The sequence below is a fragment of the Magnolia sinica genome, chromosome 16, assembly GCF_029962835.1.
Source record: "Magnolia sinica isolate HGM2019 chromosome 16, MsV1, whole genome shotgun sequence".
Lineage (NCBI taxonomy): Eukaryota > Viridiplantae > Streptophyta > Magnoliopsida > Magnoliales > Magnoliaceae > Magnolia > Magnolia sinica.
In genome coordinates, this window is record NC_080588.1 from 7,040,318 (window position 1) to 7,112,406 (window position 72,089).

The 72,089-nt window shown below is 39.8% G+C and overlaps 2 protein-coding genes across 4 annotated transcripts; one reads left to right on the forward strand and one right to left on the reverse strand.

Annotated features, from left to right (window-relative positions):
- Positions 1-2,819: 2,819 nt before the first annotated feature.
- LOC131229379 (uncharacterized) lies at positions 2,820-3,854 on the reverse strand. Its single transcript, XM_058225321.1, has 3 exons — positions 3,349-3,854; positions 3,158-3,253; positions 2,820-3,069 (listed from the first exon to the last, which is right to left on the reverse strand). The coding sequence occupies exons 1-3, from the start codon at positions 3,778-3,780 to the stop codon at positions 2,851-2,853; spliced, it is 747 nt and encodes a 248-aa protein (XP_058081304.1). The 5' UTR covers positions 3,781-3,854; the 3' UTR covers positions 2,820-2,850.
- An 11,726-nt stretch (positions 3,855-15,580) lies between these two features.
- Positions 15,581-52,024, forward strand: LOC131229686 (phytochrome C). Of its 3 annotated transcripts, none has more exons than XM_058225672.1 (4): positions 15,581-18,613; positions 19,393-20,209; positions 44,620-44,716; positions 50,193-50,371. In XM_058225672.1, the coding sequence occupies exons 1-4, from the start codon at positions 16,567-16,569 to the stop codon at positions 50,220-50,222; spliced, it is 2,991 nt and encodes a 996-aa protein (XP_058081655.1). In that variant the 5' UTR covers positions 15,581-16,566; the 3' UTR covers positions 50,223-50,371. The 3 variants fall into 3 exon arrangements, with proteins under 3 accessions (XP_058081655.1, XP_058081654.1, XP_058081653.1); XM_058225670.1 differs by lacking the exon at positions 44,620-44,716 and adding an exon at positions 51,517-52,024 and having other exon boundaries at positions 15,584-18,613; positions 50,193-50,486; XM_058225671.1 differs by lacking the exons at positions 44,620-44,716; positions 50,193-50,371 and adding an exon at positions 51,517-52,024 and having other exon boundaries at positions 15,582-18,613.
- Positions 52,025-72,089: the final 20,065 nt, after the last annotated feature.

Here is a 72,089-nt window from a genome sequence, read left to right on the forward strand (position 1 = left end):
TTTGAGCGAGGGAAGCTAGAAATTCAGCGAGGGAACCTACGGGTTGAGCGAGGCAACCTACGAATTGAGCGAGGGAAGTTAGAAATTGAACTTACGGATTGAGCGAGGTAACCTAAGAATTGAGCGAGGGAAGCTAGGAATTGTGCAGGGCAACCTAGAAATTGAGCGAAAGAACGTGGGAATTGAGCGAGGGAACCTAGGAATTGAGCGAGGGAACGTACAAATTAAGCGAGGGAACCTAGGAATTAAGCGAGGGAAGCTAGAAATTGAGCAAGGCAACGTACAAATTAAGCGAGGCAACCTAGGAAATGAGCGAGGAAACCAGGTCGACTTTGCAAATGGCATTCACACCCCAAACATTTGAGATCGTTTTTTATTCCTCTAATAATTGAAACTGGAGAAACAAGTTTTTAAAAAAATTTAAAAACCAACTTTGGTGTATGTGAAATCTTTTCGTATTTCAATTTTTGACTCAAGGTCAAGGGCTATTGATAAGCATAAATGTTGGGAGTTTTGACGTTTTGAATGATTTACGAGAAATTATGCTTGAAGTGGCTTATGGCTGCTACAACTGATAAGAAAAGGATAACTTGATCCTGGGATTTAGGAGCAAGGGTTGTTGAATGTCATCGTTGAGTTAAGAAATCCTGTAGGTAGCCCTAGTGAATGGGTTAGTAGTATGAGTTTTGTGTTTCACTTGCCTAAAACCTCAAGAAAATCAATTCTTTTTTATATTATTTACACTGCTACAAATTAGCATGTTGATTTTTTGCTTTCACATGTGTGCCTCTTCGAGATGCAACTGTGTCAGAACTGGAAGATTTAAGTTCTCATTTTATTGGTGGCTTATGCATGATGTGAGTGAGGTCAAACAAATGAGTATGGATTAAGACTTACCGAGGATTCTTTTCTTATTCTAGGCTTCTTATGTCACCTGGTACTCCTCTTTTTCTTATCTGGAAATGGAGTTAAACAAGTCAATCAAGTTCAACTAAAGTGGATCGAACAAGCCAATTGTGGCCAGCTCGGATCAGGCCGCTCCTTAATTCAGGTGGTTAGTTGAGATTCCCATGAAATTTTTGAAAATTATGTGTCTCCGTGGCTTGACAACCGCCGCGATACTAGCATAATGTTATTGTCGGGCCCACACAGGGATTTCGTCGAACATAAAACACATCGGTGGGTTTGCGCATTTATATAATCATCAAATTTAACATATGTATAGCATTTATAAAGGAATTATGAAAGAGAAAACCCGATTAACATATGGTTTGGTTTTTGAGTCGTCTGAACCTATCTAACATATGGAGTTTATAAGGATATTTGGAAAGAGAAAACCCGACTAGCCTAGGGTTTGGGTCAAGGGTCGGATCTCACCTCTTTGTCCTAGGGTTCTTTTTGCAAGGGCCCTGTGCCTAAGGAATCGCATGTCAGGACACATGCATGCGGCCATAGCTAAGAAAAATGGAAGAGAGCTCAAATTTGTTACCTTTTATCAGCCACAATTCGCATTTACGGCGGTAGGGCCGCAGTCTCCAGCGAATGACGGATGTAGGAGTGTGGGAATTCCAATTTCCTGCTCCCCAAGCACTCACACCCTTTCCCCAATCCTCTCTCTCTTTTAAACCCATCCTTCTCTATTTTCTCTCTCTCAGCTACTGTAAATTTACTGTGGGAGTTAGGGAGAGAGGGTTTAAAGGTTTATATATACCCTGCAGCTTAGTTCAGTTGGCCCCAGGTGCCACTTATTAGCTGAGATGGCCCTTTGGGAGTTAGGGAGAGAGGGTTTAAAGGTTTATTTTCTTCAACTCCTCGTCCTCATCTCTCATAGATAGAGGAATAGATAGAACAGAGAAGATCTTTATATCTTTTCTCATAGATATAATATAGAAGAGAGATCCCTCTCATTTTTTATCAGGAGAGAGAACCTAGTAATTGAGCGAGGCAACGTACAAATTCAGTGAGGCAACCTATGAATAAAGCGAGGCAACGTAGGAATTGAGCGAGGGAAGCTAAAAATTAAGTGAGAGAACCTAGCAATTGAGCGAGGCAATGTACAAATTCAGCGAGGCAACCTATGAATTGAGCGAGGCAACGTAGGAATTGAGCGAGGGAACCTAGAAATTGAGTGAGGGAACCTAGCAATTGAGCGAGGCAACCTACAAATTGAGCGAGGCAACGTAGAAATTGAGCAAGACAACATAGGAATTGAGCGAGGGTAAGTATAAGGTGAGATAGGGAAACTTGAAATTAGGCAGGGCAAACTAGAAGTTGAACAAAACAAGCATGAAAGTTGAGTGACAAAAACATTTACACGTTATGAAATTTAATTCATTGTAAATTTTCTGAAGTACAAATTGTGCGGGGTACATACAACACTATATATAATACAATATTCCTCAAAATTATCCTTTTCATCTCATGCCTACAACAAGTATCATTTACAGGTTACAGACAAACAATCATACGCTATCGACTTCCTCCAATGTATAGTGAATTTTTACATGTCTGTTCCCTCCAAGGTACGACCGCTGCACAGTATATCGATGAATTTCATTACAAATATGCCATAGTCAAAACCATTGCATTGCTTTGGCACAGATTTCATGGATTTGGCAGTCCAAGTCTTCCCTTCATGCGCGGTGACGTCTCCGGTGGCATGGAAGAGAATCGGGAGCGCCTCCGTCATCAAATTGATCATCTGCTTATACTTTAGGAGAGCATTTGACACTAAGCTATCGATAATAATGATCTCCCGTTGTCTTGGATATAGGACCATCAAGAACCAATGAGAGTTATCATGGTTGACAGGTACATAAACCTGTCCATGTTTAAGAAGTAGGCTATCAGTTAAAAAACATGATCAAAGAACACATTACGACCTTTTTTGATGTTATGTGATGAATAAATTACCCGTTCACTATACCAAATCTCCTTGGCGTGTGATTTACCCCGCTGCTTGGCAATTGCGATGACATTGTTCATCATGCCTACCAACTTTGCACGTTCCGAAGCAGACTTCGAGTCCCGATACGCCCTTAGAGTCGGCATACTAGTTTGAAGGCATGGCTGTAACAAAAATCAAAGATCAATACAAGTAGAAAAACACGAATTAATTGAAAAAATAGGTTAGCGATACTCCGAACTAAATATTTACCATAAAATAAGTGGGACAGAACTTGCAATCTTGGGGATATGCAATTGCACAATCAGACTGCCTTTCCTCTAGGAAGTCAACATATTTGTCGATAGCCTACTCCACAAGATAATATGATTCAACAATAATCGATTAAAAGATATAACTATATGAAAGTCAATGTATATAGACACTCTCATACGAATGCTTACCACGCTATCAACCCACGCATCATCTACCCATATAGACTTGAACCATGAAGCCTCTCCCGTCTCCTTATTTGCTTCATAGTATTTTTCTACCTCTTTGAGTTCATCCGTCGATAGCATCCTGAATGGATCCATCTGTAGATGAAATGGTATCGGAGATGTAGGAAAGTTTACGGCTTCCTCAGGTTGCCTCACCACGTTCGGGGTTGTATTGATCGAAGACAGGGACAAGAATGGAGAAACCATATAATAAGATGGCTTAAGTACCCTTTTAGTTCTCCTTACATAAACAGGAGGAGAAACGGGTGCTTCATCCAATAGATTATGCTCCGCCATACCATACGATTGCACCTCCAACTCCACATTTCCCTGTTCTTTTTCTTCCATATCCTCAACTTTGACTTTCTTCTTCAACTCCTCGTCCTCATCCCTCATAAACTGTCCTCTCTGTATATAGAAATATTCCTTCTCCTTCTTTAAGGCCTCCCTCTCTTTCACTAAGTTTTCAGTTTCTCTCAATAACTCACACATCCGCCTATTCAACTCCTCGTTCATGATGAAAAATAATTCATTCTCTTTCTTCAACTGCACTCTCTCGTTTAGATCTACTCTCTCCATCTTTAACAATTCTTTCTCTTTCAACAACGCCTCCCTCTCATCAAGCCTCTCTTCTCTCTTTCTCAACTCTTCCTTCTCTTTCCTTAGCTCATCCCTCTCCTTCTTCAACTCATCTATCCCAACCCTAAATTCATCCATCAAAAGAGATGGTTTCACAATATTTCCCCCTGATCCCTCTCCCTGTACTGCTTTTTCATCACTTTCCGCTGATCCCCCCTCACCCTCGTCATCATTCTCGTTACCCTCATCGCTCAATTCCTGAGTTTCGATGACCTTCAAAATGTATCAATGCACATATAAGAGTCGAAAAACTTTTAACGGTGAATTAAACAACATTTCATTTTAATTAAACGCTCATGATATCTCACCTGAAAACTATCACGGAGCAAGCGAACGACGTCCGTTTTCCATTCTCGTAGGGTGGGTTCCAAGTTCTTTATTAAGATAGTCTGCAAAAGAACTCAGATTGATGTTAATATACGGAGTGTAAGTGTCAAATCAAGCAAAGTGAACGGCCGAGAAATACATATACTTACAGCTTCACTCTCAAAAATTGCATATATTTTGTTATACCTCCAACCCTTCCAACCTCGATATTGAATGAAGTGTGGAATTTACGAGGGAACTAATGAAATAACACACTCTTGTAGGGCCGGTAATCTCTCTACAGCCCATATCTGTTTTAAAGAAATTGCATGAGGATAAAAATCCACAATTGAATATAATCATGTAGAATAAATAAAGAGTTCTTACCTACAGAGGAAAGACACAACCATATACATTGTAGCGAACCGCACCTGATGCCATCACAGCATTTACGACCCCTTGCGACATTGTATTGTAGGCTAAACTACCCCAAGGATAGATATAGAAATCCTCTATGGAGTCTACTAGGTACATATAATCCATGTTACACATAGTTTTCGATTCGGTTCCCTTAACAAAATACTCTACACACATAAGTAGAGCAACCTTCACTACATCCTCATGCTTATTGGTATCAACTAATTTATTAAACGCATCTAATAAATGCTTCTTTATAACTGGATATTCTCTGAAGTATTTGTCCATTAATGTACTACTGATGGGACGCTTTTCTGGTATTGTAAGCTCCCCAGTCTTAAGTCCTGTTATGAGGGCGAAGTCCATCTCCGTGAATTGCAACCGTGTCCCCCGTATCTCAAATATAAGATCCCCTTTATATCTTACAAGAAGAAGGTGAAATAGAGCCCCTATAAATCGAAAGGATGAGAGGTGCAACAAGAAGGAAAATGGAGATTGCTTGAATAGGCTTAGCCGAGTATCATGCTTCTTTAATCCACCCTTCACCGTGTCGAACCACCATCTCAATGAACACTTAGAGGATGGGTTTGGGAATTGAGAACAAGAATCGTCACCTACAAACATGTAATTGAAAATATATTAATAGCAAATTTCACTACTTAAAGAATCATAACGCAAAAAATTAAACATAGTTGAAATCGAGCGAAGCAAACTAAAAATTGAGCGAGACAAATTACAAAATGAGTGAGGGAAACTTGAAATTCAACAAGGCAAACATTAAATTTAGCGAGGCAAGATGAAACCGAGCTAGGCAACCTAAAAAATTGAGTGAGGCAAGGTGAAATTGAGTGAAAAACCTAGAAATTAAGCGAGGCAACTAAGAAATTCAGCGACGAAACTGAGACAATGAGCGAGGGAACCTAGAATTTGAGCGCGGCTACCTATCAATTAAGCGAGGCAACTTAGGAATTGAGCGAGGGGACTTAGAAATTGAGTGAGGGAATCTAGGAATTGAGTGAGGCAACGTAGGAATTGAGCGAGGGAAGCTAGAAATTGAGCGAGGGAACCTAGGAATTAAGCGAGAGAAGATAGAAGGATCCTAGAAATTGAGCGAGGCAACGTAGTAATTGAGCAAGGTAATGTAAGAATTCAACGAGGGAAGGTAGAAATTAAGCGAGGGAAGCTAGAAATTCAGCGAGGCAACTTAGGATTTGAGCGAGGGAACCTAGAAATTGAGCGAGGCAACCTATAAATTGAGCGAGGCAACGTAGAAATTCAGCGAGGTAACCTAGGAATTGAACGGAGGAACCTAGAAATTGAGCGAGACAACTTAGGAAATTGAGCGAGGCAACGTAGGAATTTAGCGAGGTAACCTAGGAATTGAGTGAGGGAAGGTAGAAGGAACCTACGAATTGAGCGAGGCAACGTAAGAATTCAGCGAAGGAAGGTAGAAATTGAGCGAGGGAAGCTAGAAATTGAGCGAGGGAACGTAAGAATTCAACGAGGTAACATAGTAATTAAGCGAGGGAAGGTAGAAATTGAGCGAGGGAAGCTAGAAATTGAGCGAGGCAACCTAAGAGTTGAGCGAGGCAACCTAGCATTTGAGCGAGGGAAGGTAGAAATTAAGCGAGGAAAGGTAGAAATTGAGCGAGGCAATGTAGGAATTCAGCGAGGTAACCTAGGAATCCGAGGTAACCTAGGAATTGAGTGAAGGAAGGTAGAAATTGAGCGAGGAACCTAGAAATAAGCGAGGCAAGGTAGGAATCGAGCGAGGCAACGGAGGAATTCAGCGAGGTAACCTAGGAATTGAGCAAGGAAGTTAGAAATTGAGCGAGAAGCTAGAAAATGAGAGAGGCAACCTATCAATTGAGCGAGGAAGCTAGGAATCGAGCGAGGGAAGCTAGAAATTAAACAAGGAAAATTGAGCAGACAAACTAGAAATTGAGCGGGCCGAACTGGAAATTGGCGGGGCGAACCGAAAATTGAGCGGACCAAACTGGACATTGAGCGGGCCAAACTAGAAATTGAGCGGCGATGAGCGGATAAACTAGAAATTGAGCGGGACAAACTGGAAAATGAGCAAGCCAAATCGAAATTGAGTGGGACAAACCGGAATTTGAGCGGGCCAAACCGGAAAATGAGCGGGACAAACTAGAACTTGAGCGGGCCAAACTAAAAATTGAGCGGACAAACTAGAAAATGAGCAGGCCAAACTGAAAAATGAGCGGGACAAACTAGAAATTGAGTGGGCCAAACCGAAATTTGAGTGGGACAAACTGAAATTGGAGGTAAACATGGAAATGAGCGGACAAACTAGAATTTTAGCGGGACAAACTGGAAAATGAGCGGGCAAACATGAAAATGAGCGGACAAACCGAAATTGAACGTCGACTAGAATTTCAGGGCCAAAGAAATGAGCGGCCAAACTAGAAATTGAGCGGACCTAATCGAAATTGAGCAGACAAACGAAAATTAAGCAGCCAAAAAGAAAATTGAGAGGGACAAACTGGAAAATGAGCGGGTCATCCACCTCCAGAGCCATGAACAGACTGTTCACTAGAAATTACCGTGAAATGAAACGAAATTGCCAAAATTGACCGTGAAATGCATGGTAATGACCGTGAATTAAAGACATCATTCACAACAATATACAGCTCCTACAAAATTTACATCAACCCTAAGACAGCTCGGATTGAAAGGCCAACTCGAGGCGAGTAAAGTTGAGTTCAAGCCGAGTTCGACCATGGTGTATTGCAACTCGACTCGACTCGAACTCGACTTGACTCAGCATGGACGAGTCAAGCCGAGCTTGGCCTACCTCGACTCGAGTCGAACTCGACTTAATCCATCCATCATGAAGGAAACAAAATTTAATAAGAGGTCTCAACTTAATGACTCCAAAAACCCACTCAGCTACTTCTTCTATGTACAACCGCATGGGCTTGGATATATCATTTTAAAGCTTATTTCATACTTTTGATGGATTGAGCACCCTAGAAAAATCTCAGGTCCACTTACTGAGATTCCTCTCGTGTTCTTGTTCTTCTATCTAAGAAGGAAGTCCTCTTGCTGTTGAGTTATTTCAACAAAAGTCATATCTTGTTTCTATGGCCACTGCATATCATCATAGCTTTGTTTTGTTAAAGTCAACTGTTGAGATATTCTTGTGTGGTGGATTGAAGTAGCATTGTTTCTTGAAGTGTTATGTTTTGGAGTACAGCTGCACAAAGGGTAAGGGGGAAGCAGAAATAGGTTTGGGTATGGGAGTGGGGAAGCGTTTGTTCAAAATGTTAGCAAATGTGAACAGCTTGGAAATGGGAGGGGAGTGAGATTTATAGTGGGAGTGGCACCTAGGTAGAAGGTTTGTGCAACTAAGGATTTAAGCCATTGGACACCTTGATATCCACCGGCCAACACCTCTCTGGTCATCAAGGATAGCATTGATCCAGAACATCAAGAGTTTTCATAGTCAGGCCTATTTGGATAGGAAGAATCCAAAATGTGCATATTGGAAACCTCCATGGAAAACTAAAAATGTGAAAATCATGGAAGGAATCCACAGTCTGCAATTTGTTTTACAACTAAAATTTCCACGGAAATTTATTTGTTTTTACTTTTGCCATTGTTTGGATTGATGCTCTTTTTAGTGTGAAAAACCAAAAAGAACTCTTAATGGTTGGTTGGTGTTTCCAGCGAAGAGAGGAAATGCCCACGAAGTAGCTTGTTTGGGAGACATCAATTCAATTTTTATTTTTTTATTTTTGGAAACAATAATCATTTTATTCAATTCAATTGTTTTTCGAGGAAAAGACAATCAATTTCAACAGATACTTTATGTAATAGAAATAGTTGAATACATATCCATGGAAATCGATTTCTTCCAACCAAAAAATACTTTTTGAGTTGGGAGGGTGATTCTCCTAGTGAACTGACTATACACCCTATTGACATAGGTGAACAATTATATACTAGAAGCTCGAGAGAACCATGTTGAAGGAATGTCTTTTCTTCTTCTTCTTCTTCTTCTTCAAGGCATTAATTATTAACAGAAGCAATTAAGCACATGCAGACAAAATATCTGCTTCACTATTCACCTCTCTGTAAATGTGCTGATCTTTCCTTCTAGTTATGCTGTTGAGCAAATTCTTGCATTTCTTAAAAAACCATTCTTTTTCCAGCTTGGTGTTACAGCCTACTTGCTTTGTCCTCTAAATGGATGCTCTCCTTGGACCTCTGCTTTCCTTTTGCTCAGCAACGGGTCATTTCCATGCATTTCACGGTCAATCCCGGCGATTCCGTGTTGATTCACGGTCATTTCCATGCACTTCACGGTCATTTTCCTTCACTTCACGGTCATTTCCATGCATTTCACGGTCAATTCCAGTGATTCCGTTTCATTTCACGGTCAATTCCCTTCACTTCACCATCATTTCCATGCATTTTTTTCTAAACAAACAAACTAAAGTATAGGACTACTCCATTACAAGTCGTATTTTGTATCAAGCAATTTATTTGGGAGAGGGAAATCCAGCATATCTTGTTAGCTTGAGGGGAGGCATTGGAATTTCCTTTGCCTTCAACATAGATGATCTGCACTCAATTATAATTAATTTATAAGAAACTTATATATTAATCGGGTTCGTGTTGGGTCAGGCAACCCAAGACCTCAATCCGAGCTCAACCCAAGTTTTATCAGGTTGGTGTTTGTATGGCCCAACCCCAAGACCAAACTCGATACATCCTGCCCAAGCCCAACCCAATGTTGGGTCGGCCACAGGTTGGTCGGGTTGAGCCCGCCCAACTTCTAGCCCTAAAATCATATACGGTACGTCAAGTAACTAATTTTGGTTTAGAAGATATTCTTATTATATGAATAAAGAAAGAAATGAAAAAAAGAGAATTTTTTTTTATATGCTTATATATACATATTTATATAAATATGCATTAGAGAAAAATGTAGGTAGAATAAAATTCTCCATGTAAAAAAAATAAAAATAAAATAAAAAAATAAAAAAACAGAGAATGAAATAAAGGATACGGATACGGTTATAGCTACGGTTATAATCCGTAGCCATAGATCGGGGGTGGAATCGCGGGATCCACGATTGATCGCCGATTGGGACAGCGACTTGCGGTGGAATTGCGGGAGCTGCGATTGATCGCGGAGCTACGTCTATAGCTACGGTTGTAATCCGTATCTATAGAAAACCGTAGCTACAGGTTCCCAGTTTTTTTCTTTTTTTGCTATTGTAATCCCCACCGCCTTTTGTGGGTCCCATCATGAGGTCTGTGTTATATCCAAACCGTCCATATATTTGGCGACCTCATATTAAGGCTTGGGACAAAAAATACGATAAATCTAACTATCAAGTAGACTACACTGTAAAAGGCATTGGGGAATTGAACGTCTACCATTGAAACCCTTTTAGGGGTTATCGAAGTTTTGGATCATTATGAAATTTGTTTTTCTTCTTCACCCAGGTCTTTGTGACCCTATGAATGAACTTAGATGGGGAGGATTTCTCACAGACATCACAGTGGGCCCCCAAAAAGTTTTTAATGGTTGACACTCATTCAACACTTTTTCCTGTAATGTGGTACACTTGAGATTTGGATATACCTTATTTTTGGTCTCATATCATAAAATGATGTGGAAAAATATATGGACGGCATGGATGAAAAGAATACATCTTGGTGGGGCCCACAAACCACCGACCATCCACCATTGGCTGGTGGCAGGGGGAGTACCCAATCTGTTTCCATGAAAGAAGGGGTATTTTCGTCCTGAAATTCGTAATCCGCACGTGGAGGTCTAAGTTGCAAAACAAAGTTTGTCTTCTTTCATAAAACACAGCTGGATAAAAGGTGGGGTCCACAGTCCTAAATTTCTCAAACCTAAATTAGTTACTTGACGTATCATATATGATTTGATGGTTGAAGGTTGGGCGGGTTCAACCCGACCAAAATGTGATCGACCCGACATTAGGTTGGGCTTGGACAGGATGTTATGGGAGTTGGTCTTGCGGTTGGGCCATACAAACACCAACCCGATAAAACTTGGGTAGGGCTCGGGTTGAGGTCTCGGGTTGCATGGAAAACGGATTCGGTGGGGTGGCAGAGAAAACAGAAAAACATTATGAGGGACATGTTTTCATGATTTTTCAGTTATTTGCATCTGGAGAACTTGTAGCATGGAGGAATTTCGGAAAGTAGAAATTGAGCGGGCCAAACTGGAAATTGAGCGGGCCAAACTGGAAATTGAGCAGGACAAACTGGAAATTGAGCAGGACAAACTGGAAATTGAGCGGGCCAAACTAGAATTTCAGCGGGCCAAACTGGAAATTGAGCAGGACAAACTAGAAATTGAGCGGGCCAAACTGGAAATTGAGCGGGCCTAACTGGAAATTGAGCGGGCCAAACTGGAAATTGAGCGGGCCAAACTGGAAATTGGGAAATTGAGTGGGACAAACTGAAAATTGAGCATCATTCAAAGCATTCCTCAGAAGATTCATAAAGTATTCTTTTGGGACACCTCCATAGTTTAGTAGTGAAATTAAAGTCTTATTTAGGTACGTTTTCCTTGGCTAGTTGCTAAAAAAGGAAGACAAGTAATTTGGATCAACTCTTCACATCACATTTGTAGATAACCCATAACCGTTACATACAAGCACTAAAAGCAAACAAGGTATTCTACTATTATTCACACAATCAATTCAAAGATGGAGAACCCCAACTTCTCACCCTAATAAAATTTCAAATACTCCCAACAAGGATGGAATTTATTCATAGAAGGATTGAAATTCTTCCTACAACATATGATGTATAATCCTAAGAAAAGGGCAGAAACAACACTGGCAAATGAGCTGAGGAGTCTTATTAGGACATGGGAGATCATCAATGTATATAACATAATCCTTCACGGGTGATGCTACAACCAATTCACTACATAATTAACAAAGAAGTGGTCACGGATTTATCGATGAACCAATAGGGTTGGTTCATAATGGAGTATCCCAATATTATTTTGATTTTTCATCCAAAAGAATTTGAGTTAGAAAAGGTTGGATGTTTGGTACCTCCAAGACATCCAGCACCAAATTGAGAGATATTCTTGGCATTCTAGAGGCATGCAGCCTCAAGAGGATAAGCTAGGATGTTCGTTTGAGGAACATTTTCATAAAAATTGAGTAATCTGGTAGATATACCCTGGGTTGTTGGAAACTTATATTAGGCGCATCCCCTATAACTGATGAAGAATCTTGGATATACCCTAGCCCTATAAATGTGGGATCCACCTTAGGCGGTCTAAATAGTTCACATTTTGGCTTCATTGTGCATAGAACATCCCCACAATGTTCTATGTCTTCTACTACAAGTTTTATGGGTTTATATCGAAGAGCCATTGTTTTATGTTATGTTTGCAGCTTTTCAGCTTTTCATTGTTTTATGTTCAATTGCCAGCAGTTACGCAGCATTGCAATGCCTGGTAATTGAAATATCCAATGCATCTAGATGCCCCCAATTCAAATGATCCTGAAGTAATCTCACATAGTTTTGTTTCTTAAAATTCTAAAGACTTACCTTTATAATTGGTAAAATTGGAGATGCTATATTGGTGGGTATTTTGAAAGTGGCTTATTTCCCAGGGTATTCATTATGTCAAAGCATAGTTCTAACGTACTTTAAAAAATGCTATGACCAGTCTGATATTTGTCATGTTTTAGGACTTGCACATTTCTGTAAGGACAATGGATTTTCAATCTTTTAGAGTTTATTAACTACTCCCAAGAGTAGTTGAAGTTGGCGAAGCTAGCCCTTCTCTCCTTGTTCAGGTCTGTTCATGGTTCTAGAGGTGGATGGCCCGCTCATTTTCGATTTGTCCCGCTCAATTTCCGTTTGTCCCGCTCAATTTTCATTTGTCCTACTCATTTTCATGTTTGCCCGCTCAATTTTCAGTTTGCTGAAATTCTAGTTTTTCCCACTTATTTCCATGTTTGCCCGCTAAATTTCCAGTTTTCGCTGAATTTCTAGTTTGGTCCGCTCATTTTCATGTTTGCTCACTCAATTTCCAGTTTGTCCCTGAAATTCTAGTTTGTCTGCTCATTTCCATGTTTGCCCGCTCAAATTCCCTGTTTGTCCCGCTCAATTTTCAGTTTATCTTGCTCAATTTCATTTGGCCCCGCTGTTTCCCGTTTGTCTCGCTCATTTTTCGGTTTGGCCCACTCAATTTCCAATTTGGCCTGCTCAAATTTCCAGTTTGGCCCGCTCAAATTCTAGTTTGTCTCGCTCATTTTCCAGTTTGGCCCGCTCAATTTTCAGTTTATGTTTATCAATAGCCCTTGACCTTGAGTCAAAAATTGAAATACGAAAAGATTTCACATACACCAAAGTTGGTTTTTGCCTTATTTTAAAAACTTGTTTCTCCTTGTTTCAATTATTAGAGGAAGAAAAAACGATCTCAAATGTTTGGGGTGTGAATGCCATTTGCGGGGTCGACCGGGTTTCCTCGCTCATTTCCTAGGTTGTCTTGTTTAATTTGTACGTTGCCTCGCTCAATTTCTAGCTTCCCTCGCTCACGATCAATTCGCTTTACTTCACGGTCATTTCCATGCATTTCACGGTCAATTCCCTTCACTTCACGGTCATTTCCATTCATTTCATGGTCATTTCCATTCACTTCACGGTCAATTCCATGCATTTCACGATCAATCCCGGCGATTCCCCTTCACTTCACAGTCATTTCCATTCATTTCACGGTCAATCCCGGCTATTTCGTTTCATTTCACGGTCATTTCCATGCATTTCACGGTCATTTCCTTTCACTTCACGGTCATTTCCATGCATTTCACGGTCAAACCCGGCGATTCCGTTTTGATTCACAGTCATTTCCATGCATTTCACGGTCAATTCCCTTCACTTCACGGTCATTTCCATGCATTTCACGGGCAATCTCGGCGATTCCGTTTCATTTCACGGTCATTTCCATGCATTTCACGGTCAATCCCGACGATTCCGTTTCATTTCACGGTCATTTCCATGCATTTCACAGTCATTTCCTTTCACTTCACGGTCATTTCCATGCATTTCACGGGCAATCTCGGCGATTCCGTTTCATTTCACGGTCATTTCCATGCATTTCACGGTCAATCCCGGCGATTCCGTTTCATTTCACGGTCATTTCCATGCATTTCACAGTCATTTCCTTTCACTTCACGGTCATTTCCATGCATTTCACGGTCAATCCCGGTGATTCCATTTCATTTCACGGTCATTTCCATGCATTTCATGGTCACTTCCATACATTTCATGGTCATTTCCATGCATTTCCCGGCAATTCTCGAGACCTCAACCCAAGCCCAACTCAAGTTTTATCGAGTTGTTGTTTGTATGGCCCAACCCCAAGACCAAACCCGATAAATCCTAACCAAGCCCAACCCAATGTCGGGTCGGTCACAGGTTGGTCGGGTTGAGCCCACCCAACTTTCAACCCTAAAATTATATATGGTACGTCAAGTAACTAATTTTGGTTTAGAAAATATTCTTTTTATATGAATAAAGAAAGAAATGAAAAAAAAAAGAGAAATTTTTTTTATATGCTTATATTTACATATTTATATAAATATGTGTTAGGAAAAAATGTAGGTCGAATAAAATTCTCCATGTAAAAACAAAAAAGAGAGAAAAGAAAAGAAAAGAAAAAAGAAAGTGCATAGGAATATGGTTTTAGCTACGGTTATAATCCGTAGCCATAAATCGGGGGCAGAATCGCCGATTCCGCAATTAATCGCCGATAGGGACAGCGACTTGCGGTGGAATCACGGGATTCACGATTGATCGCTGAGCTACTGTTATGGTTATGGATTATAACCGTAGCTATATCCATATCCCTGTCCATACGCCATTACCATTATGCTTGAACGTCTGTCTACAGTTGAAGCCCTTTTAGGGGCAACACAAGTTTTGGATCATTATGAAATTTGTTTTTCCTCTTCATCCAGGTCTTTGTGACCTTATGAATAGATTGGATGGAAAATAAATGTCATGGTGGGCCTACAAAAGTTACAACGATGAAAATCAATTTTTCGCTACTCTATGTGGTGTGGCCCAGTTGATCTTTGGATATGATTTTCTTTTTGTTGATAATGCTCCGAAATGATATTGAAATATGGATGAACGTTGTGGATATAATAAATACATAGCTGTGGGCCATGTAACTTTGATCTCTTTTAAGCCGTTCGTAGAACTCTCAGTTGGAGGAGCGTCAGCGCTCGTCTTCGCAGTTAAAAGGAGGGGTAGTTTCGTCTTCAAAGTCGCTGTCCGCAAGTGCTAGTCTAAGTTGGTCACTTAAGTTTGTAGTCTTTCATAAAAACCGCTGGGTAAAAGGTTTTGTCTACAGTGGTCATTTTCTCTTGGATAATCTTGTTTATTCTGCAGTGGCGGTTATATGCATGTCGCTGCATAGAAGTTCCATGGATTTCTCTTCTCACAGAACAAATGGAAGGAAGATCCAGTCATCCGAGCCGTTATTCTAGTGGGCCATTAGGTATGTGGGCCATAATACAAAATAAATTGTATTTGATTTCGAAATCTATCCGATCAACATCCAGATAAACGAATGATCAGATCAACGGTATACCTTCAACTAGAAAGAATTCACAGTAAATAGACCTCCAATCACTGAAATTTCAATTTATAAGTTATTCTTATGGTGGCCCACCGATGAATACTCTTGATCGATATAGATGTCTGCCACGTGTACGAAGAGGAGAGTGCTGAATGAGAACACGTATGCAGCGTTGGAATTCTTCATGATTCCAATGAAAAGAAGAAAAGGAGAGAGAGAGAGAGAGAGAGAGAGCAGGAAGGATTCACGTGTTCCTGACCAGCTTTCCTGCAGATTTAAATAGTCGGTAGACCCATCTTCCTGTCCTCTTTGGATTCGTTATGTTTTGGGATTTGAATTTTATACACAGAGATAATGGTGCGTGCACTCTTTCCCCCTTTGTTCTTGTTTTCTATGCACTCTCAATGAGAAATGTCAAAGAAACTCTTCTGATGAGTTGATATGGATTATGGGTTTTGTAATTCATGGTAGATGATAATTAATGGGTTTTGATGGGTGCTTGGGTTTTCTGAGTATCTTTTGAGATTTTTGGTTTTTTATGTTTTTGTGGGTTTTCTATGGTGTGGAGGATTTTCTGAGGAATTGGGGGACAGAGCTTGGAGAATCCAATCTTTCTTCCCTTTTCTTTGGTGTGTCTTCCTAGAGGAATCGATTCATGGGTCCGGCATCATGAATCCTATAGGCTTTTTTCATGGGCCGAAGTGAGGAAATGGCGACGGGTAATGCTTTTGGCTAGATGAATTTGATGGTGGGTCTTGCTTTTTTCTGCTTTTTGGGTGTGTCTGGACTTGGCAGATTCCTTCTGGGGTGAAAAAATTGTGGCGTTTCTGCCAAAAGAGATACTCGGTGGTTTCGGGGATATGTTGAATTTCAGTGTAAATCGCAGATCGGTATGATTTTTGGGTGAAAATTTAGGTGCTTTCAATGAAGAAGATGCTTGGTTTTCTGATGAAAAAGGTTAATTACGATTCTCTGTCTTTCTGATGAAAATTCAGATGCTTTTGATGTATTAGATACTTGAGCTGCCGATGATATGGTGAATCTCAGTGTAAATTTTGAATCTGTACATATATTAGGCATTGATTTGGGGAGTTCCGTTGAGATGGGTATGTCGGTTTTACTGTAGAAACTCTTAGGAGTGAGTTTCTTCTTCTTCTTCTTCTTTTTGTCTTTGGTGTAAAAGAGATTGTTAAAGGATGTCATCGAAGTCGAATAGAGCAACTTGTTCTAGGAGCAGCTCAGCTCGATCCAAGCACAGTGCCCGTGTGGTTGCTCAGACTCCTGTTGATGCGAAGCTCCATGTCAACTTCGAGTCATCGGAGCAACAGTTCGATTACTCAGCTTCGATCGATGTCAACATTTCAAGTGCCGACAGCAATGTCCCTTCATCGACCGTGTCTGCATACCTCCAGCGTATGCAACGGGGAAAGCTCATCCAGCCATTCGGCTGCATGATTGCTGTCGAGGAGCATACCTTCTCCGTCCTCGCTTACAGTGAGAATGCCCCCGAGATGTTGGATTTAGCCCCACATGCCGTCCCCAGCATCGAGCAACAGGAAGCGTTGACGATCGGCACGGATGCCCTTACCCTCTTCCGATCCTCGAGTGCAGCTGCCTTGCAGAAAGCCGCAAGTTTTGGTGAAGTCAATCTCCTCAATCCGATACTGGTGCACTGTAGAAACTCGGGGAAGCCCTTTTATGCAATTATGCATCGGATCGATATTGGGCTGGTTATAGACTTAGAGCCTGTGAATCCCGCCGATGTGCCGGTTACTGCGGCTGGAGCACTGAAATCATACAAACTCGCTGCCAAGGCCATTTCTAGGTTGCAGTCTTTGCCAAGTGGGAATATCTCACTTTTGTGCGATGTCTTGGTCCGTGAAGTAAGCGAGCTTACAGGCTATGATCGTGTGATGGCATACAAATTTCATGAAGATGAACATGGTGAAGTAATTGCCGAATGCCGGGGATCAGATTTGGAGCCTTACCTTGGCTTGCATTATCCAGCGACCGACATCCCGCAAGCTTCAAGGTTTCTGTTCATGAAGAATAAGGTTCGGATGATATGCGACTGTTTGGCGCCGCCCGTTAAAGTGATCCAAGACAAGAAATTGGCACAGCCGTTGAGCTTGTGCGGGTCCACGCTGAGAGCTCCTCATGGTTGCCACTCTCAGTACATGGCCAATATGGGGTCCATCGCATCCCTTGTGATGTCTGTCACGATCAATGAGGATGATGATGATACGTCAGGTGAACAACAGCAGAAGGGGAGAAAGCTGTGGGGGCTGGTTGTTTGCCACCACACGAGCCCGAGGTTCGTCCCATTCCCGCTGCGATATGCGTGTGAGTTTTTGGTACAAGTGTTTGGCATACAGCTAAACAAGGAAGTCGAGCTGGCCGCTCAGATGAGGGAGAAGCACATCCTACGGATGCAGACTGTGCTCTGTGATATGCTTCTTAGGGACGCCCCAGTCGGGATCATTACACAATCACCCAACGTGATGGATCTTGTTAAGTGTGATGGGGCCACCCTCTACTACCGAAATCAGTTCCGGTTGCTTGGAACAACCCCCACGGAAGCCCAGATTAGAGATATAGCTGGATGGCTTTTGGAATACCATGATGGTACAACGGGTTTAAGTACGGATAGCCTTACAGAAGCTGGATATCCCGGTGCTGCTGATCTTGGAGATGATGTTTGTGGGATGGCCGCCATTAAAATCACCTCCAAGGACTATCTCTTTTGGTTCCGGTCACATACAGCGAAAGAGATTAAGTGGGGTGGTGCGAAGCACGACCCAGTTGATAAGGACGATGATGGTCGGAAAATGCACCCACGGTCCTCATTCAAAGCTTTCCTAGAGGTGGTGAAGCGAAGGAGTCTTCCATGGGAGGATGTCGAAATGGATGCCATCCATTCATTACAGCTCATATTGCGGGGTTCATTGCTAGAAGAGACTGCAATGGATACCAAGAGTATCGTGAAAGCAACATCCACTGATGTGAGCATTCAAGGGATAAATGAACTGCGTGTGGTCACGAATGAGATGGTCCGCCTCATTGAAACGGCAACAGTGCCCATTTTGGCTGTAGATGCATCTGGAAACATAAATGGATGGAATACCAAGGCAGCTGAGTTGACCGGGTTGTTGGTACATCAAGCTACCGGCACGCCATTAATTGATCTTGTAGAGGACGATTCGGTTGAAGTGGTGAAGAACATGCTCCATTTGGCTTTGCAAGGTGATACTTTCTTTCATTGATTGTTTCTGTTTCAATCAGAACAGGTTATTCTGTTATTGAAATTTCTGTGCATTGTTTTTCTATGGCAAATTCCAGATCATATGTGGTTTGTAGATTTGTTATCGTGCACACTCATCACGTTCTTTTTGGTTAAGTTTAGTTGCATTGAATATCATGAAATTTCATGATATTTTCCACCAAATTAGAGTTATTATTCATGAACTTTCACGATACTTTGGTGCAACCATGCACACCCTTTATCTTGGATATTCTCCTAACAATTTTGAGGTAGGGCTCATGTGTGTCCAAAACCATTTAATAAAGGGGATCAACCACAGAGCAAAACGTTTTGAATAATCCAAACAGAACAACTGATAGGCCATGTACTGAAAGTTCCACTGGTTAGAGATTGCACTGACTGGATGTATGTGATCGCACAATCAATGGATTTCTTTTTCCCTCCTTTGGGACTGTCTCTCTAAACTTTTCTTGACTGTCCAAAAATGAGTTTTGAATTCAGTAGTTATGAACTTCCAATTGGCATGGTTTTTGGGCAATGGCTTATTCAATAGGTGGTCAACTGATTGAACAGTCTAGATCCACCATCAAAATTCACGAATCAATTTTTTTACTTTGAAGGGTTACTTGATACTATTTACTAAATGGTATACCAGATGGTAGACTCAAAAAAATATAAAATAAATAAAATCATCCTTTGTATCTTCGAAGCTGCCCTAGATATCAATGTTGGGTTTTCCGACTTTTATCTTTTATGGCAGGCAAAGAAGAACAAAATGTTGAAATCAAGCTTAAAACATTCGGTCATCAGGAAAACAACGGGCCCATAATCTTGGTGGTTAACGCATGTTGTAGCCGGGACATGAAGGAAAACGTAGTAGGAGTTTGCTTTGTTGCACAAGACATGACGGGGCAAAAGATGGTAATGGACAAATACACTCAAATCCAAGGAGACTACATTGCAATCGTGAGGAGCCCAAGTGCACTCATTCCTCCAATATTCATAATAGATGAGTGTGGTTGCTGCTTGGAGTGGAATGAAGCTATGCAGAAGCTGTCAGGCTTGAAGAGGGAGGATGCAATCAACAAAATGCTCGTTGGAGAGGTTTTCACGCTTCACAACTTTGGTTGTCAGGTCAAGGACCACGACACATTGACAAAGCTGAGAATAGCGTTGCACGGAATTATAGCAGGCCAGGACGCCGAGAAACTGCTGTTTGGATTCTTTGATCTGAACGGTAAGTACATGGAAGCGTTGCTTTCTGCCAGCAAACGAACGGACGCAGATGGTCGGATCATAGGAGTGTTCTGCTTTTTGCATGTGGCCAGCCCCGAACTTCAACATGCGTTGCAGGTGCAGCAGATCTCGGAGCAGGCTGCAGTGAACAGCCTCAAGGAATTGTCCTATATTCGTCAGGAAATCAGGAACCCACTTCATGGCATTATATTCACTCGCAATCTTATGGAGGTTTCTGAATTGACGAAAGAGCAGAAGCAACTTCTGAGGACGAGCACTCTCTGTCAAGAACAGCTAGCAAAAGTCTTGGATGACATGGATTTAGAAAGTATTGAGGAGTGGTACGTGTTATTTACTTTATTAATTTCTCTTTATTTCATGAATTATAATCAGTGTCGAGAACCATTTATCATGATAGAAATGCTTCTTTAGACAATAATTTTGCCAAGGACGTTTGCTAAGCCAATTCAGGAAACTAGAGAAACCTCACCTAGCCTCGCAATGATTGATCGTGTACCCACATCGGGTCCATTCCCGACTTCTCCTTAGGTATGTACTTGACTAATCATCGTGCGAGTAGGTAAGGTTTCTGTAATCACCCGACTTTGATCAGGATGACTTTGTGCTAAGTGTTTTAGTTTACATATTTGATAATTGCTGCTCTTTATTTTTGTAGTTACATTTTATACAGAATTATAGTAGGGGTCATTGATTGGACAATGATCAAGGAATGCATACATTAAGATGATAAAGCAAGCCATGTTAAAACAAAGATGCTTGGATAGCAGTAGGTAGTAGGACGGCAACTTCCAAGTTGGGTTGCTAAGGTCCTTGAGTTGGGTTTGGTTTGGGTTGAGCAAATTTGGGTCAGGTTTGGTCGGGTTGGGATTTGGGAACAATCACATGTATTTTGGTCAGGTTGGGTTGGGTTGAGTATAGAGGACTTCGGGTTGGGTACCTTAGGTTGGGATGTTGGTCAGGTTGGGTCCTCTTGAGGTCGGGTTGGGTTCGGGTTGACCCTACCCACCTAAGTTGCACCCCTAGCAGGTAGGGATACTCTTGCATGGGTCTCATGTACACTTTTAATTGACATATTCATATTCCCTCTGAAGTTTTGTTTGGATGCGCTATTGTGTTCTATTGTGAATGATCAGTCACGCATTGTGTTCTATTGCGAATGATTAGTTTGATAAAGTGGAATAACCAACTTGTAATTTTCTTTGCCCTCATATGGAGTAATGTCTCTTAGTCGCAGTTGCATTGCTTCCAAGTTGACTTCAAAATGTAATGCAATCATAATTTGAGCTTACTTCCTCATCATGAATACTAGCAAAAACTACATTTCCCATCATTTCTCTTGAGTAAGGGTGTGTTTGGTTGTATGGAATCATCATCATCATCTAAGCTTTAACCCAATTAATTGGGGTCGGCTACATGAATCTTGTTCTGCCATTCCACTCTAACAAGGGCCATACTTTCAGTTATGTCATACCCCAAACTCGGAAACCGGGCTTATAGAATTTCCGATCGCCGAATCTGGCGCCTACAGCCTCCGTAGTACCCCATTCTTAGCTCTCAATGCCCATACGCTAGATTCCGATCCCGGGATCCTACAAGGAGGATTTTTAGTGTAATTTTTTTTAAATTTTTGTAAATGAGTATAACCACAAGTGTACCCAAATTACAAGAGCAACATCATCATCGCATATCCACTAATATAAACAGTTGATTACAATGCTGAAAGGAAATACATGAATATAATAAAATCTTCACAAAGCTCAACCTTCACGCTCCTGCCTTAATGTTATTGCAACCTAACGACACCTGCACGCAACGGTCGTGCATAAGCTTACAAGAAGCTTAGAGGGTGGGGTATGTGTGTGCAATGCATGTGCCAAACATATAAATATCAGATTAAGTGAAAATATTGACAAGTGCATAATATCATCAACCTTATCCAGGCTATGCGATGCGAAGACATAATAAGGAAATGTCATATATTGAGAAAGCAGTGTAAATCGGCCACGCAATGCAGAGATATAGTAAGCCAAATGTCATATCTAGGCCATATAAATGTAGAATCATAGCAACCCAAAATGCTATATGCCGCGGATGCAATGCAATGTGCAAATGTAAAAAAAATGATAAAGCTGGAGTGTGTAATCGGGATGATAGCACGTGGTATCGCAAGCTGTGGGGTTCATCACAATGGACTTTTATCCAAACTAGTCCCATATCTAAATTTGGATAGCTAGACTCAACTTGATAAACTCCTGATCTCTAGTTGGTTGCGTACCCAACCGAAATCATGGCCATTGCGAAGGTGTCCCGGATCGGTATCGGTTGGCGTAACGGTGCCCTCCGAAACCGATACGGATACGGGGGCGTAACGGCCCATAACGGTGCAATTTTTTTGCCAAAAAAATATGAAAAATATGGATTAAATCCCGAATATTCTAAGCATTCCAAATATGCATTCATTTATAAATTGGAACATGTTTATGGTAGTGTAACGGTCCACTCTTTGGTGAGAAGTTGTATCGAATCTGATTAATTTTTTAACCAGGTAACTTGAATTTGACTACAAAATTCATATATTTAATTTTTAAATATGTAATTTATATACTTAACATCTTGATATCATTTCTCCCAATAGTTCTTTAAAAAATGAAATTAAATTCAGGTAGATGGCGTTGCCAATTTGGGGTTGACTTGGAGGACCAATTTATTCTCCAAATCAGCTTCAAATTCATGCCATTTATTGTCATTATCCCACTTATAAATTGGTGGACATTTATTGGATAGTGAATCATAAAAAATAAAAATAAAAATCAAAAGGCCCTATTTTAAAAAATAAAAGTTCACAAATTAACAATTAAAACTATTCAAATAATTTGATTTTGGCATTGTGAGTTAGCCAATTGCAATCCATAATTTAATTGTCAAATTTTAAGTTAATATATGTCTCGTGTACAATTTTTTAAGGCTTGAATTAGGAGGGACTCGGATGTAAAGTGCAGACACACGTGTCAAAGTTTTTTGAGCCTCACCCGTGATGAATGTGTTATATCTACACCATCCATCCATTTTGCCAAATAATTTTAAGGCATGAGCCCAAAAATGAGGCACATCCAAAGCTCGGGTGGATTGCACCGTAAGAAACAATAATAATTAAACGTTCACCATTAAAAATTTATTGGGGGCTAGAAAAGTTTTAGATCAAGCTAACATGTGTGTTTTCCCTTCATTCACGTCAATGTGACCCAATTAACAGGTTAGATTGAAAATAAACATTACAGTGGACTTTAGGAAATTTTTAATGGTGAGCATTCTATAACCACTATTTCCTATGGTGTGGTCCACCTGAGATTTGGATATTACTAATTTTTTGAATCCTGACTTAAAATGACGTGGCAAAATGGATGGACGATATGGATAAAATATATACATTATGGTGAGGCCCACTCGGGTCTGATCTGATTGGATGGAAACTAAACGTTACCGTGCGCCCTAAAATTATTAAACCGTGAAAATCATTATCCCTGCAGCTATTTTTGGTGTGGTCCAGATGATCCCTGGATATAATTCATTTTTTGGCTAGTGCTCTAAAATGATCTCTGAAAATAGGTGAACGGTGTTGATGTAATAAATACATCACTGTGGAGCCCATATAACTTTGATCTCCTTTGAACCGTTCGTACAACTCGGAGCTCGAGGAGTGTCAGCGCTCGTCTTTGCGTGACACGTACCTACAGCAGCCAGCTGCTGCAAATAAAAAAAAAATGGAGAGAGAGGGAAACGAAAAGAAAAAAAGAGGAAAAGGAAGAAAAGAAAAAAAGAGGGAAAGGGGGAAAGAAGAGATTGAGAGAGAGAGAGAGAGAGTGAGAGAGAGAGGAAGAAGAAGAAGAAGAAGAACAGGAGAGAGTAGGCCGAGAAGAGGAAGAAGAAGAAGAAGAAAGAGAAGAAGAAGAAAAAAAGAAAGGAAAAAAGGTAAGTTTTTTTTTTTTTTTTTTTTTTTTCATTTTATCCAAACTAGTCCCATATCTAAATTTGGATAGCTAGACTCAACTTGATAAACTCCTGATCTCTAGTTGGTTGCGTACCCAACCGAAATCATGGCCATTGCGAATGTGCACGTAATGATCTAGTTACGCACCATCAGCCCGAGTGGATAGTGAATGAATGAATGAATGAGTCAAATGCTGAGTACGTAATCCCATACTCAGTACGTCTACATGTCAGTATGGCTCATCTCTGGGATATCACTAGGGTCTAGTACACTCCACAATGGCTGCCGCCTCCCTAGCCACACAAGTAGCGAGTGGAAAAGACCTCACTATTCGCTTAGCCAGTAGTTTGCCAATACTTACCCGGCTCATCGATAGCGGACCCATTTATGAGCTGGTCAAACTCAGCCTAGCTTACAACTCCCTCACTCAGGCAGATAATGCCACACTCCCTTCTAACCGACCACGACACAGTGGGAGACGCCGCTTACTAGTATTCGACACCCAGGCGCTCATGTATCCACTCGGTCTAGAAGTTGGAGTCTCCCCTGGTACCAAGAGGATTCTGGGACTTTCACCTAAAGACATCCAAAGCGCTCATAGTGCTAGAACCAAATATTTCTGGCATTCTATCTGGCCGCCCACGATGTGCCTGTGGAGGCTACAACCCTGATATCGTTAGGGCGCCAATTGATCATGTCACACAAATGCGAGATGCATGAGTCATGCCATTCAGTCATGTATTAAACTTGCGTGTACTGCGGGATCATGTGGGGCAACTCCGTCTCACAAGGAGTCCCATAATAAACCAACCCAATGGCATATGTTATAATTAATCACTCCTCATAACAAGCATACATATAGTGTGTATGGGCATGTATCATGATGTAATAAAGTACATAGGCATGATTATCTGATAGGGCAGACAACAATAATCCACAATCGACCATCATCAGCATACCACATACAAAGAGTAGGAGCTAAACGACATGCCCCTTCTACAAGTATAGGAGTCCATGTGGTATGTCCTATGTTAGACTAACATTAGCCTCCCAAAGCTCTAATATATCATATATCCCAAGACGGTGTCTACTGGAAGGACGGCGGGTCTAACCCATATATCGAGATAGGCTCTATACAGTGGATATACTAAATCTGGTACCACATATTCTCCTATCTACGGCAAGGGGTGATGGTGTACTAGCGTTAATGATAGGCTTCACACGTCCCAAATAAGTAAATGGACGGTGTGGATGATATATATGTGACACCGAGGTCCTAGCGCTAGATACAAGGATAAGATATGTCTCATGGGGCGAGTCAAGTGGGTATACAACAAGTGGGCTTTCCTTTCCCATGGGGCCCAATATGAATACAAGATGGGCCTCGGTAGGATCCATACATCTAGGACTATGTGTCCTTACAAACGGGTCGGTAGTTCACCCGTCATCTAAGTGAGCCTCGGTTTGGGTCACTAAGCTTGGGCAAACCTATGCATGTAGGTGGATCACGTTTACTATGGAAGGCCTGATACAAATCACAAGGAGGGCTCCAAAGCTTGGGGTAGTCCTACAGGGTATGGTGGAAAGCACTATTATCAATGGGGCCCAATGTTTTGGGGTAGCCTGCCAATACATATGATGCACATGGGCAAGAATCATGAGGTTATACTAAGCATGACCTACGGTAATGATGTGTGTGTGTGTGTGTGTGTGTGTGTGTGTGTGTGTAGTGGCGGCCTAAATGCCATACTATATCAAGGATGAACCTTATAGGGTGAGTCATTCAATAGTGGGAGTCGAGACGATGACCCTAAGTATATTAAGTGGGCTTTCTCACCCAATCTATCATATGGTAAGTTGGACTTTCTTATGGGGCCTGATACAAACAAGGTGAGTCTACAAGATATGGTGATTCCTACAAGGGTGGTGGAGAGCACTAGCATGAAAGGGGGCTCAATGGTTTGGGTTAGCCCTCTAGGGTAAGATGGGTATCACTAACATCAATGGGGGCCCAACAGTTTGGGATAACCTAATAAGGGAAGATGGGTTGAAAATTAGATATAACAGTGGGCCCTACAGGGTATGGTTTTCAACGGTTGAACGTTTTAACCACCACTATTCCTATGGTGCGGTCCACTTGGGAATTGGGATTTGGATCTGACCCTCAATGGGGCCCATGACCCTATGAGATCTGGAAGAATGGATGATCAGCATATCAATAACACATACATTATGGTGGGACTCTACTCAAGGCTGGGTAAAAGACTAAAAGAGAGAATGGGGAAATTGGCTTCATGGTGGGCCTTAAGATGGTTCCTAACGGTGGACATTTAACCACTGTTTACAACGTGGATATTTAACCGTCATTGCTCCCAAGGTGTGGCCCATTTGGAATTTAGAATCTAACTACAATGGGGTCCACGACCCTTATACTAGCTAGAAAATGGATGGGCTACATAAATATTATCACATACATCATGGTAGATTCATACATCACAATTGGGCCTCACACATACAATGGACCTTCAAACATATAATGGGTCTCTCATACATCACAATGGGCCTCATATATGGGCCGCATATACATCACAATGGGCCTCATATACATCACATTGGGCCTCACACAAGGCCACATATACATCATAATGGGCCTGAAATACATCACATTGGGCCACATCTCATGGGCCTCAAATACATCACAATGGGCCACATCTCATGGGCCTAAAATACATCATAATGGGTCACATCCCATGGGCCTCAAATGCATCACAATGGGCCACATCTCATGGGCCTAAAATACATCATAATGGGTCACATCCCATGGGCCTCAAATGCATCACAATGGGCCTCGCAGCAGGTGGGCCCTGCACCCTCCAAATGGGCTCACTAGATGAACATCATGGATGTACAACACATACATCAAGAGGGCCGCACGTCCAGTGGACTGGATGGCATGATATCACACATACCTCAAGGTGGGCCCCACCCCACACGTGCAGCACGTGTGGTTGGGTCCCACGTCCAGATGGCGTGGCTACAGAATACATATATCAAGGTGTGTTCCCACCGTCCAACAACGGACGGTGAGGATATACACATACCTCGTGATCAGACCCACAGAACTTACTGATGTTAATACAACAGCTATATAGCTGCTGTAAACGTACACCAGCCAATCCTCTGCCAGGCAGGTGGGTCCCACCATAATATGCATACATATATATTATATTATATATTGTATTATTATTATTATTATTATTATTTATTTATTTTTTTAAAAACAATTCCAGCGTCCAGGCCTTGGATGACCTAGATGAGGAACGCACCATCAAGGTGGGGTCCCACCGTCCCTGCTGGACGGTGCTGGACTCCACACGTGTACGTGGGTCCCACCGTCTAGTCAGGTGGACGGCATGGATAAAATACATAATCATGGTGGTCCCACGTCCAGTGGGCCACACTTATTGCATCAAGCTGATTTTTGTGGTTTCCCTTCAAACAGGGTCTGCCCAAACTGGCAGCAAGGTGGCTGCAACGTGGGCCCCAGCTGGACAGTGGGTGTGTCCCATTTGGTGGACAGTGTGGATCTTACATCAAGGTGGGCCATCATACATGAAAAGGAGAGAGAGAAGGAGAGAGAGAGAAACGTGCGATGGAGGGCTGTGCTTCCATGCATTACAAGACGTACATCAAATGGGTCCCATTACATGTGGGCCCACCAATCAAATCAACGGTGAAGATCCCTTCTCCACCAAAAATGCATGGTCTAGATGACCTTTTCACACTAGAAAAATAAACATCATGATAGGGTCCATGGAGAATGGCCCCATTATGGAATGAACATATGAATCATGGTGGGCCATCGGCCACACCTAGGGTCCAAAATGAGATCCATACCATCGATCGGTAGGCCCCACTTGGCACAACAACAAAATGTAAATTTACTCTTACAAAACACCCACCGATTGCTAATCTTCTAGGCTCCTTAGAATGCTAGGCTTCTTGGCTTCAACTTTGATGGAGGATGATGGAGATTGAAGGCTAGGATGAGAGATGAGAGGGTAGGAAGTGGGCCACACACTTAACTCTCTTGGAAGAGTTTGGACGTCCACTCTCTTTGGGTTGCTCGGAAATGGTAGAGAGAATGAGAGAGGAGAGGGTGTTGTAAGAGGAACTTACATGGAGGGTTTGGGCTTTGTTAACTTATGGGGGCATGAGGTGGCATAGGATATGGGTTGCCTTAACTTGTTGGTAAGAAAGGGATGAGATGGGCATGAGTTCATTTGACTTGGTGAAGAGAGACGTATAGGTAAGGGATGGGTTGTACTTGACTTGTGATTGATTGGATAGAGATTCTCTCGGGATTCGTAACGCGTGACGTTTTCCTTGAAATAAACGGGGGCCCACAACTCCTGGCCTGGGTATCGCATCGGTGCGCAAGACGCGGCGTTAGAACCGCGGCGACGGCGTGGTTGCAATGGTGCAAGTCTCGGGTTGAATCGATTCAGATCTACGGGATGCGACTTAGGGTGGCGCACAAACGCCGATTATAGGTCGCGGGTTGCCGAAATTCGACGGGGAGGATCGCGGGTGTCTAAGGAACGGTACGGTGTAGGATACGGGCCTTACAAGTTAAACCATAGGTCATCAAGTCATTTCTTTCTACCTCCATTCATGTCCTTTTGGGCCTTCCCCTTACCCTTTTAGAACCTTCAACTTGTACCAACTCACTTCTAACTGGCACAGTTCTTGGTCTCCATTGCACATGACCAAACCGCCGAAGTCTACTTCCACTCATCTCATCACCTATTGGTGCTACTTCTTAAGTTCCCTTGAATTATTTCTAATTCTATCCCTCCTCGTCTTGCAACTCATCCATCTTAACATCCTTATTCCAACTACACTTATCCTATGAGCACGTTGTTCCTTATCTGCCTAAAATTTTGTCCCATAAAGCATTATTGGTCTTAAAGCTTTCCTATAAAATTTCCCTTTTAGTTTGAGTGGTTCACGGTGATCACATAGAACACTAGAGGCACATCTCCATTTCTCCCACCCAGCTAGAATTATATGGGAAACATCCTTCTCAATCTCTCGACAACCATGAATTATTGACCCTAGGTGTTGAAAGTAATCATTTTGGGAAACTTCTTTGTCCACAATCTTAACTAACTCCTCATTATTCACTCCTATTGTTACTAAAATTGCACTCCAATACTTTGTTTTAGTTCTTCTAATTTTAAATCCTTTAGGTTCTAATGCAATCCTCTATAAATCTAGCATTGTGTTTATGCCCCCCCTCGTCTTGTCAATCAGAACTATGTTATTTGCAAATAGGATACGTGTGGGATCACTTCCTGCAAATGCCTCATTAACTTGTCCATAACCAACACGGAGAGATATGGGCTCAATGTTGACCACTGGTGCAAGCCTACAATATTAACATTTGTTATTCATGAAATATCATGAAAATTTGCACCAGACTAAACTTGTTAATCATGAAATATCCTTACTTAGCCTGGCCTGCTCATGCAAGCGAGGGTTTTGTTGCAAAGGTAGAGTGATTGCTAGTTGGATTTTCAGATGGATAAGACGTCCTCAGATGTTGTTGCATTGCATTGCTTTTTTGGAATTCCAAATTCTTTGGTTTTATACTCTTGAGGCCTCCGATTGGCAGTTTGGGAACGATTTCCAAACACAAATTGGCTAATCATGGGGTGGTAAAGGATAACCGATGTGTGGCCAAGGGACAGTCTCAGGTAGACAGTTTCTATGGGGTGTGAAATGCACCACAATGGTAGTTTTGTTACATTTTATTGTTCCTTTGGTATGCCAAACTCTCATCATTTTTCTTTGGTTTTGTTTGGTGGACTTAATATCAGAAATGTATGAGGAATAAACTAATTCTATCGGCCCCCATGATCCTTTGCGGACCTCTGCAACTGCGATGATTAATTTGTCATTTCTAGTTTTTTAAATAGTGAATAGCATGTAACATAGCATTCACCCCTCTGAAGTGTGAGGTGTAAGCTACATGCTACTTTTGTATCTTTAATTAAGGTTACGCTTTGTTGCACAAATATCATGAAATTTCATGGTATTTTACACCAAATTACTGATTAATAGTGAAATTTCATATATTTGGTGCAACCAAATACAGCCTAAAATAATAGGAAAAATAGGGCAAATATTAAGTATAAGGATAAAGAAAGGAACTGATTTAACCCTATTACTTGTATTAATTTAGTAAAATCATTGAAAAGATTAACTTTTTTTTTGAAAAAAAAAAAAAAAAAGTACAAAAATGTCAGAAACCATTGAAAACATTAATTGATTTTAATATTTTATTGAAAAATAACTTTTAAGTGTAAGCTGAGTAGCGTGTAGCGTAGGCTATGTAGCGCGTAGTGTATGCAAATTGGCGTGTAGCGTAGGGTATATGCGACTTAAGATATTTTCAAGAGCTTTATAATGTTAATGCTAAGCTATGCTACGTAGCATAAGCTACACGCCACATAACATGAGCTATTGAAAACACTTGGTCATTTCTTGCTTTTAGTCAACATGCAAGCGAGTTCAACACCCTGATCCATACCTCAAGTGGTAGACTGAGTGAAAGATACCTCATTTCAACACTGAGGTCTTGGTATCGATTCCCTAGTGGGGGTGGCTAACAGTGAAGTGTGAACTGACGGTGGGTGTACTTTAAAAAATAAAAAATAAAAAAATCTAAGTGAGTTCAAGTTGAGCTGTGTTACTATGCACTGCTGAGTTGAATCTGCATTTATAATGAGGGGAAGTAGCACTCACAATTCCTCTTACATTCCTCTTGAATCTGACTTGAAGGTAATGTGACTGCAATTGGGAGCTGAGTCGCTGCATATGCATACTAATGAAAGCTTGTACAATTTAGTCATTTCTGCTTTATAAATAAATGCAGCTTTATGGTGCATTTGGATTTCTCTTGGGTCATAGGACAGGTGGACGATTGTCCTCCCAAATCTTAGTTGATTTCCTTCAGGTTCTACCTCAAATGAAACAGAATGCAATTTAGGGTGGGAAAGATGGAAAACCGCATAATGTGGTTCTAGTTTATGGTGGGTGCTTGAAATCTTGGTGGAAGTGCTGTTACAGGTTCCAACCAAATATCCATTCTGACAGTCATCTGGGTACATGCGAATGGACCCTTAAGTTAGAACTGAACGGGAATTCTAACCTCAGTCTTCTCTTCCTTCTAGTCTTTGAAACAAGTCCAAGATAGAAATTCCTGAAAAGTAGAGGTTTTCTCAACTAGGGAAGTCAAAAGGATGGTCTAGAAAAATCACTTACGGAGTTTTGACACCAAAGTCGGTTTCTGACGTGGAAACAACTCATTTAAAAACTTTATTTTCTTCAAAGTTAAGGAAGTTGTTCAATTGTTACTTGTTTATATATGTGCATGAAATATGTCCAAGGGATGTTATCATAGGTGGGGTCTACGTCTTCTATATACTCAGGAAACGAAGTATGTCTTAATGTCTAAAAGGCATTGGGAGACCTAGCCCATCTACGTGAGTGCAGTTGTTCTGGGAAGACAGATTGGTTCCGTAGGGGAGGATGCTTTAAGGTTTGCAGGGCAGATGGCCCGGGGCATACAGTGGATTGGGGCAGCAATAGGACAGGGAGAAAAGATGGTTGGGGTCACATTTGGAAATTGTGAGGAAGACTTTCTGGCATTGTTGCAACTGGCTGAAGAAAGGAGTGCTCAAAAGCTGGCGGAAATGTATCAATTTCAGGTAAGAAAGACGTCGAAGGGAAGAAGGGAGCTGTCTGCGCTGATCTTGATTGTAAATTATGAAAGCAAAGTCTGGCCCTTCCAAGGGGGGCAGAAAGGGCAGAGGGGCTATAGTGAGTTACTCATGAAAACCCTTTTATCGAATGCGAGGGGGCTGGGCTTTCCCCCATAAAAGAGCTCAAATTAGGAGGTATTGCAAGAGGCATAAGGTGGATGTTGTGGCCTTCCAGGAATCAAAAATTCAGTTGATGGATAGAACTGCAGTCAACCGTCTTTGGGGAGGAAGGCACAGGGATTGGGCCATGCTAGATGCTGTAGGGGCAACAGGGTGTGTGATAGTCATTTGGAATTCAGACTTACATGTCAAAGAAAACTGGTGGGTGGGATCTTTCTCTGTCTCTGTTCTTTTGAAGAATGTGGTGAATGGTTTTTCATGGGTTCTCTCGGTAGTTTATGGTCTGAATAATACTTAGGATCCATGAGGCACTTTGTGTGGAGCTTGATAGAGTGAGAGATAGATGCAGGCCTTGTGGTGTGTCGGGGGTGATTTCTCTATCTCTGTTCACTTCTCTAGAAGCACGAGTGATTTCTCAGGCTGGGTAGACAGGAATAAGTTGGTAGATCTTCCTATGGGATGGGTGAAGTACACATGATGAAATAACCAAGAATGCCTTTCCATGTCCAAGCTCGATAGATTTTTGGTTTTCTCAGTTTGTTTAGAAGCTTTCTGCTCCATCAATCAAAGGGGCCTCACCATCCTATTTTTTTTGAAGATGGGATTGGGGTCCAATTGCATTTAGGTTTGAACTCATGGCTGTAAGGGGCTTCATTCAGCTTGTTTAAGATTGGTGGAGATCATTTGAGGTAGAGGGTTGGGTGGGTCATAAGTTCCAAGTTATGTTCAAGCTTCTAAAGAAAATAAGTTAAAGGAGCACTATGGTGAGGTGGAAAAGGAGAAATAATTCTTTTAGAATTTCAGTTGCTTGACATCAAGGAAGAAGATGGCTCTCTCTCGATTGAGGAGGAGAATATGTGCTCCAACTTGAAAATGCTCTAGAAAAGCAAGCTAAAGGGTAAAGGAGATAAGATGGTGGCAATGTTCTACAACAATGTGGCTTAAGGAGGTGGATAAGACCATCGAAAATTTTCCATAGGATAGCTCGCGCGAGATGAAGGTCGAACCACATAAAAAGCCTGATGGTTAATGGGGTGAGAATTGAAAATAAAAATGCATTGTGTGGAGTGGTAAGTGACTTCTACTCAAAACTTTCTAAAGGATGACAGGGGGCATAGGCCTGGCCTTGACAATTGGGAGTTTGATAAGTTGCAAGAGGAGATGTGATGGCTTTGGAGAAACCGATAAAAGTTGAAGAAGCAATGCAAGCGGTGTCCTTGCTTGGTGGAGATAAAGCTCCCGAGCTGGATTGATTCTAATTATATTCTTCCATGTCTTCTAGGAGGTTGTTAAAGATGATGTTGATGCATTGTCAATTACCATGACCACCACCATAATTTATGCCACAACTGCCCCAAGTATTCCTGCCTCCAACATGATCTCTCCTAAGTCTCTTCCTTCAAACTAACCACCGCGACTATGACCACCTTAGTAGCTCCCCTGTCACATCTGCTAGATGCAAATATTAATGCCAACTGATTGGATGATGACGAGCCATGTATGGTCATACTATCTGTCAGCTGAACTCTGACGAATGCCTCTATAAATGATGGGATCTTACTTCCTCCAAGAATCCGAGCTCTCATGGGTTCAAACTCAGGTTGAAGGCCAGACAAGAATTTGGCAACACGGAACTCCTCCCTCTGCCTTCACATTGTCTCAACGTTTGTTGATATTGGCTAATACACATTTAATTCTTCGCACATGCCCTGTATGGCAGCATGGTACTCTTCCACACTCTTATCTTCCCGTTGGAATGAAAATATATTTTGTAGCAATGTTTTCCATATTGTTATCGCGTAATGTATCACACCCTTGGGATACGAATGCGTATCAGTTATTGCATGGGATATATCGATTGTAATGCATAATGTGTCGCTATTGTTGGGAAACATTGGGAAATTGGTCAAAATTTTCAATGAAACTTCAGGGATTGTTAAAAAAGACATTAGTACACACTTAGAAATCAAAAATCACAAAAACCAAGTGCACGTAATAGGTTTCCTTTGTATAGGGTCCTAACCATGTGTTGTTTGACTAAATTGATGCAAGTATATTCAAAGTCTATTCATATAATTTATAAATGTAAGAACACATGTATCGAAACACAAGCAATACATTTAAAAGCAAAAGAAGTAGAAAACTAGAAATATACTTGTGAATAATGTGTGTGGATGTGGCTTAGACCCTCATAAAGTTGCTCGGTGGCTCAAAATCATCATCTCCATCTCGACGAGGCTGGGCATAGTACTGCTACTCCTCAAACCAACAATATTATGCCTAGGTCATAGTAGAATGATACCAGTGAAGATACTCTCTAACATAACATTGGTACTCATCCTCTCCAATTTGAGAAAATTTGATTATTTTTTTTTTCCCAATTTTTCGCAAATTGACCCATCTTCCCCAAAATCTCAAAATTAGAGTGTATGTGATGATGATTTCATCAAACACTCTTGAATACTTTGAAATGGGGGCCCAATTGACCGTTGATCAAAGTGGAATTTCGAAAGAAAAATATTTTTTAACATTTATAATTAATTTTTAATTAAACAAATAATTTTTTTTTGAAAAAATCCCAAATTACCAAGAATCACTAGATCAAGTTACATACATGTTTGATTTTGTGATTAGACACAAATTGCAACTGATTTGCAAGAAATTGAGAAATTTCTAGTTTTCCCAAATTTCTGCAACTCGGACCATCTCTTCAAAATCTCAAAATTGAAGCTCCAAATCCATGATTTTTCATGTAAAACATGAAGAATTATGGATTTGTAACTATTTGACACTGATTTGACATGGTTTATAGTAAAAAAATGTATCGAAAATAAAAAAAAAACGCTCACTGGATCAAATAGGTGGGATATACCTGAACTACGTGTGTGTTTCGTATCGCATAGGTGGGATACAAGATATGTTGTGGGATATATCAGCCGATATCGTTGATACTGAAAACATTGTTTTGTAGAAGCTCATAGATACAAGTTAGGTTCCTCTAACCCAAATACATGTCCTTCAAGTTATCCCAAACTTCTTTGGCAGTCTTGAAGAAGACTCCATACTATTCCACAACAATGCCCTAATTTGGGTCTTTTCTGCTACTGAAGTTAGATATTTCACATTTCTCTTCCCTGTCAGAAAAACCTCTATAGATGTAGCCATTGTAGATAGTTTGTTCCATTCAGTTTAGTCGATGTGATTTAGTGGGACATCGACTCAGGTGTAGACATAATATTATTCTTTGATTTATTCTTGGTATCCATCTTGACAAAAAGAAGAACTTTGAATACACACTAGGGGAAACTTTCAACTGAATTATACATCACACAAATAGTAGGATGTATATATCCATGAACACAATGAACTAGATCATTACCGACTTTCTGGCTTTTATCTGCACACTTTTTCTTCGATCTGTACCATCAACAATCTTCACACATATATCTTGTCTTCAAATCTGACCTTAACCTTCAGATTTGACAATAGATTCAACTGTAGATGAGAAATGGCCTACTTTGACCCATCACAGGAGTAGAGCATAAAATTGGACCTCACACGCCTTTGCTGAACATGATTATAGCACCCACCAAGTGGTGGTACAACGAGGGAAATGGATTAGGTTGGGTCAGCCCCAAGCACGTCAGGGTTTCTCCAAAAAGAAGAAAGAAGAGAAAATGATGGAGAGAGAGAAGGGCAAAATATCAGATTAATTACACTCTAATACCATGTAGTTAACCATGAAGAAAAGAGAAGAGAAGAAGAAAGATGCGAGGAAAGAAGAAGGAGAGAGGGCTTCAACCTTCACATGCCCCCACCTCTCTTTTATTTTTAGGGCAATCACTAATCATATGAAAATTATAGTTATACATCCCTTGTTTAGAGAGAATATAAAACAATGACATATGGGCCTAGACACTAACCCAAACATATAATCATAATCAAGTCCAACATAAACAAAACATACATGTGGACCATATGAGTGGCCAGTGGACCACACGTGTGGCCAAGGTGGCCCACACATATGGTTATAATGCATCTACAGATGACTTGATGGCTTTTTCATTGGAGTTCAACTTTAAGTGCTGCCTTTCAAAGGAGGTGGGGGCCTCATTGATAGCTCTTATCCCTAAGGGCCTGTTTGGTTAGCTGTAAATACCGGTAAACGGCGGTAAAAGCATAATGATGAGATGTGCTCATTGTTTGGAAGAAAGGCGGAATGTCACCTCGAAAATTGGGCAAAACTCAACCTTTACCAAGCCAAAACTCTATAGACCCCACCAGGATGTATGTGTTATATCCACGCCATCCATTCATTTTTTAGATCATTTTAGGGCATGATCCAAAAAATGAGGTATATCCAAAGCTCAAGTGGACCACACCACAAAAAATAGTGGGAATTGAATGCCTACCATTGAAAACTTCTTGGGGGCTATAGAAGTTTTTGTTTAAGCTAATATTTGTATTTTCCCTTCATCCACGTCTGTGTGACCTTATAGGTTGGATGTCAAATAAACATCATGGTGGGCCCTATCCAGGTTTCAACGGTGGACATCATTATTCCCATTGCATCCTGTGGTGTGGTCCACTTGAACTTTCGATCTACCTCGTTTTTGGGCTTCATGTGCTAAAATGATATGATAAAATGAATGGACAACGTGGATAAAACACATATATCATGGTGGGGCTCATAGAGTTTTGCCACCTAGATGGTACCGACATGATGCAATCCAAGTTTCTTGTCAAAATCTGTAGCTGTCAGCATCTCACTGGCTATAAATACCAAAGTAAACATTACTTACCACCATTTAATGGTATTTATAGCTAACTAAACAGACCTTAAGAAAGAGGGGGCTGAATGCCCAAGGGACTGTAGGTCAATTAGCTGATTTTGGAGCTTGTATAAAATCTTGGTGAAGATTCTTGCCTCTAGATTCCAGTTGGCTCTAGGAAAAGTGATCTCCATAGCTCAAGGGGCTTTTATTCATAGAAGGTAAACTTTGGATGGTGTGTGGATAGCACATGAATGTGTTGATTCTAGGTACAGGTCAGGAAGGAAAAGTAGTCATATGCAAGCTTAACATGGAGAAGGCCTATGATTGCATGGATTGGAAATTTCTCGACTACTTGTTGGGAAGGTTGGGTTGTGGTGCGGTTTGGAGAAAATGGATTCAGGAGTGCATCAACTTTGCAAGGTACTTTGCACTCGTGAATGGATCTCCAAAGGCCTTCTTCAGTGATTAGGGAGGCTGGCTTGGGGATTTGCTCTCCTGTTCTTCTTCGTTATGGTGGTCAAAGCTCTTAGCAATATGTTGGAGAAAGCAGGGTCGGTGGGCTTTATTGAGGGTATCAGTGTGCAAAATGCTGCATTCCGGGTTCCCCATCTCCAGTTAGCCGATAATGCACTATTATTTTGTGATGTGGAGGAGGTTCAAGTGGATAACTTATTCAAAGTTATCATTTGTTTCAAAGTAGTTTCAGGCTTCAAAATCAACATCTACAAAAGTGAAATTCTCAGGGTCAGGTTGGAGGTCAAGGAGGTGAGATTTCTAGTTGGTGTTTTCAGCTAACAACATCCAGCCTTCCCTTGACATATTTAGGTTTTCCTCTATTCAGTGTTTGAAATATCGGTATCGCGTTATGTATCGCATTCTTGGGATACGGATACGTATCGGTTATCGCATGGGATATATCGGTTTTATCTTGTAATGTATCGTTGTTGTTGGAAACATGCGGAAATGTTGGGAAATTAGTTGATTTTTTCAATAAAACTTCGGTGATTGTTAAAAAAGACATCAATACACTTATAAATCAAAACATTACAAAAAAACAAGTACACATAATAGGTTTTCTTTGTATGGGGTCCTAATCTATTGTTTTCTAATTGAATTGATGCAAGTATATTCAATATCTATTCATATAATTTATAAATGTAAGAAGACGTGTGGAAACATAAGCAATACATTCAAACGCAAAAGAAGAATAACTAGATTAGGTTACATACATATTTGATTTGATGTTTGGACACAAAGATTGCAAACGATTTGCAAGAAATTGGGAAATTTTGATTTTTTTTTTTTCAATTTTCTGTAAGTCGGTCCGTTTCGAAATTGAAGCTCTCAATCCATGATTTTTCATGCAAAACATGAAAAATCATGGATTTGTAACAATGTAACACTAATTTAACAGGATTTATAGAAAATAAAAGGATCGAAATTCGAAATGCTCACCAGATCGAACATGTGGGATATATTGCACTACTGGTGCATTTTGTATCGTGGGATACAAGATATATCGTGGGATATATCAGCCAATATCGTTGATATTTAAAACACTGCCTCTATTTGTAAGTAAAACCCTCGAAGCATTTGTAGTACATGGTTGTTGAGAGAATTTGAAAGAAAGTAATTGATTTGGAAGGGTAGATATCCATCCATGGGGGGTAGAATCACCCTCCTCAAGGCAGCCTTGTCGAACCTGCTACTCTATTGCATGTCTCTGTTTTAGTGCCTGGCCTCTGTGCTCTCTAGATTGAAAAAATATGTAGATATTTCTTATGGAGAGGTTCAGAAACTGAGCAAAAGTTCCATCTTGTCAAGTGGGATTAGGTGCGTCTGCCATACAAGGTAGACAAGGGATTGGAGACTTGAAAGCAATGAATGGTGCATTATTGGCGAAGTGGTTATGTAGGTTCAATGTGGAAGAGGAAGCATATAGAGGCTAGTGATCACCTCTAAATACGGGACGGTGGATGGGCATCAAAAGTGTCTTCTTTGTTGTCGAGCTTGTGGAAAGGTGTCTAGAAAATTGCAGAGATATTAAAGAAGGTTGTTGTAGTTAGAGTGGGAGATGGTAGTCACACACTAGATTCTGGGAGGATGTTTGGTATGTTGATAGACCATTTTGCATGTTATTTCCTAATCTAGCCTCGACGACAACTTATTCGAAGGTGACCATCTCTTCATGCTATGAGATCATTGGGGGCAAAGTGATTTGGTTGCCCAAATGCTGGTGGAATCCTTTTGAAATAGAGGTAATGTTGCCCCCCTCCACAAATGTCCCTACCACTCTCTAGGTAAGGGCTGGATGAGTAGGTCTACCACTTGGATAAAACCGGAAACTTCTTGGTTGTGTTTCTTTATCGGTCATCTGGACTTCTTCATTCCATTTGGACTTATAACAGGTGTTGACCATCCCCAATCTTTAAAGGAGACATATGGCAATTACTAATGGTTGTATCATGTGCTTTTGGGATTATGAGTTGTTGGACCATTTAATCATCCTTTGCACATTTGTGAAGGAGATGGGGGTAGGTTTTTAGATATTTTCATAGCTATTGGGTTCTTCTGAAGTGATGTAGGACATGAAATTCAAGTATGATGTGCAAGATTTTCAAGCTTTAGATCACACTAGTTCAAAAACAATTACACAAAATTCCACATCTCACACAAAAGTTCAAACACTCAATCAAAGGGAATCTTATGCGGATCCAGGCCTACACAAGCTAGGGCCGGATCAATCAAAATTAGAGACCAAACAAGAATCAAAGGGAGGGTAAATTCATCCACACGTGCACAAAAATAATTCCCCCAATCCAAGGGATTCAGAAATTTCAATTCGGGGAACCCTAAGGTTAAAGAAATGGCATAAAAATAGGGATTTAAATAATTTAGGGTTAGGTTTAGGAATTTTGGGTGAAAGAGGAGTGAAAGAGAGGAGAGAGACGAATCAGAGAAGTACCGCATGTGTGGACAACAACAATGGCCCAGACGCACGTGCGTGTGATCACGGCCGCACGTGTGTGGAGCCCACTATTCAGAAAAAGGCCACCTTGGCCCTGGTCGGCCAGGGATGGACTCCAAAACCTCCAAATCTTAGCTCGATCCGATGTACAGTTTGTGTGTGGTGCTCCGTCGAAGTTTCAGCCCTCCCACAAGGCCAGATTTTGGAAATCTACTGTAGAGAGAAAAAAAGGTTGCAAATGTTGATGAATTTGAAGATAGAATGATTGTAGGAGGAGAAATATGGATGATAGAAGGTAGGGGTGAATCAGGATAGGTGTGGCTTCACACCACGATAGTTAGCCTTTCGAGGAAGGGAGGGTTTCACACCCAATTGAATCTCCACAACTCAAGAATTTAGAGGAGCAGAAAAACGCATAAATTTTATTAATCTTCATTGAATTAAAAAGACTACAAGGGGAGCCTATTTATAATAAAATCCTATACCCTAAAACTCGCGCCATTTATCCAACCTAGTACTTAACGACGAAGTAATAAAAAATAACAACTAATCGAAGCAATCTAAACCATCCATTATATTCCTAATAACAATAACAAGCAAAACCAAAATTACTAGATTAATTAGAATAGTGGGCCACGATCATGAGAACCTATGGTGGGATTCAAATGACTATCGGATCAACTCCAACGAACCAAAATGCAGTCCTCTAACTAGGAGGCCCTCCCTGAATGTCGTCATCGATCCAGATCGATGGTGGGGCCCTCCTCCTTGCATACGTGCGTTGGGGGGGGGGTCACCCACCCCGAGTGTGTCCGCGCATCCCACGGGCTACCCCACTCGAGCCCGGTGTGAAAATGCCTTTGCATTAATCACCCCCGGTGAGGAGTCTCGAACACGAGACCTCCCGCTCTGATATCAATTTGATGCAGGACAATTAACCACCTGTTCTAAAAGCTCGAACTGTTAGAGTATGACGAATTAATCCCTTTATCTCATATCCCAGGCCCTGCATCGCATGGGTTAGGACCTCAGCTGAACCCCCCTCGTGGGCTCCAAATCACATGGGCTACCCACCCCGAGCGTGTCCCCGCATCCCACGGGCTACCCCACTCGAGCCCAGTGTAAAATGGCATTAATCACCCTTGGTGAGGAGTCTCGAACACGAGATCTCTCCCGTGGGCCCCAAATCACATGGGTCACCCACCCCGAGTGTGTCCCCGCATCCCACAGGCCACCCCACTCGAGCTCGGTGTGAAAATGCCCCTGCATTATGAAGTTGATTGACTCCTTATCCTGGTTTGGCATGGGTGCAGGCTGAGTCATAAGGGGGGAATTGTTTGGCACCTATTGCTTTAAGTGGGTTTGTGGGCAATCTGGACTCAATGTAACAACTGATGTTTTCACAATCAGTTCTGTAGTCTGGACGTGGTCTTTCAGAAGGCCAATTGGATGTCATATCTTAGACTGTGGTGTTCAAGCCATTTGCGAATGTATCTTTGGTTCATGTAGATTCTTTCTAGGAAGCTGTTTTGTAAGTTGTCTTGAATACTTTTTTGTCTTTTGCTCCTTTTAGTAAAATTATCATTTACCTTCCAGAAAAAAACTCTAGGCCATCCCCTTTTTTGGTAATTAGGGATTGTCATGACTAGGAGTGAGTTAACATAGCTCACTTACATGATCATTGCACATGTGATGACTGTCATGTGTGTAATTAGTTTTGATTATGGAATTGTCACCACATGCATTTGCTCCAGAAGGAAGGTTCAAGTAAGCACTTCATCACTTATTAAATTAACCCATTGACCTTTCTTCTTCTGATGAGGGAGAGAGAGAGAGAGAGAGAGAGAGAGAGAGAGAGAGAGAGAGAGATGTTGCATGGAAATAAGTGGTTGATGATTCAGATTCGTAATCAAGAACTCATAGAAATTATACATTTTTGAAATTTTATCATATTTTCTAGTATTTTAATTAAAAATATTAAGGATTGTGTAGCTTACGCTTCACGCTATAGAGGGCCAAACGCCACACTATTTAAAACACTGGTGCTAAGTATTTTGATTCACCAATCTATGACCCTTTAGGATGATCAAAGTGAGTTGGGTAACTGGCATAGGCCTTGCGAGACTTGCAACCTTCAATAGAGAAATCCATAGCCTTGATAGAGGTTGGTGACATCGTGTGGACTATCAGGATAATGAAAATAAAAATGCTAGCCAACACCCTTTGCAAATTGGTTTCTAAATGAAATTAGTTCAATTTGGAAGGTTTTTCAAAATTACTTTATCACGTTGATCGTATTATATCACTGATGGACATGGACACTACGTGGTTGGACAATGGTCATGGACCATATCCAAGGAGCACTTATTGAGGGATTTAGATGTATGTTTTGGTGTGGATAGAGTATTGCTTTCCTTACAATTTTTTTTTTTTTCACGAATGTTGGCAACCAGGAAGTCCCCTTGGATGGTTCGAGTGGTTTTATGGGACATTTCACTTTATATCAGAGGAATTTCGGTAATTTTTACCAAAATCTAGAAAATTGTGGAGAGATCCTATCTTTTCCAAATTAAGGAGCAGCATGATCTTATGTGTGTCAATAAATATGGATGCATTTGGTGAGACCTATCATATGAAAGAAAGAACTTGGGAAGAAAAGAAACTCAGATAGAGATTTGGATGTCCAGCCCCCTCTCTTTATATATCAAGCGAGTGACAAAATTACATAAACTACCCTTAGACAAAAGGGTAAAAAAGGAACAAAATAAAAGAAAACTAATAAAAGGGAAATAAGAGATCCATGACACAAGTCAGGCCAAGTGAAGAGAGTGGCTCATGGCCCAGAGAGATATGGCCCGATTATGTCAACACTCCCCCTCAAGCTAAGGTGTAGATATCAATCATGCCAGCTTGCTTTGAATAAGTCATCCCACTTCAACTGAAAGAGCCCTAGTGATGATGTCAACAAATTGTTCAATACAAGGGACAAAGAAAGTAGAAATTATGCCACCAACAACCTTCTCATGAATAAAACGACAATCAACTTCAATATGTTTTGGGCGTTCATTAAAAAAAAATAAAATGATTGGAAGCAATATGAATGGCAACCTGATTGTCGCAATACATGGGCACAAAAGTATTCATTGAAAATTCTAACTTAACAACAAAACTTATCAGCCACAAGAGAAGACAAGAACAAAAAGGGATGAGATTTATAGATCAAGAGATAAGAAACCCTAGTGACCTTCTTGCTTTGATACCATATAAGAGGAAAAAAAGAACTTGGGAAGAAAAGAAACTCAAACAGAGACTTGGATGTCAAGCCCTCTCTCTTTATATATTAAATGAATGGAAAAATTACATAAACTACCCTTAAAGAAAAGGGTAAAAAAGGGAAAAAAAAAACAAATAAAAGGGAAATAAGGGGTCCACGACACGAGTCAGGCCCAAGTAAAGAGAATGGCCCATGGCCCAGAGGGATATGGCCTAATTATGTCGACACTCCCCCTCAAGCTAAGGTCTAGATATCAATCATGCCCAGCTTGCTTTGAACAAGTCATCCCACTTCAATTGAAAGAGCCTTAGTGAAGATATCAGCAAGTTGTTCAACTGAAGGACAAAGGAAGTATAAATTATGCCACCAGTAACCTTCTCACAAATAAAATGACAATAAACTTTAATATGTTTTGGGTGTTCATGAAAAATGGGATTGGAAGCAATATAAATAGCAGCCTGATTGTTAGAATACATGAGCACAAAAGTATTCACCGAAAATTCTAACTTGGCGACAAAACTTATCAGCCACAAGAGGAGAAGAGAAGAGGAAGAGATCAAGAGATAAGAAACCTTAGTGACCTTCTTGCTTTGATACCATATAAGAGGAAAGAAAGAACTTGAGAAGAAACGAAACTCAGAGAGAGACTTGGATGTCTGGCCCTCTCTCTTATATATTGAGTGAATTAAAAAATTACATAAACTAACCTTAGAGAAAAGGGTAAAATAGGAAAAAAATAATAAAAGGGAAATAAGGGGTCCATGACATAAGTCAGGCCCAAGTAAAGAGAATGGCCCATGGCCTAGAGGGATATGGTCCAATTATGTCAACACTCCCCTTCAAGCTAAGGCGTAGATATCAGTCATGCCTAACTTGCTTTGAATAAATCATCCCCTTCAACTAAAAGTGCCTTAGTTAAGACATCAACAAGTTGTTTAGTAGAAGGGATAAAGTAGAAATTTTGCCATCAACAACCTTCTCACGAATAAAATGACAATTAGCTTCAATATGTTTGGGGTGTTTATGAAAAATGGATTGGAAGCGATATGAATGACAGACTGATTGTCACAATACATGGGTACAAGAGTATTTACTGAAAATTCTAACTTAGTTACAAAACTTATCAACCACAAGACGAGATTATAAGAGAAGGGGAAGAGATCAATAGATCAAGAGATAAGAAACCCTAGGGACCTTCTTGCTTTGATACCATATCAAAGGAAAGAAAGAACTTGGGAAGAAAAGTAACTCAGAGAGAGACTTGGTGTCCAGTCCTCTCTCTTTATATAAGTGAATGGAAAATTTACATAAAGTAACCTTAGAGAAAAGGGTAAATAATAATAATAATAATAATAAAGATAACTAATATAAGGAAAATAAGAGGCCCACTGCCCAAGTCAGGTCCAAGTAAAGGGAATGGCCCACAGCCTAGAGGGATATGGCCCAATTATGTCAACGAGACCCATATGCCCATATCTCCTTTCAGGTTCTAGGAAAAAGTATCTTCTAGAGAGGTTAAGGCTTCTTGTTTGACAAGTTTTCAATCTTGGATACTCTTCTTATTAATAGGTTCAACAACTTCTCATCCATTATAAAGCTTTGAAATGAAAGGACATGTTTTGATATGTGGAATCCAAGAGAAAAGAATGAAAATAGAAAGTAATAATTCTTCAATGATAATTTCTGTGAGTACTATTGGGACATGCATTTCAAATTTAGGGTTGTTGTTTGGGTAGCATGTAGATTTTTAATATTCCTTTCACAATGGTCACCTAGTTTCTTGTGCCAAAGACTCCAAACAGCGGAAAAGTGTGATGATTCTCCATGGAATCCATCCTTGCTCTCCAAACATCTCAAAAATGTCACATCAAAGGTAATCCCTTTTCCTTTTCCATTCCCTTTTTCTTTTCTGTTGGTATCCAAACATAGCATAAGAAGTTGCTGTTTCATTGATTTGTGTTATCAAGTGTCCCAAAAAACCATGAAAATTCTAGAGATTGATCCCCCATGGGCGTGCATGTCTATCATCTTCTACTATCATTACAAAAGTCAAGATGCAAAGATATCCAAACACGTCTATCATCTCATAATTTGAAATATATATATATATATATATATATATATATATATAGTAAATATATATATATATATATATATATATATATATAGTATTAGTTCTTATTAGTACAAAAGATAGAAAAATATCCATAGAAGTAAAGACAAAAAACCCATTTAATACTTCCCCAAAAATTGAAAGAAAAAGAAGAAGAAACATTTGAGGTTTTTTGTCCTTATTTTGTCATTGCATTTATATGTGCCTTCAGATCTATGAATCCAAGGAGTCATCATCTTCATAGCATCTTCCAGTAATTTGCAGTTGGCTTTTAAATAGTGTATTGGCATGAGTTTTACCATTGGTTGGCTACCAAACATCAATCTTTCTTTCTCTTACACTCTTGGAATTGGCCAATAGTAGAGGCTCACATTGAGAACCACTATTGACTCCAGGCCAACTGTTACATGCTTGTCTCAAGGGGCAGGCTACAAGATCCCAAATATCAATATTGTAACAGCCAATACGGGCATGTAGGATCTGTATGGTCTGTTCCAATGCATAAAAAGGAGGTGAAATGGGCCACCTCAAAAATCTGGAGGCGTGTCGGCTGATATGGACTTGTACACTCCAAAATATTGCGTCACAATGTGTATAAGAGCTTATTTATTTATTTATTTATTTATTTTTTTATAAAATTATTTTAAATTTAACTTATCTCTCATTGTCTCCTCTCTTTTTTTCTCTTCATTTCAACCTGGAATAAGCGTAGAAACCCATTTTCAACTAGATCTAGGCTTATTTTGGAGATCTCAACCAAAGATTTGAGCTGGTAGATGACTTGCAGCAATGTAATTGGCCCCAATCCACCAAATCATGCTTGATATGTGTTTCGGTCCAATTTGGTTTACTTTCTTAATTTTTCATATTTAATCCCCCACATTTTTTTAGCCGATTTTCGACCAATTAGAATTGTACATATTAAAGAGATAAATTACGATTTTTCATGCAATAAAATAGTCCACTTTATATTCTTTGGGGGGGCTGCCACCGAACCCATTTTCCATTGGATATGGGCCTATTTTGGATACCAAAATAGATGATCTGAATGGGATTGACTAATTGAAGTAGGAGAAAGGAGTCCATCACTTTTTCTTTCCTCTTGTCTTCGTCTTTTTGTTGTATTTCAACATAATGGGTCATAAACCACATGCTTTATCTGTGTTCAATTAGGGTCTCTTTGATTGATTTTCTCAATTTTTCATGTATAACTTCTTCTTCTTCTTCTTCTTCTTCTTTTCAACCATTTAAAAATTGTGCATAGTAAACAGGCAAATTGCTATTTTTGGCACAGTAAAATAGCGTATGTTACATGCACCCCTGAACCCCCCAGTCATGGTGTTGGATTAAGTTGGGATATCATGCATATTTTTATGTACAACTGTATATTGTTCACTATATTACAATCATGATATAAGTGATTGTAATCGGAGATATTTCTATCCTTGATAACCTGTGGCAATTCCTGTGAATGTCCAATTAAAAACTTAGAATATGTAACAGAACCCATTGCACTAAGAACCGACAATCAACCAAAAATGTTTATAATTCGCAAATGCTTCAACACCAACTTTAAAAGGTCAAAGTAAAAACTCAGATTTTAGCAGGTCAGGTCGACATACATGTTCTTACCAAAGAATGGTGCAATACACCACTGCATACCTGTCAAAGCCACAAATAAATGATAACCTCCCCGGGAAAAAAAAAAATCTGTTTTGTTCTTGTGCCAGGAAAAGAAAGACATGATGACACGATCCAGTACGGCCCAACAGATACACCCTCTGATTGGTGAGCAAGCAACTTAAGGTCATAGAATGAAGCACTCACAAATATTAAAGGTCACGATCGATTGGTTGGCTGCTCAAAATAGTAGGGAACCCACACATGTATGATTACTAACAGGACTTGCACGCCAACATGATCAGGCCCCACATTGCATCTTAGCACGACTATTACACATGGGCCACAGGGGGAAATTTACAAACACTTGTTGTCTAGAGCATGCAGTGCTAGTTGATCCCTCTGAACATGAACCTTCATATGCAGCCCTCAGTAATCCATTCATGCATATCACTAATTAGGTGATGAGGCATCTGGCTACCCCAAGAACCCAAGGAGTTTTTGGTATTTTGAAATGTTAGGGGTATTTGAAAATATGGGCATACGACAAGAGGTATTGAAGTAGGCAATTACTCTGCAGGAAGAGTACATGTAGTCACAAGTCACAACAAGTGATGTATCTTTGGAGAACAGATTAGAATGGACCTCAGTGTCATTTTGTTATGTGGTATTTTGACATGTTATAATGTTTGGGGTTGTTCCTGAATTTCATGAGGACCACATCCGTAATTTTTCGGAACTCTAGGTATTCATGTGCGGGCAGCTTGGTTTTCTGCATTCAGGGGTCTTTGTGGAGTTCCAGTGAACTTGGATATTTATATAAATTTGAAAACTTGGCAGCTTCAGCACATTCTTGTTATTTTCTGTACTTCAAAAATCATTTGCACAGAAAAAAAATCATTTAAACAATTTAAATAGCTTTGGTTTAACTGATAGCTGTAGTTATGATAATAAACTCTAGTAAGAGCATTTTTCCATCCAGAAAACTTGCAAGAATGTGATATTTATGTGAAAATTATACAGAATTTGAAGTGCATAGAAATATCTGCCTTGCACCCATTGCATGCTAAATACACTTCGTTACATTGTCGAGCTTATGGTTTACAAACAACTCACATTTGGATAAATTTGTTAGAATTAACGGCTGTGATCCTCAACCACTGTATAATTTGCTGAGGCATACGGTTCTGATGCATGTATGGCCCATGTTTTGCTATCCATGCCACTGATTAGATGATGGACCCCACCATGGATGTAAGGTGCTCCAAAAATCTCACAAATTGGAAGATCCTTGAAACTTTGCCTTTGACTTATTTTCCACTGAATGTGGACCAGTGCTGTATTTCTCTTTATTTTTATTGCTACTGATACACGGTTAAAATTTCCATTCTTGGAGATCTTTTGATTAGTTTCATTCCAATTTGGGAGATCTTCAAATCAGAATCGCCCAAAATCAATTTTCAATAGAATGAGGGGAAGGTGATTGAATGGGTGCTGGTTCTTTAGGTTTTCAGTGAATTGCAGTAGGGATGAGCTAGGGAGCTCTTGGGTCGGTGTGTAGTCTGTATCATCCCGAATGATTTCTCATCATCCTTTCTTGTAATGCTCTGGTCATGAAGACCTTTGGTTTCGCTTCTAATGAAATTATCATTACCATTCAAAAACAGAAAAAGAAAAATAAAGAAAAAAGAAATTGTTAATTCCTATTGATTTTTGCATTTTGGGGACTTCATAATGTCTTCCCAATTTCAAATCAACATGTTTCAACTTTAGACTTGTTGGTTTTTTCGAGTCTATCAACAATCCCTTATTTGGGGTGTGATAATACTAGGGCTGTCACAAGGTCGGGTTCGGGTAAGGTCCTATAGTACCCGTACCTGGGTAATTGGGTTCGGGTCTAGTTCTTGAAGACCCAGACTTGGATCCAATCGGGTTCGGTACCTGTCAGGTACCAATCAGGTCTTTGGATCTAGTTTCCAGTTGGGTTTGGGACAAATAAGAGTGTTTACATGGTTGGGCCAGTATTAGATTGCACAAATATGACGTGCATGCATGTAAACGGGCTCTCTTACATGCGTGTGGCTTAGGAAAGCTCATATCTTTTGCTAGAATAATCAATATGTATTAAACGTAGATAATTTTACTATTAAAACTGACTGGACCCGATCTGGACCCCACTTTAATCAGGCCCAACACATACTACTTGATCTGAACCTGACTAGACCCGATTTTAAACCAGATCTGAAAGGTGAGACCCAAACCTGACCTGATTTCTTAGCGGGTCCAATAAATGGGACCCGGACCCATTAAAATCAGGTTGGGTCCAGGTACCCTTTCACAACCCTAGATGATACATAGATCAATGCCCAAAATAACATTTTCTCATGTTCTAGTTTATATATTGCAGGATAGCTATGCTATGTAGTGTGTAGCTTACGCCATGTAGCGTCGCTTAGCCTTAATGCTACATGACTCATGAAAACAGCTTAAATTGCGTGTAGCCTACACTGCATGATAATTTGCATATGCTACACGCTACATATACTAAGCTTATTTTTCAATACAACATTCAAATAAATTAATGTTTTCAATGATTTGTTACATTTTTCTATTTTCAATAAAATTAGTTAACCTTTTTAATGCTTTAGTAAAATAATGTAAGTAAAAGTATTAAATCAGTTTCATTGTTCTTTCTTTACCTTTATACTTAATCATTGTCCTTTCCTATTACTTTAGGTTGAGTTTTGTTGCACCAAATATCATGAATTTTGTTAAATTTCACTGTTAATCAATTAAATGTGGTGCAAGATACAATGAAATTGGTCCAACCAAGCGCAACCTTGATTAAAAATGTAGAAGTAGCGTGTAGCTTTTTTTTTTTTGTTAGCTTGTTAGTACACCCCACTGTCAGTTCACACTTCACTGTTAGCCACCCCCACTAGGGAATCGATACCAAGATCTCAGTGTTGAAACGAGGTATCTTTCACTCAGTCTACCACTTGATCTATGGATCAGGGTGGATATGTAGCTTATGCCTCATGCTTCATAGGGTGAATGCTACGCTACACGCTATTCGCTATTTAAAACACTGATAGCTTATCTTCTTACTGTCATCTCCATTTTCAAGAGGAATGTTATTTCTCCACCCTTATTAATTAATATTTCCACCTCCTCAAAGGTAATTTGGCTATCATAAATTTCTTATTAGCATGGTTTTAATATGTGGATGAGTCTAATGTGACTCGTCCGAGTTGACTTGGACTCGGTCGGACCATATCTGGTTTGATACCATGAGTCCAATCCCCCAAGTCACCTCCAAATTTGGCAAGTCATGACTTGACTCAGGGCCTAGTGAATGCATTTGACAATTACCATCATTACCAAATTTCCCATCTTTTTATTTATTTATTTTTGATAGGTAAGTATAGGGCCATAGGCTCGAACCCATGACTTCAATGTTGAAACCCACTCTATCTACCACTGAAGCACAGGCTTGAACCTGTGCTTGAATTAAGGGTTGAAATATCAGTTGTCTTTTTTGTCACTCTGGTTGCTTGAATATCCATGCCTTCGGGGATCACCGAATGACCATTTTCTCCTTGTAATCATTCCACAGCTATTTGGAGATGAACACCGTAGTATTTAACCTTGGGGAAGCTCTGGAGGCGATCATAACTCAAGGGATGACTCTAAGCAGGGAACGGCAGGTGCAGCTCATTCGTGATACACCCGCAGAGGTATCCTCCATGTACTTGTATGGTGACAATCTGAGGCTACAGCAAGTTCTGTCAGACTTCTTGTCGAACGCACTTCAGTTCACGTCGCCATCTGAAGGGTCTGTCGTCCTACGAGTCATCCCAAGAAAGGAACATATTGGGACTAGGGTGCACATCGTTCATCTGGAATTCCAGTAAGTTGTTTATTTTTCAACCAACCCATTTTTTGTCTCTCTCTCTCTCTCTCTCTCTCTCTCTCAGTTTTTTTTTATACCCCCAAATCATTAGTTAGTGTACTCTGTTGGTTTTTCTACTGAACCATCTTCCATACGGAGTGGTAATAATCCTCCTGCATGCTTTTTTAGTTCGTGACCAAGCTCGCAAGCTCATAACTGCATACTTTTATATGCTGGCCGCTTCAATGCCAGGCGGACCCCACGTAGATTCCTAGATAAAAAATCCGGTGTTTGCTCATTTGTTGTGCCATACATGTGCGTTGAATGTGGACAGTTAGTCAAAAATTTCACTGTCTGTTTCTTTTGTTCACGTGTGCCCAACTGATGAATGAACTGGCCTGAGTTTTAGGCCAGGACATCTACGCTGTGGGTCCCACCAATTGAGTGGCTTGGTCTTTCATGCATTTGCCATCCTCGCACATGTAAGCTATCTCTTGGGATGTCCACTGAAGCAAATGCACTTTGTAGGATTTGGTGAACTATGTAGTTGGAATCGATGTATGAAAACATCGCAAGTGTTCAATATCAGAGGAATTATAGGGTCTCCAGATGCATCACGTGGTGTATTGTGTCCTGGTGCTGTTTAGAAGCAGTGGTCATGGTTCAGTGATCCAGACCATTGATCTGATGGGCTCTGTGTGGATGGGGATGCCCCAAAAAGTTTTAGAGATTAGAAGATCATGGGCATCCAATCTTTGTTCTTCTCTTCCTGGACCTCTGTCGTAGTAAGCCACAGATTGAAGGTTTAGGATCCTCCAAGCATGGAGATTTTGGGACAATCCCATCCATGCTGGGGGGCAATCCAACCAACTTTCTGGATTATTGAACCATGGGCCTCACTTGTGCAGAGTGGGTACATCATTTCCGGATTCATTGGGACTGTTTCACTCCTAATGTTCATCACTGATTTTTCATTTAGTTATTGTATATGGGTTGTTTTGATGACTAAATGAAGTGGTTCAACTCTAATTTAGGCTAACCCATTTAGGATTGCACACTCGGCGCCGGGGATACCAGAGGCCTTGATTCAAGAAATGTTCCACCGTGGCCAACGCATGTCAAGGGAAGGCCTTGGCCTCTACATCAGCCAGAAGCTTGTGAGAATAATGAATGGGACTGTACAATATCTCCGAGAAGCCGAGAGATCGTCTTTCGTCATTCTCGTTGAGTTCCCCTTAGCACGCCATACCAAGCCAAGGTATAACCAGTCATGAAGATGGCTATCCAATGCTCTCCATCACACACCCTTCATGTGGCCTGCCGACATGGGAAAATGAGCCTGTTAATTAGATCCCTTGAGCAGGCCACATGTCGAAAAGGCAATAAGAAGGTTTTTTTTTTTAATTTTTATTTTTTAAATTTAAGTTTAACATAACAGCCTCCCCTGTATCGAAGTTGGTGGTTTGATCCAAGCAGTGTTTTAAATCAACAAATGCAATAAGTTTCAGTGTATGCTCATATTGCCCCTCATTTGCAATTTGATTCCTTTTCAATCACCTTGATTCCAATTTCATGCAACTTGTGTTGGTTTGTGAGAAAAAGATCCAATCACAGATAACAAACATAGGATGCTGTTGGATTCCATCAATGGACCATCGGTTCAATACAATTTATGTAGACATTAGATATGGTTTATATTGCATGGGAACTTCTTCCTTTTTTTTTTTTTTTACATCATGATTTTTGTGCACATTCCCTCCCACCATTTAACGATGGTGGGAATCTATATGCATTTCAAGTTTTGAGTTCTCCAAAGTCCATTTTAAGATGCATGTTAAGATTCCTGGCCACGACTGTTGGATGGTGGGAGATGTGTGCACACCAACGTTACTTAAATCACCAACCCTCATTATGTTTTCCATTCCAAATTGGGTGATCTGGATCTCGAGTCATTTGCGACCTAGGTTGCTTCTCTAGAGACCTGATCTTATGGTTCTATACTCTTACTGTTATTAGATTGTATCTAAAACAGAGAGATTTATACTTTGATTTATTGAACAGCCGTGTCATATAATGTGATGCTGGGCATGTGGATTTTATAATAATAACATTCATCATTCCATATATTTGAATTGCAATATAAATTCATATCATTGTCATCATCATCATCTAAGCCTTATCCCAACTAATTGGGGTGGCTACATGAATCCTTTTCTGCGATTCCACTCTATCAAAGGCCATAAGTTCAATTAGACCATAGGTCATCAAGTCTTTTCTTACTACCTCCACCCATGTCATTTTGGGCTTTCCCCTTGCCCTTTTTGAGCCTTCAACTTATACCAACTCACTCCTAACCAATGTAGTTCTTGGACTCTATCGCACATGACAAACTGTCTAAATCTACTTTCCCTTAGCTTGGTAGCTATTGGTGCTGCTCCTAAATTCCCTCGAATGCATTCATTTATAATTCTGTCTTTCCTTGCCTTGCCACTCATCCATCTCAACATCCTCATTCCATCTACACTCATCCTATGGACATGTTGTTCCTTACCTGTGCCCAACATTCTATCCTCACTTCAGCTACACTCATCCTATGGACATGTTATTCCTTAATTGTGTCCAACATGCTATCCCACAAAGCATGGCTTGTCTTATAGCCATCCTATAAAATTTTCCTTTTAGCTTGAGTGGTACACGACGATCACATAAAACACTAGAGGCATATCTCAATTTCTTCCACCGTGCTTGAATTCTATGGGCAACATCCTTCTCAATCTCTCCACTTATGAATTATCGACCCAAGATATTGAAAGTGGTCATTTTTGGAAAACTTCTTGGTCGTCAATCTTTGCTAATTCCTTGTTTCCACTTCTATTGTTACTAAAATTGCACTCCATATACTATATTTTAGTTTGATTAATTTTAAACCCTTTCGATTCTTCTCTCTCTTTTTTTTTTTTTTAAAAAAAAAAAAAGAAAAAGAAAAAAAGAAAAAGAAGAAGAAGAAGAAGAAGAAGAAGAAGAAACCTTTTTAGATTCTATAGCCTCTTCATAAATCTAGCTCTGTGTTTACTCCCCCCTCGTCTTGTCAATCAAAACTATGTCATCTGCTAACCACATATGCCATGGTATCTCTTCCTGCAATGCCTCGTTAACTTGTCCATAATCAATGTGAAAAAGGCATGAGCTCGATGTTGACCCCTAGTGCAAGCTTACAATAATTGGGAACTTCTCTCCCTGGTGCAAGATAAATTCATATATAAAACTATATTGCATACTATTAGTTATGCATGCCTGTGATACGTACCCTAGTGACCTGCAATCTAGGTAACTTCGGCGCACACCAAATTCTCCATGCATATTGAGCCCACACCATCTTTTCCTCTAATGTATATATATTACCTTACCATTGATATGCAGATGTGTAGCGTGCTGACTGATCTCTAGTTTTATGCCTGGAATCAGTAAGGGATAGGAAAAAGTCTTTTTTGAGAATTGAATCTCGAGAATGATTTCTCTTCATCATGTTGTTGTGATGTGAGTATGATTTCATGGGACCTTGAGTTTATATTTGGAGTGAATAGGAGGGGAAAAAAAAAAGCCGCTAGGAGGAAAGACAATACGTGGAAATTACAAAACTTCAAAACCAGCTTTAGGCATGAAGCTCAAAACATGCCTTTTTGAACAAATGAATTCTGAGTAGAAATGGTTTTTCGGGCCATTCGGGAATCCAAGAAAAAGAAAGAAGAAAAAAGACAGAGAACAAATCCAAACACGCGAGGAACCAATGCACTTATGGGATCTTATTTTCTAAGTTGTTTCTTCATAGTCAAGAAAGCATGTTTAGGTATAACATACCTAGTTACAAGTGACACAAGAATGTAAGAGATTCATTCTATTTCATTCTTGATTTGGATTGAAGATGAAGGCGGCGATGCTTTTCACAACACCACATGATGGCATTGGGAAGCATCTTCCATGGCATACTCCCCTTGATAGAGAAACAGCCCCCTAACCACCCAATGGGGTTTTTAAGCAACCTGTTCAAGACTCAATGCAGGATGTCCATTTCGGCCGTGATTTTTACTACTTCCAAACGATACCGTATGAATTAGTTTTCAGAGACCCAAACGTGAGATTATATTTACCAACAAAATGATTGTTTTGAAGATATAAATTTCTTCAGTAGTTGTTTGGCAGCATAGATTTCAGGTGATTTGAATTCAAAATCTCCAGGATATTAAATCCCTGAGATTTTAAATCTTTTAAGCCTATTTGGCAGGGTCCTTATTCATGGCTGGGTGGTAGAATCACAAGAGTTTCAACACAAGCAGGTCATGGGTTCCAGTACCCATTCTATTGTGGTGAAAAACCACTGGTGTGTGAGTGCGTGTACAAAAAAAGAAGAAGAAGAAGAGGGAGGGAAATATGGGTCCACATGCCAAGTCATCATGCAGTCGGCTGTAGGTGGTCAGTCCTCATCAATTAATAGCATTTTCAACTGTGAACTGATGACCTGCAGACGATGGTACAGTAGCTTGTGACGCAGGCATATTTTTTCCGGCCAACATGACACTTTTTTAGACATCTGTACCATCAAAACAGTAGTAGGACCTATCATGAATGTGATGTGGTAAAAAATAATCCATTCTGATCATCAGGTGGGCCACAAGTTTGCAATCAATGACCAATAAACAATCTAACCAAACATACATACGTGGTCCATCTAATCAATAGATCATTATGATTTTCAATATGAACGATCCTTATGATGGGCCCTACCGTTTTCACGGTACGGATTTCATACACGAGTATAATGTTAGTGTGAAAGATGCATCCCCATGACATAGGTGGGCTGTTCTCTTTTTCAACCAATAATCCAAAGTTGCATGGGTACAAAACGGCCCATGGAAGTGGTATGCACGTCAACAGCCTCTACAACGTGAGACCAACCACCCAAGGCATCTTCTCAAACATGGGTTGTATACAAATACTCATGTGCATGCACACATCCACCATGCAAACATATCATGCATTTGTAGTCATGGGAAATTGCATGGATCTTTTATTCTCCCCACCCCAAGAGAAGATCAGAGTATTGATCTTCAATGGAGGAGAAGAACTGTTCAATGCATCTACAACCGTTGATCAGATCATCTGTGGCCCATACCATGACTACACACTGGTGCACCATGCCGAGCCAGCCTCGCCGCTGCCGCGTAACGGGAAGTTGTTATCGGGGGAGGTTTACTATCTTGTTCCATTTATCGGACCGCGTTGCGACCCGCCGGAGTCTCCGAAAATGGACGGACGTGATTGCTCGGATGGTCTTGTTAAGATCAAGGTGACCAAGAGACAGCTAGAGGAGTGGCTACTGGGAAATGGTGCGGAGGAGTTCAGGCCGGATAAGTTCGCTTTGCGGGTCATCGAGAGTTGTCAGATCGGAGAAAGTTGCCGGAGATGGCGACCGTCGTTGGCCACCATACCGGAAATGTGCACTTGTTAGGGAGGAGATGGACAATGCTGCAGCCCATTGATTGACGGAAACTTTAGTTTGGAACAGCATTATGTATAGGTGGGCCCCAGCTTTCAGTGATCTGAACCGTTCATCTGATTATGTGCCTGTTAAGCAATGGTTTACAATGGTCTATATGGAATATTGGGAAGACACACACCGATCTTTTATCATCATCCATCAACAGATGACTTGGATCAGTGGAAGGTGAGCCCCTAGTAACTGGTGTTGATGGTTCAGGTAGAGACTGCTGGCTCAAGCCGGGCATTTTCGTAATGCGAATGTCTTAGGATGAACTAGTGTTCTGCTTGATGAACGATCTGGATCAGTTAAAAGTGGGCCCCACTTGGCCCGCATGCTGGCCCAAGTAGAAAGGGCCGCTAGGATTTCATGCCCAATGCATTTTGTTTTGGAAGTGTATATAACAATCTTTGTTTGTTATATTTTACATGTTGTAGAGAAATGACGCAGTAATTGAATTGACCGATCCGGACTGTCCATTAGATTCAGGATAGATTTCATGGGCAACATTGCAGAAATCAGATCATATGATCCGTCCATAACTTGATCTTCTTTTTCATAGCCATCCATTTTGTAAGTGTGGATGCGATGGTTAGGATTCTTCAATAGAATTGACTCTTTAGGATCACAAGCAATTAACAATAAGTCCCCAACAATTAAATGGCTCAATTTTTTTATTAGGTTTATTTTCTTCTTAGATGTTTTGACCGTCCATTTTATATGCTATTGATCGGATGGTTAGAATCATGATGGGCATCATCTTTACATGGCAGTACATAAAATATGTGCTGGGCCGGATTGGTTGATTACTAAAGTTGTACACGAGCCGAGCTAAGTTGAGCTTGGCCAGCAGGCTACCCCAGCTTGAACTAGGCTTGGCTTGGTCTTCAAACCTGACTGGCGAGCTCGGCTCAGCCCGATTAGTGGCTCAGGCTAGTTTGAGTCGAGCTTGAACTCGACCGTTCCAGTTGAGTTTTATTTGGAGCCACTAACCTGAGTTTAAGTTTAGGTTTTAGGGTTTATATAGTTTTATATATATATATATAAAATTAATTGATATGTATAAATATTTACAAAATATTTTTATTAAGTGAATCCGATTGATTTGAACTGAGCCAAGTTCGAGTTAAAGTTCTAGGCCGAGTTAAGTCAAGCTTGGTCTATCTCGGACTTGGCTCGAAATTTTTTCGAGCTCAAAAAATCAGCTCAATGCGGCTTGAACCTAGTTTCGAGCCAAGCCGAGTCGAGCGAGTTAACCAAACTAACTCGGTTTGTCTATAACTCTATTGATTACATCGGTTTGTCTGTAATTCCTTATAAAATGAGCTTATTCTAAAAGTTATGTACCTGGGTGTGAAAAGTTAAATGCATGTAAAGTAATTGTCCTGCCTTTTCTTTTAACACACATACTCACACACCACAATGGGTACTCGAACCCATGACCTCTGCATTGAAATTGTTGGAAAACTATGGAAGTAAGCACTGAGTAAAATCAAACAACCAAGAAACAAACGCAAACAAAACAATAGAGAGAACACATGATTTTATATAGAAAAATCCTTGTGGGAAAAAACTACGGCACAAAGTGACAGCCAAAACGAAACTACAAGAGATGGAATCAACTTATAGATGCGAAAACCCTAGTTTCTTCCTTTCCAAATTCTAGAGATGATTCTGCTCTCCTTGTTCTACCCTAATATCTTGTTACACTCAAAATAGGGAAACAAATCTTACAATTATGAAAAACCGTGCACGTCATCGATCAATATCGATCGTACAACCCTCAATAAATATCGATTGAGTGATTGAGTCTCCATGTTCGATTAATCAAACATATTCAAAATTGTCCAGCGAGAAAACTAAAAAATTCAAGGAATTTCAATCAGTCGACCTGGGCAGTTAATCAATTGAGGACCCGTTTCGGCATGGATTAAAGACACCCAATTTCAACAGAAACTCTTGTAAGTCAAAATCTGAGCCATGAGTAGGGATCCACATCTGCTTCTTTACTTACTTATTCACCTGCTTAGACACTATTACACATGCGGGCCCCAGGCCCCACTAGGGTTATACATGATTCGAGCTAGCTTGAAAAGCTCACTTGAGTCGGCTTGAAGGACCGACTTGGGGCGAGTAAAGCTACTTTTTAAAAGCTCGAGTTCAGTTCGAGCATGGTGCATATCAACTCGACTCCACTCAAACTTGACTCAGCTCGAAGCTGGAGCTCAAGCTCGACTCGGCTCGAATATATATATATATATATATATATATATATATATATATATATATATATATATATATATATATATATATATATATATATATATATATATATATATCTAAGTTTTTTTTTTTAAAGTAAAAACAAATTAACAAACCCTACCTGACTCCCTATTCCTTCTCTTTCCCTTACCCTACCCAGCCTGCCGCAGCCTTCCCGTCGCCATCTTTGCCCGCCAGAGGAGCTCTCTGCCCCTCTCTAACTCTCTCTTTCTCTCATTCTCCTAGATCTCATCTCCTTGATCTGTGCCCAAGTTAAAAGTTTTTACTAAAAAATCCTACCCGACCCTACCCGTCCCCATTCCCTCTTTTTCTTTTCCTTACCCTATTGAGGTAAACTCGACTTTACTCGAGATAAACTCGACTTGACTCGAACCACTAGCTCGACTCGAACCACTAGCTCGAATCGAAAGCTTTGGCAAACAAGCCAAGCTTCAATGTTGAGCTCGAGGGCGAGCTCGAACTTGAACTCGAGTATAGCATTGACGAGTCGGGCTGAGCTTAGCCCACCTCAACTCGACTCGGCTCGATGTACAGCCCTAGGCCCCACCATGTCATTTGTATTCCATCCAACCTCGGTATCAAGTGACCCTATTGTGATGATGGTTCCCATGAACCAAACCTATATAATCATTAGGTGGTCCAAAAAGAATGGCACATGCATACAGTTGGAAGAGGCCTGGATCGAGCTGTGCCCTGTTCGAGCTTTAGATGGCCATAAATGGGCTCAATTACCAAACGGGTAGTGGGTTCGGATGAGGTTAGAAAATGTGCCCCCATGTAAGTAAATGGGTCGGCTTCTAACTTAAGGGGGGAGTATTAGCATGTATTATATCATACAGTAGTATGATTAGATTTTGTACACCTAAGACCAGTCCAAGCTTAGCATTATCTAATTAGTTTGCTTAAATTAGCCTTAACTCGTAGTTGCACCCGTTGACTTGGACAGTTGAGTCGATCCATGTGAACCATTTATTCACTTCAGAACACATTTTGTTAATTCCCATGCAATCATCACATTGATTAGATAATCCAATCCATTCTTAATTTGGCTTTATTTTCTTTGGCTATCCATTTTCCAAGCCATGGATGGGATGGTTATGATTGCCTAATAAAAATGATTCTTTAAAACTGTATGCAATCCTTGATGAATCAAATTGTTGATTTGACCTATTTTGGTAAAAATAATCTTAACTGCTCGTATCAAAGTCCATCGATCAAATGGTTAGTATTTGTTAGTGTTTACACTCAACTTGTCATGAACAGATCTAACCATTAGGATGTCACCATGTGTCTCCATACTTGCATGGAGCTAGAAAAGTTACGAAGCATAGAAGAGATATCATAAGGATTTGGGATATAACTCTAAAATAGACATGTATCACAACAGAAATGCTAGAGCATCGAAAAACGTATGCACGGCCAAAATTCTACAGGGGGTCATTCTCTCGGTGACATGTAGCAAGAATACACGAGCAATACATACATAAAACACCCAGAGAGCATGTGTAACTCAGCGCAATGCGAAAGTGGTGATATCTAGTGACACATGTCATATTTAATTGGCTATATGCAGTTATAAACCTCTAAGCCATGCACTAAGAGGAGAAATCCGTTTGGAAACAGAAACATGACCACACCAAAAAGTTTGGATCAATTAGCATAGCTTAGTTTAATTTCTCCACTTCTGTCTATTGCATTGTTGCAACAAGTCAGATTTAGTTTAGTTAATTATCTACAACCTTATCAATAGAAACTCGTAAATCTCTAAGTCCCAACTTATTGATTTCCTCCGCCGCCATAGTCTGTTGACCAAATCACGACCAACTCATGACTGTTTAAGTTTAGACGTCTGCCTCATGATCATCCAGGTCCAGAAGACTGTCAATTGTTTATGGTCGCTCGCCTGGTCGAATCCTCAATAATTTTTTGCTTTATTTTATTCACTTATTTATTTTACTGATTGTACTGATCTACATTCATATTAATAAAATCAACACTTGGCATTTTATTTCCTATTTTCTTTTTAAACATCTATTCTGTTTATAAACATAACCAAGCTATCATTTTTGTGATAAAAGTTTTTATCTGCAAGGTAAAAAAAAAGACTCATCCCAAGGACTAACCCACCCCATTATAAATTGCTTTAATCCTCATTCAACTATTTTACCACCTAGGTTCACAAAGTCTTCAGTTCAGTTCAAGTCGAATAAGATTGTGGCACGCTCAACATGTGCAATTAAAATTGGGCTATTCACTATAGCTGTGGCTATGTGTCTGAATTAAAGCCCAACAGTTGGATTGAGTGCTGTTTGTATGATAGCCCATGAAATATGCATTAAATATAATTAACATTTTGGATCAAAGTATTGGACTCTAAGTGACCCTACCCAACTAGGAGCACCATAAGTTACATAGCTACAAGTGCATTGGATCATTTCTCAAGTAGAGATACTTACACCCAATCTATATAAGTATGTATGTGTGTGTGTGTGTGTGTGTGTGTATCCATTAATTGGGCTGGGCTTAGCTTTCCATTCTTTAAATCTGAGTGTCGTTCAGCCCACACAATTACAATTAAATGAGTCACGTAGGGAAGGATTGAGTTTGATAGATTTTAAATGGGTTTAGACTTAAGATAGAGTTTTCGGCCAATTCAACAAACTGGTCAGGGTGGGGTGGGCTACACCGACCCAATCCATTTTGGCTCTTATTCAGAGGTCTTTATACCCAAAATATTAAAGAAGAACCATGGGCCACTAAAGCCCAACCAGACCCACTTAAAATTCCATGAACCAGAGCTCGAGCCAACCTGCCCCATTGAACTGGATTCTGGTTGGCATTGATTGACCAGACCTAGTTTCAAGGACAATCAGGGGCTAAGACTATGCCTTGGCCCAGCATGATTAATGTAATACAACACGTGCTTGATCCATGATTTAGAGCAGGTCGTGGACACTTTCATGACAAAGATGGACCAGAGAAGGCCAAATCGGGGGCCGAAATGATCAGGACTGTTAGAACCTAAAAAGAGTTTTTCGACATATTATATTTGATTTTGTGGTAGGAGAAGATACTTTAGCCAACCAACCCCGCTATACCAGGTTGCCCATGCCGGATTTGCGATATTCCATCAGATCCCCCATCAAAAATCCATTTTATTTTGTTTTTATTATAAATAGTAAATTTTAGCTGGCATATAACTTTTAATCCTTTGAGTTGCAAGAGCCGTTAGGCTAAATTGGACACTTACTATTTTTAGCTGAAAACCATGAAGTCTAGTAGAAATGATGACCGTCAATAAATAGTATAATAAGTCACACTTTTAGAGAGTTTGAGCCTAAAACTTCGTCTTAAGTTTGAGCTCATTATTTAAAGAACCGTAATTTCATTTTTATTCATCAATTAATTTATTTCAAATTTATTAGAAATTATTTCAATTTTTTATCCCTATATAAGGAGTTCAGATAGCTCCATGGATTCAGAGTAGTTATTTCTTGAGGAAAATGGTGATCAACCTCATCACGTCCCTCCCTGCGTCAATCCATTAACTAATCAGGCTAAAAATTCTAGCCCAAACTCAATCCGCAACCAGTTACCAGAAGCCCAACAAGACCGGCTTAAAATTCCATAAAGCCAAGCTCCAGCCATCCTGGCCCCACTGAATTGGATCATCATTGGCCCAATCAGACCCACTTTGGTTTCTTGGTCAGGTTGGATCATCTAGCCTGACCCATTGATAACTTATTCAACCCAAGGTGGTCCAAAATGAGTCAATACAGTCCAATATGAATCAGATGACACGTGTCAGTATCTGATGATACGTGTGACCCATGATCCAACCCAGATGTGACTCATTTAGGTAAATGCACCTCATTTTCTAGCCTTTACTAATTTATTTTGTCACTTGCACCTGGGCCCACCTGATTCTTAATCCACAAGGAAAGGGGCCCACAATTATTGTGTGTATGCTAGAACATGTGACCACTCCTACTAAAAGTTACAATAGCTGATTGCATCTTCTGATGTAGTCTGAAAAGCATACTGAAAGATAAGCTTTTATAATGGTATGGTAAGCTATTCTTATGGTAATGGTTTTAATACATGATGGGAAGTGGCACGTGCAAGGCACGCATAAAAGGATTGAAGAGAAAATAGTACGAGGAATGCTAGGAAAGTGTAGCAAAAGTGCAAGCTACCTATAGAGAGAGAGAACCGTACTGATCACGATTTCAACCATGGCGATCCATTTCTACTATTTCCTATGTTGTAGACCACTTAAGCTCTAGATCTGCCTCATCTTTAGGCTTACATACTGACATGAGTGTTCTATAAATGTGAGATATATATATATATACACTGTTAGCTTGTTAGTACACCTCATTGTCAGTTCACACATGACCCTAAGGAATCGATACCAAGACCTGAGTGTTGAAGCGAGCTATCTTTCACTCAGTCTTCCACTTAAGCTATGGATCAGGGTGTAAAATGTAAGACATGGAATTTACATATATAGTTATTAAAATGGCCTCGCAGAGCATTTGTTACCAAGTGACGTAGAAAAGAGTGGAAACAATGAGAAGTAGATCACATTCTTTCTCAAATAGGCAAAACATTGAATCCACAATGACCGCTCTTGAGTTCGAAAAAACCAAGAAAAAAAAAACAAAAAAACAAATAGATAAAATTTATTGAATAATGTTAATATGATTTCTCGGTTACATCACTAATAAAGAAAATTTGAACCCTAATTTAAAATTACCGAAAATAATAGAAAATCTTTCTAAAGCCTAATTTGCTAAAAATAAGAATCTCTAAATAGAATTTATCAAAGCATTCTTGGCACTATTACAAGTAATTAAAAAAAAAAAAAAGACGGAAATTCTGAAACTATAAAAATAAGAAATGAAAAAAATAAAATAAAATACCAAAAGTAGTAAAATTCTTAAATTTTAATTTTAACTCTTAAGATGAGTGTTTCTTGCATAACGGGCATCCGCGAGCTACTATATAAGTTGAATGATCTCATAATTACCGTTTACATAAAGATTGATAAGTTGTGTATTTTTGTGATAACACTGGGATCAAAAGTTTCTTACGCACTCACATCACAATGGAATTTCACCACCTATGGATAGTCCAACCCTTGACAAGGTGTTGAATCTCGTGAGAGTCCACCACCAGAGCAAGAGTAAAGATTCCATTGGGATCAAAAGTTATAATTCTTTTACTATTAATACTTTGAACAACAGTTTCTTCATATTTATAATGATTTTTTTAGATTGAACATGCTTGGGACACACTTACATCATGTCCCATATAGAATTGGGCTTGGTTCTTTCATACTACTTCCATTTTTGTTTATATATATATATATATATATATATATATATATATATATATATATATATATATATATATATATATATATATATATATATATATATATATATATATATATAAGTATATGAAACAACATAAATTTACAAGTCGTTGCAAGCTTTTTACAGGTAAAATTTAAACATGCCACCAAATTTAAAATACTCTAAGACTTCATTTAAGATGCCTTCCTATGTCCTTTGAATTTGAAAGCTTTCCGCCCTATGAAACTACTTGCCGAGGCAAATATGTTTAAAATCTTCTTGTGTTATAGACAGTATAGGTAAGCCATCCATGATGTGGCACACAAGATGGATGGCCCAGATTGATAATGTAACCTTGCTATGTGTACTGTGAAGAGATGGCTTAGCATATTACGATACTCCTGCATCCACCCTATCATTTCCAAAGAACGGATTAACTCCAAAGATGAGGATTAAAGAAGAGGTAGACGACAAACCATGGGACAAACAGGTTTACGGATATTCGTTTGGTTCCTTCGAGGTTGACCAAAATGCCCCTGAACTTAGATTCTCTGGAACACAGTGCATAAACCATCTCCACCGTTCAATCTCCTCAAAATCTCCATTGAAGATCGCGTTGGATTGATCCAACTCTTACTGGATGGATCAGATCTTGAGAGTCACGCAGATCGGACGGTCGTCACTGTCTCATGAATGGACTCTTTTATGGACCGTTGCCGCTTAGTCCAAAAGAAAGCTATATATTAGATTGCCCACACAATCCGTTTTTAAGATCTAGCCCATCCAAGAAGTGGTACATCAAATAGACGGACCAGATCTTGGAAATGTCTATGGAATTCACTCAGTCTACCACTTAGGCTATGGATCAGGGTGTAGTCTGAGAATTACTACACATATCCCACACCATTTTGAATATGGCACATGCACCCATCAATCCCAGCCATTCTTTCAAAAGAGAGGCACCTGATTCAGTTCAATCCCAACCAACCATCGAATGGGCCATGACATGGACATGCAAACAATAAAAATTTGAAACTTTTGCTCCTTTTTGACAATAGATAAAAAACTTAAAAACTCAACTCAATGATCATATGGAGTGGGTTGACTCCAAAGACTACTTGGGTGAACGTGATATTTAATAAAATAAAAATAAAAATTATTAAAAATAGTTAAGAATATGGGTTTTTATCCCAAAATTCTTGCAAGAGACCATGCCCGCTCACTGTAACGCTACTCTCCATGTATGGACTAGGGTTGTACATCGAGCCGAGTCGAGGTGGGACAAGCTCGGCTCAACTTGTCCATGCTATACTCAAGTTCGAGCTCGAGCTTGAGTTTGTTTGCCAAAGTTGTCGAGTCGAGTTAGTGGTTCGAGTCGAGTTCAGTTTACCTCGAGTCGAGCTGAGCTTGTTCATATGTTATGGATTGGGCGTGAGTTGCTCGAGGTCGCCGAGTGGACTGCGCAAGTTGTTTGGAGAAATTAGGAGAATGAGAGAGAGAGAGATAAAAAGCAGCAGTGGGTTGGCCAGAGAGTCTCGGGTAGTCGAGCTACCATGCTGGGTGCGACCGTGCGGGCTGCGACGTCTGCTCGTGCTCAGTAAGGTAAGGGAAGAAAGAAAGAGAGGGAATGAGGATGGGTAAAGTTTTTTAGTAAAAAGTAAAAACTTTTAAGTTTTAACTTTTTTAAGTTTTTAAACTATATATATATATATATATTCTTCGAGTTGAGCTCGAGCTTGAGCTCCAGCTTCGAGTCAAGTCAAGTTGAAATGCACCATCGTTTCGGCTCGAACTCAACTCAAGTTTTTGAAAACATGCTTGACTTGCCCCGAGTCGGCCTTTCAAGCCGAGTCAATCTGAGCTGACTCAAGTCGAGTCGAGTAAGCTTTTCGAGCTAGCTCAACTCGTGAACGGCCCTAGTATGGATAGAAGATAAAATATCTAAATTAATATTATTATTATTTCAAAAGGAAGCCTGGTCTCTTGTACGATGTGAAAGGATATTGCGCCCATGAAGAATACAAAAGCTATGCGGACACTAACTTGTCAAGGATATATATATATATATATATATATATATATATATATATATATATATATATATATAACACACCACCACAGACTCACGACATAGTGGGATATCACCACCTATGGGTACTTGAACCCTTGACCAAGTGTTGAAACTCATGAGAGTCCACTGCCGGAGTAAGAGCTAGGACTCGAGGAAATTTAATTGGATCACTAGTTGCTTGACCTAACTTTAGGTGTAGGTATCAAAAATCAGTCCCATCCTTGATTTTGGTGGACCACATGACTAGAAATAGTGTACTCAGTAATGCCCACCATTAAAATTTTTTCCCTAGGTGTGGCGCACCTAAATCAAGTATTGTCTGACTTTAGGATATCAGACCTAAATGTTTTTGCAGCATCTAATGGCGTGGCTGTATTTTACATAAACACAACGGTGGACACAATAAAAAAATCAATGGTGGATGTCTTTTCCTTTGGTGTGGCACATCCGAATCAGGTCAGCTGATTTTTTAGTGGTGGGCTTAATTTGGATTGCAAGGACCTGGCCAAAGATGGATGGTCTTGGCAGGGCTATGTGCAGTCATCTTGATGTATATGTTTTATTCATGCCGTCCATCTATTTTGATAGATTATTTTAGGGCATGATCCCAAAAGGGAGGCAGATCTAAGGCTTGAGTGGACCACACCACACAAAATAGTGGTGACAATGACGCCTACCATTGAAACATTTTTGGGGCCCACTATAATGTTTGTTTTGGATGAAGGAAAATATAAATACTAACTTATTCAGAACTCCCGTGGACTCCAAGAGGTTTCAACTGTGACGCCCGACACTGAAACCTTACTACGCCCCACTGATATTTTTTTTGGATGAAGGAAAATATAAATATCAGCTTATCCAAAACTTCTGTGGACCCTAGGTGGTTTCAACGGAAAGTGGTCCATTCCACCATTTCCTGTGTTGTAGTCCACTTGAGCCTTATATATGACTTCTTTTTGAGATCATGCCTTAAAATGATCTGGCCCTTGCCATGGAGCCCACCTTGATGTATGTATTCTATATCCATCCGGTCCATCCATTTTTCCAGACCATTTTAGGATATTATCGCAAAATGAAGCAGATCCATTTATCATATAAACAATATCTTAGGAAACAATGGTGATTGAACGCCCTACCATTAAAAACTTTTTAGGGCCCACCTTAATGTTTCTTTAGTGCTTATTTTCCATCCAATCTGTTGATGAGATTACATAAGCCTGGATGAAGGGAAAAAACAAATATCAACTTGATCAAAAACTTTTGTGGTCCATTAATAGCCAATCACCACTATTCCCTATGGTATGGTCCACCTAATAATTGGATCTATTTCATTTATGAGATAATGCCCTAAAATGATATGGAAAAACAGATGGACAGCGTGCATGCATAATACATATCAAGGTGGGCTCCACAGCAAGGGCCGCATTGTCTTGGTCAATTCAGGACCAAGATCTCATCTAATCCGCTTCCATTTTAAAGGACTTAAAATTTTTTTTTTTTCCCCTACACACACACCCTCATACCCACACACACCACAATGAATACTCAAACCCATGATGTGCATGTGAAATCCACCTAGACCATTACATGTATAATATCACACCCTGAAATTCAAAACCTGAGTTGGTCAGGCTCAAACCCAAATTTTAAGACTGTGAATTGTATTTAAACAAAGTATACATTGCAACCCATATAATTTTCTTGTATTTTCAAGGTAATTAGAGTCAAACTAAAAGAGAAATAAATAATAAACCATTCTCATTAATTATAAATTCACTAAACTATCGTCAAGTCTTTATTACATTAAAATAAAAATAAACTAAATTATAAATAATCTTTCAAAATACAAGCTAATCGTAAAACAAAAATAAAAGTAAAGTCTTGTCCAGCTTGCTCGCATTATTCCATCTTTACACCTACAAAACAATCTATGGGGGTGTGAGCACGATGGCCCATAGGGTCAAATCATTCTCAGAGTTGAAAATACTACATTGGCATTAAGTATAGATCGATAAAATAAATAAACTCAACACAACTTATTATAAGTAGGCATGTTACAAAATAAAAATAAAAATACAGAGAGGTCGAGTCATGGTGCATGGTATCACGGACCGATAGAGACGTCGCACCAAAGGCTATAACTCATGTTATCCCTATACCTAATGTGCGAAGTGATTACAAGATGATAAACTCTTGATCCCGAATAGTCACATACCTATTGGGGATCGTGGCCCGCTGCTGTATGCACTAAAACTGTATTTATGCATCGACAACCTGAATATAAGAGAACATTAATATTTCACTAATAACAAATAAAATTATGATAATGAATTCAAATAAAAACAAAATAACTTCTAATCCATTTTTGAATACGAGGGTAGAACATTTGTGCACCCATTTTAGGGATTAACCAAAGGCAGGGCACCATAACCATTTTGGACCTTTCAGGACAGGGCACCATGCATCCAATATTTTAGGGAGTTCGGATAGAGCACCATGTATACATTTACTTAATCTTAAATAAAGGAAAATATGAGTTTCATACTGGATCACGGGCCAGAGATTGAATATTCAGATATGATACATCCTTGAACACGGGCCAGGGGTCGAATGTTCATAGACGTTAAAATTCATGAGTACTACAAAATATAAACATCTTTTCGGAATGACCCCGGGCAGAGCACCCATAACTTAATTATATTAAAAAACAGGTAACAATAATCAAATAAATTAATTCCAAATCAATAATCAAATAAATGCATTTTATATCACGTACTACCAAAATAAAATAACTTAAATCAATAAGATGAAATAAATAGTCAATGGAATCAAATTACATACTAATGTAGGCTTTTCAACCGCGAAGATCACGTACTTGAGATTTTTTATAAGATTTCGGTAAATATTTATCTATAATGTACGTTGATTCAGAAATCACCAGTTATCCGATCCGACTCGTGATTTGAAATAAGAATGCTATTTCTTTTTTGCTTAGCAAAAGCCTACTTAATTAGATCAGCTTCCCTGGGAATGAAAACACATTGTTATCTGTTTGAGTCGGCGGGGTCTTAGTACCTACTGATTGACTTAGTCACTTAGTGAGTGACGATGTAATGGAGGAAAACAGATGCATTTGAATGAAGTGTTTAAGAATGAATTAGATAGGGAAAAATGACTTACTTATAGTCGAGCTTTAATAATATTTTTCCTTCGGGTTGGCTATTAGTTGCAACTTGCTACAACAGAGGTTGAATCTTGATTGAACATGGAATTCAGATGAAAACAGATGGCCCTTTTAGTGGTTTAGATCTCGCATCGATGGTGGGTTCTTGGCACAATTGATGGGAGCGTTAATGATGAAAACTTATCCATAGGTTCTTCCTTCATTTTACTTATTCTAGATAGTCCATATTGACTGTAAGGTACTCGTGGATATGCTTTTTTAAAGCTTGATAGTTATTATTGTTGTTGATGTCTTAAATATGTAAATCAAAAGGTCTGTCGATGCCATCAACAGACTATTTGATGCCATCGAGCAGACTTTGATGCCATCTAAGGCTGCTCGATATTAGCGGAAAGAATCTAAAGAATCCATGTTTAGTCGATGTAACGTTTTGGTGTTTTATCGATGACATTGAGGGTGTTCAATGCCATCGATAGTTTATCGATGCCATCGAAGGTGTCATCGAACGTGTGCATAAAATTATGCAGAGTTGCATAAGTGGTGGATTTGTTTCCTATTTCGATTGTGATTCTTATAGAGGCTATATATATATATATATATATATATATATATATATATATATATTTGGGTGTAATCGGGAATAGGGTGCATCTCAGAGTGTTCTAATTCGTTCCAGGGTTTCAAGGGCATAGCTTGGGGTGATTTGAGGCTTGTTCGAATCGAGTAATCTTTATCTCTTGTAATTTTCTTGTTTCATAGTGCATTATTGTCGCTTTGTGTCGTGGTTTTTTCCTGCAAGAGTTTTTCCATGTTAAATTCTATGTGTTTGTGATTGGACTTAATTTTGCTATTGGAATACTTTCCTTGATTCATCTATGTGTGCTTTCGTGGTTACTAATAAGTGGTATCAGAGATTGACGTTGGGACACAAATTGAATCTAAAAGTATAATATCAATGACTTATAATTCAAAGTTTATTGTTGAGAAATATTTTGAAAAAATTAATTTTAAACTATGGAAGGTTAAGACGACCGATCTCCTAGTTCAGTAAGGATTGAATGATGCACTCCTTGAGAAGCAGCTGGAATTATGACAGACGAAAAATGGAACAAGATGGATAAGAAAACGATAACCTCTATCCAATTGTGCCTAATAGATGAGGTCCTCTATAATGTCATAAGAATAAAAAAGTGTATCAAGTACATGTGTGAAATTAGAAGACATTTATGCAAAGAAATCACTTAAGAATCGCCTGTGCTTAAAGCTTAAGTTATTCAATCTGAAGATGATAGAGGATGTTGATGTTGAGGCCCACATTAATAACTTTAACAAGATCATTTACAAATTGCTAGATGTAGGGAAAAAAAGATGGGGATGAGGCATGCATCTTCTTGAATTCCATCTTGGCTTCGTATGAGTCATTCAAGGACTCATTATGCGTAGGTAAATCGACCATTAGTATTAATACCGTTATCTTAGCCCTACAAGGAAAGGTGATGGTAAAGAAAAGCGGTGACGTGGGTGCCTCTACTGATATATTAGTTACGAGGGGATGACATTATGAGCAGGATGATGGATCTTCTCGATCGAGGTTCAAATCTAAGGGCAAAGGCAAAGGGAAGTTGAAGTGTTGGAATTGTAAGATGTCCGAGCACATGAAGAAGGATTGCATAAATTATAAGGCAAGAAAAGAGAACTCAGAGGCTTCTTCCAGGGAGGCCAACACTGCAGAGTCTGATGAAGGTACTAATAAAAGTGATGTGTTATTAATGTCCATGGTCGGACACTTATACGATGATTATAACGACACATGGATTTTGGATACTGAGGCATTATATCACATGACTCATCATCAGAGTTAGTTCACTAATTACAGAGAGTGCAATGGTGGCCAGGTATTTATGGGTAATGATAATACCTGTAATGTGGTGGGTGTTGGATCAGTGCGCATCAATATGCTTGATGACATGGAGAGTACCTTGACCGAGGTGAGACATGTTCTTGATATGATGAAGAACTTAATATATCTTGGAGCACTCGATATGCTTGGAAGCAAATTCACCAGTTTTAATCACGTCCTTAATGTTTCAAAGCGGGCACTCGTAGTTATAAAGGCATAGAGGAAAAGAAACCTTTACAAGTTGATCGGGAACACTTCATCAGGTAGAGCTACAATGTCTGTAGCAGATTTCGCGTCTGCACATATGTGGCATGCACGTTTAGATCACATGAGCGAGTGGGGCATGAAAGTACTTTCTTACCTTTGTTTAATTTCATTTTTAAAATTTTTTTATTTAAATATATGCCAGCATTGTATATATGGTAAACATTAAAGGTTGTCTTTTAAACTTGGAAAACGTGTATATAAGGGTATTCTTGATTATATGCATTCTGATGTATGGGGGTCGTTGCCCGTGGTTTCTGGTGGAAGGTCGTCATCATTTGTCACATTCATTGACGAATATTTAAGAAAAGTATAAATTTATTTTATGAAAAATAAATTCGATGTTTTCACTAATTTCAAGCTATAGAAGGCAATGATGGAAAAACAGTTAAGACGAAAAGCGGAGGTGTTGAGGATATATAACGGTGGAGAATTCGATTTTGGATAATCTAATCAATACTGCAAGAGTGAAGGATTGTGAGACACAACATAGTACGCCACACACCTGAGTAGAATGGTGTGGCCAAGCGGATGAATCAGACTCTCTTAGAGAGGGCTGGATGCATGATTAGTAGTGCTACGTTAGGCAAGGAATTGTGGACTAAGGCCGTTAACACAGCTTGTTACTTGGTGAATCGGTCCCCTTTTACGGCCATTAAATGTATGATTCCAGAGGAAGTGTGGAGTGGTCAGCAGGTAGACTACTCAGGACTGCGAGTATTTGGGTGTGATGTTTACTCTCATGTACTATCAGTTGAGAGAGATAAGCTAAAATAAAGGCTAAAAAATGCATCATTATCAGCTCTGGAGGTGGTGTGAAAGATACAGTCTGAATGATTGAGTTACACTAAAAGTCATCTTTAGTTGGGACGTCAAATTCGATGAAGGATCCTTGTTTCGTAAGGATGAGCACAAGGAACTGGAAAAGTTAGTTGTGGACGTTCAGTTGGATAGAGATAAGACACAAGTTGAAACAGAGATGTAGACAGATGTACATTAGCAGGTGAAGCAGCCACCATTGAG

Coding starts and splice junctions, on each gene's coding strand:
- LOC131229379 (XM_058225321.1), bottom strand. CDS start 3,780: ATGAGGGATGAGGACGAGGAGTTGAAGAAGAAAGTCAAAGTTGAGGAT. Junction 3,254..3,348: donor ATGCGTGGGTTGATAGCGTG/GTAAGCATTCGT, acceptor CTTGTGGAGTAG/GCTATCGACAAATATGTTGA. Junction 3,070..3,157: donor TCTGTCCCACTTATTTTATG/GTAAATATTTAG, acceptor TTTTTGTTACAG/CCATGCCTTCAAACTAGTAT.
- LOC131229686 (XM_058225670.1), top strand. CDS start 16,567: ATGTCATCGAAGTCGAATAGAGCAACTTGTTCTAGGAGCAGCTCAGCT. Junction 18,614..19,392: donor GCTCCATTTGGCTTTGCAAG/GTGATACTTTCT, acceptor CTTTTATGGCAG/GCAAAGAAGAACAAAATGTT. Junction 50,487..51,516: donor ATCGTTCATCTGGAATTCCA/GTAAGTTGTTTA, acceptor TAACCCATTTAG/GATTGCACACTCGGCGCCGG.